At 35.5% G+C, this 72,089-nt stretch overlaps 3 protein-coding genes, 1 non-coding gene and 1 pseudogene across 4 annotated transcripts; 2 read left to right on the top strand and 3 right to left on the bottom strand.

The window, feature by feature from the left end:
- Nucleotides 1-18,966: 18,966 nt before the first annotated feature.
- LOC144343776 (U2 spliceosomal RNA) lies at nucleotides 18,967-19,156 on the bottom strand. Its single transcript, XR_013419051.1, has one exon. It is a non-coding gene; the product is annotated as a U2 spliceosomal RNA (small nuclear RNA).
- An 8,019-nt stretch (nucleotides 19,157-27,175) lies between these two features.
- Nucleotides 27,176-29,246, bottom strand: LOC102807925 (uncharacterized). The gene is made up of 3 exons (XM_006825547.2): nucleotides 28,574-29,246; nucleotides 27,469-27,579; nucleotides 27,176-27,372 (listed from the first exon to the last, which is right to left on the bottom strand). The coding sequence occupies exons 1-3, from the start codon at nucleotides 29,244-29,246 to the stop codon at nucleotides 27,176-27,178; spliced, it is 981 nt and encodes a 326-aa protein (XP_006825610.2).
- Nucleotides 29,247-29,695: 449 nt separating this feature from the next.
- LOC146746097 (uncharacterized) lies at nucleotides 29,696-33,603 on the bottom strand (annotated as a pseudogene).
- An 8,387-nt stretch (nucleotides 33,604-41,990) lies between these two features.
- LOC146746096 (macrophage mannose receptor 1-like) lies at nucleotides 41,991-60,519 on the top strand. Its single transcript, XM_085498965.1, has 10 exons — nucleotides 41,991-42,107; nucleotides 43,311-43,497; nucleotides 43,606-44,178; nucleotides 44,702-44,919; nucleotides 45,948-46,131; nucleotides 49,494-49,711; nucleotides 50,957-51,140; nucleotides 59,381-59,479; nucleotides 60,068-60,142; nucleotides 60,290-60,519. The coding sequence occupies exons 1-10, from the start codon at nucleotides 41,991-41,993 to the stop codon at nucleotides 60,517-60,519; spliced, it is 2,085 nt and encodes a 694-aa protein (XP_085355091.1).
- A 9,811-nt stretch (nucleotides 60,520-70,330) lies between these two features.
- LOC144343765 (neuronal pentraxin-2-like) lies at nucleotides 70,331-70,840 on the top strand. The gene has a single exon (XM_078006179.1). It carries the CDS (start codon nucleotides 70,331-70,333, stop codon nucleotides 70,838-70,840), a length of 510 nt encoding a protein of 169 aa, XP_077862305.1.
- The last annotated feature ends 1,249 nt before the right edge of the window (nucleotides 70,841-72,089 follow it).

The following is a 72,089-nucleotide window of genomic DNA, read 5'->3' as shown; positions in this document are numbered from 1 at the left end:
AACATTAAATCCTTTTTTCCTTTTTCGAGTGTAATCAAATACATAATCGTTTATAATTCTAGTCGCACGATCTTCATTTCAAAAGTAGCCGATCCTAAATCATGAAAATCAGTCTATAACTAAATAACTAAAATTGCTATAAATACATTTTTAGGACACGAAGAATCATTAAAAATAGTTCCATAATGATTTTAATGGGAATCCAAGGTCCGTATCTCAAAGGTAAATACCTTCTCCTAAAACATTTAAAAATAGAATTCCATTACAATCAGATCAAAATCTCTCCAAAAATCTTATCGCTCGATTCTTGTTTCAATAACAACTGATTCTATAAAGCTAGTAGCAAGTCATGTTTATTATGACCGTACACTTTCAAACCATTCTGACTCGAACAACTTACAACAACACGCACAGGCGCACTAATACATATTTATGTGATGATGTCATAGTTAAGTCGCACAACAGAATCTTGCCCTCATCTGAATAATTCAGTTTATGGCTGCATCGTGTTCCATGTTCAAGTGATTGTCATAAATGTGGGAGTGTCACAGTGTAAGGCCTGGTTATTGTTATTGAGAGGGGCACCCACAGAACTCCCACTCGAGAGGGGGTCATTTCACCGCTAAAATGGGGTAGACAAGACAATAGTACTGGAAATAAAATACACACACCAAAATATCAAGTTAATGCTCCTGGCTTCATTACCTCTCAAAATAATTACAAGAAATAAGCACAGAATAATAAAATCAATAAATTCACTAAAATAGGGAATTGTTTAGGGAAGTGTGCATTGTTGATAACTCACAGTTCCAGGATGTGGAAAGTGATGACAGTAAATGACTTCTGCAACACAACGACTAAGAAATGCAAAAGTCTTGCTTGCAGGGGAACGCTGTTATTCTGGAGGGCACCACACAGTCACAATATCGCAGCAGCAACACACAGGGCAGACCACACATGTCCTCAGTTTAGCGAATTTATAGGAATAAATGGCCCTGATGCAAGTACACCACCTAGGTTTCCACATGAGCCAATCAGAATGTGGTCTTTCTAGCAGCTGTCTCACGTAAGGAACTCAGTAGATCGTAAACATTCTTTGTTATGTAAATCACAATCACACCTGACAGATTCCAATTGTCCTCCCAGAGATGTAAACATCCTTTGTTATGTAAATCACAAGCACACCTCGTAGATTCCAATTGTCTTTCCAGAGTAGTATGACTGTCAATCATATGTATTATCATACTGAATAATTATTGAAATCCAAAATGTGGCTCTCCAACGTATATGAAACCTGCGGCACCAATATTGAGCTGATGTAAGCAACCTATAAGTCGAAAGAAGGCACGATGGGGTTTGCCATGCAGGCCTTTCATTCGCGTATTAGCATATAGTTAACTTTGCAGTAGTACTGATAATAATTGAAAACGTTAACCTGTTCGGCAATAAGATAGACACAACCTAAAAGCAAGCTAGTAAATGGGGAAATAGTGGAAATAGCAGGTAGAAATTGAACAAGGATAGGTTGTTATGATAATGAGGTATATTGAATTTCGATTTCGTTTTTCAGGTTAAATATGGCGCAATTTCAATGGAAATTTAACACAGCACATGCATGTAGGACTCTGCTCGATAAAACACATTTTGTCTGGTATTTATTCGGCTGTGCATGACAAATATTATTGCTGCTTATCAATGATTAATCTTCACCAAGAAATTAGTTTGTACCTGAATTCCACTGTGATGAATTGTAAGATTTGCAAGTACACATGATCACAGTAATATATCGTTGTTTATGAACATGGATTCGTGTAATGCATATCATTAGTGATCCAAATATATCTTAGAATAATTAAAAATACGAACTCAAAAAACAAATAAAAAACTAGAGTGTGTAAAATAGTTTGATCATATATTGTGCACATCGTTCGACACACCCATGCCGTAGGACACACGTGTAAAATTACTACTCTAGTCTGGTACTAGTATGATACAAATTTACATATCTGTAATATTTATAACTTGTTCTCATTACTCTACTTATTATTTAATTATTTGTACACACGAGACTATTGAAAGATGGCACGTTCGTTTACATATTCCTGGTCTTAGTCTTATGAGCATGACAAAAACGATATAATGGCATATGTCAGGTGTTATGAATCAGCCTTAAGTCATACATCAGTTAGGAGGTTCAGTAAGCAGATGTGACCACTGCGAATAGTTACGAGTGAATGATGCAGCGGATTTAATTTTCAGGATTATTGTTAACAATGGTTTATAGAGCGACACTGAAATTCATTGCAAGTAAGTTGAAATCTAATATTGGGAAATACTTGGATATCGTGTTCTCTTCTGTTTCAAATGATTGACATAGTTGGCATACATATCATTAATGTGTTTTTATTCAGACTAAACGGCGTACATTATTCTTGTTGTAGATGTCTAAGACGGTTCTGTTGTTATTTTACACTCTGATCATGTGACTAAAACAGTAACGTAGTGTTTAGTCTCCAAATCATACATACATTGTTGTAGTCATTCAAAAAGTTAAATAACACTTCTCTACATTACCCAACACCATACTATTAATTACATGGGTCAGTCAGTGAGCGGGAATGTGTTACCTTACTAAACATATGTTTACGATTATGTATGTTAATACTCTTATATTATTATTATTACTGTTGAATTTCAGTTTTTTGGTTTGCTGCATTCACTGATATGGTCTTGAGCGCCGCAGCGAACGACTCAGGCACGTATTCTCTATATTCCTTTGTTATTGTCATTATCTTTATAACGCTGTAATTGTACAGCATCGAATAGTGTGCATAATATCTTTAAGTAATGCGAATTAAAAGATTACGCGTTATTTACAATTTTTTAGAGAGAACAAATGCAATAGTTTTCGCCACATTTATTATTATAGGCATTGAAAAAGGCGGGAACATTGATGCCATTTATTATATCGTCTGTTAAGTATCTTAACTACGGAGTATCCCAGAACAATTAGAGTACCTTCCCAACTCACTAATATATCTTATAATACCCATATCACCATATTCAATTAAAAGTACATATGCTTTGTTATTTATCACAAGAATGTACATTTCAATCAACCAGCAAATGATATAACAATTAGTTTACAATAATAATGAAATAATTAGTTAATAATCATGAAGATAAAACATTCTAAGTGAGACAGAATATAAATGAAACTGACACAATAATTCGGTGTTTTAGAAAAGTTATTTCCGCCATCACGTGTGCGAAGTCCCGGAAGGCCACTGAACTGTTGATAATGAATGCATACACGAAAGCTAGTGTACGACGTGTAGGAGCGTGATATATCAACATTGCATCAACATACAATTGGGTTATGGTCAGCTGCGGCGGCAACATCATCATCAATATACACCGATGATCAAACGTCTCAGCCTCGCATATAGTGGCCCTGACATTCGAAGAGCTAAAGCGTTAAACACAAAATATGGTAGTTACTGATTGCCATGAAATGCCAGGAAGTTTCAACGTACTGATTTACAGAATTATTATCGAATTGAAACATGAATTTGACGTTGCATTTTTATTAAGCAGATTGGCATATGGCATGAGAACGGCAATTGATTATTACCAATAAAATTGTAGGTGGGATCAGTTTTGCTTGGCAATTTATACATACAAAAAAATTACGAGGAAGTGAAGTTCTGCCCATAATCAGGAAGAAGCCATAAGTGTTCTAGACGCATTTTGAGGGCGTTATCCCGCTTTATATGTATGTGTCTGTAGGATGACAACAGAAATTATGTTTGTGCATCACTTTAGATTCACGCCCATTACACGCTAATTGAAGCCATTTTTGGACGGTTACTCTGACGCAGTGAGGTGCGCGTATAATAACAGTTGCAAGGTGGTTCAATTGTCTGAATTTCTTATTACCAAACGTTTCAGCGTGGTATTAAGAGTTTGTTTCCAGAGGTGGGTGATAACAAGGTGGAATATGGATGCACTTAAGGAGGTAATTCCTGGAATTACAATAGAGAGGGTTCAGGCCGAAATACAATATACAGTGTTTTCATGTTTCGTCTGATATTTCTGTGGTATTCTGCTGCTGTAACTAATGCAAGATTTGTTCCGAAATTCAGTGTGTTTTGTGCACTCCAGGGTTATTCGTTTTTTGCTGAAAACACCTATATTTTTCAATGGCAGAGTCGAACTAGTTTCACTCCCACTGGGAAATCTGCATTGTTGCTTGAATGAGAGCTTATTAAACACTTTGCCAGACCGGTGAAAGAGTATGTAACAGCCAATTTTAACAGCCTATCACGTGATTTTACTAAAAATGTCAACATGGAAAGGGGCTATTCCATTTTACGCAGGAATAATTGGGAGTAGAATATGTGAGGGATAGTATCAACAGAGATGTGTATACTGAAAAGTAATATCTATCCTTCTTTTGCATCTCCGAGCATTTCTGTTTTAATATACTGGTTTGAAAATGTTGAATTTGCATGATTTGCGATGTGTTTTTTTTACTGAAACTCCCCTATTGATTGAATCCCGGGTTTGAAGGAGAACGACACACCACGTGATTCGTTTGAATACAATGGTGAAGGGTGCAGATAGGCCGCCGTCCGATCTCGATGGAACGTTTGCTAGGGCGTATTCCGCAGTTATTTCCAACCGTTTTGTGATAGTATTTTCTAGATTGGAGGCAGCATTTACATTCCATTCAAAGTTCAAAGGCGTTGGGATTACATTGATACCGTGTAACAATGTCGGCGCCGGTGATCTCTTACCGGTGTGCAACGTAGCCAAAATAAACATCATGATCATTTGAACACTGTTAATACAAGACTTGTAGGAGGTAATAAATTTGGAGCGAAAGTATTCAAAAAACTGTTTTTGGCAGTTGCCATGGTAGCGGTGGGCCAGGATTGTTTTTCCAATTAGTGACGGTACGACCTGCCTGTCAAGTAACAAAATTAGCCAAGCCAAAACAAATCTCAGAAGAGTTAAAAGCCGTTGCTGGTGAAAAGTTATCCCAACGTTGGGGTCAATTTTCTCGGTAACGAAAATAGACATAAAAAAACAGTAAATTGTTGCCCACACTTAAGCTGAGTAGAATGAGCTACGTCCGTGCTTTTTAATCATAGAAATGTAGGGTGTGATACATTTGGCGTGAAGGTATTCACAAGATCAGTTTTTGGCTGTTGCCATGGAAACGATGGCCAGAATTTGTTTTCTGATTTTACAACCTAACTAGAGTGAAGGTGTGACTTGCCTGCTAAGTTTGAACCAAATCGGCCCAGCCAAAAAAATCACAGAAGAGTTAAAAAGCCATTCCCAGTGAACAGTTACCCTAACTTTGGAGTCAAATTTCCCATTAATGAAAAAAAGAGATCAAAAATTCAAATAGTAACTTTGTGCCCACACTCAAGCTGAGTATAATAAGCTATGTCTGATGTGTTGTATCCCAAATTTCTAGGAGGAGATATATTTAGCGCGAAGCTATCCAAAAAACAGTTTTTTGGCTGTTGCTATGGCAACAGTGGGCAACAGTTTTTTCCCAGATTTTTGTCTAATAACTAGGGTGAAGGTGTGACCTACCTGCTAAGTTTGAGCGAAATCAGCCAACTCAAACAAATCACAGAATAATTAACACGTTAAAACACTGGAAATCACACACACACACACACACACACACACACACAAAAGTGATATTAAGGGCAATCCTAGTGGAGCGGATCGCCAATACCATGGTCATTTGCATATTGACCTTGAAAATACCGAAGACATTATTGCATAGGTGATACGCAAATTAGTTTTAGTCAAAATAAGTGACTGCCTAGAAGTACCATTACTGTTGTTCAAGTATATTCATGTACCCAAGGGTAAAATTATTATATCGTACTTCTAAATATTTTTTATTTCTGCTATGTTTCGAAAAACGCTACTCTTGAAAGGACTACTTTGTATGGGGTGTGGAAATACCGATTTTGATTTTCGGGACGTGTTATGATAGCGACTTCACTTTCGCACATTCCAATCCCACGCCGTTGCACTATTTTTTAGAATCAACAATTTGCATGTTTAGGGTGGATATTATAAACATATCTTACAGGAATTTTATTAATACTATTAGATTGTTTACTTATTGTATTTAGTAGTGGCGACTTCGCAAGGCTTTAACCGTGAGACACAACCCTGGTAATCACGCGATCGTTCCAACGACTGCAGCGATTGGCTGGTCGCATGGTTACTCTGCCAACGCCTTAGAGATTTTACTTTTAATATAGAGTTTGTAAACTTTTGTATGCTTTACCATGCTTTAATCTCATAAAATCTGATATTCGTTACACGTGAAAGATAGAGTTAGAAATTTCAAATAGAAGACATACAATGTCCATTTTCCTTGACAAGTGGGGAGACTTTAATTGTTAATGGGTTCCCACAACTGGTAACGGGTATGCAGTGTCTATTTTGTATGGGTTGTATTAGCTGTGACATTTTTTGTATCTTAACATTGGGCTGTAACCTAATTTCTATTGTACGCAATAAAGACAAATAGTTAAGTATGAATAAAAAAAAACTTTTGTAAAAGGAGGGAGAGAACGAGAGAACGGTGCAGCGAAGGGTTACTTGTGTGAATAAAGCTGGACTGTAATCTGTAATGAACTTGTGCGTATTCATTTGGGTCGAATCTGGTACCTCTACGTGTGAGTGACATCAGCAAAGCGAGACGAAGTTCCCTGATCCCTGAACACAACGCTTGTGTTCACAACAGACGAATTAAAATAAATTACAGTACATATGTAATAATGTGGATTACTTCATTTTCACTGTAAACATTTTTCCGTTAAAATAAATCCCAGTGAAAATGCAATTGCCCTCATACTCTATTGAGACTTGACACAGCACAGTGAAAATTGGATTCACACGTAATGCTTGAGAATCTTGCATCGAAAATATATTAAGTGAAATTCTATGTGACTTCATGAGAGTTGGAAATGAACAAATTATATGACACCCGACCCTACCAATCCATACACAATGTAAACTACACCCAAAAACATTCTTTCACCAGTGTATTCTATTTGACTTCAGGAGAAATTGAAATAAACAAATTATTTGACAACGAACTTAATTATGAATTTCAGCTTCTAGTTCAGCACTGATTGAATAAACTACCTCGTCTTTATGCCAACTTGAAGTTATTAATTGCCCACATCAGTGACTTGATGTGAAATTCACTTGCTATTAATTGCATGGGAGTGCCAGTCTTTTATTTTCTATTGTAATGCCAATTTCTTGTGATTACTCGGAACATGAAGCTGTAACCACATACCTTCTAGGTGCTGTAACTAAATCCTGGTATAAGCACTGGTTAGGCAGGTTTGAACTATGCATGTGAAGCCAGCTGAGAGGTATATCCAATCCTATAGATTTCTCATTGTTTGGTAACTATTTGCTGCAAATGCAACAAAAATCAATATAAAAATATTAACCACACAGCATTCTACAGGTTACTTGTTTTAGTTTATGTGTTCGTGCCACGCCTGTAATTTATATTGTTTTATTTTTATAAGATATATTTTGTTGTCGTTTTTATTTCTTATATCCAGTATGTGAGAATGGTTGGAAATATTTTGACGGTCAATGCTACTGGTTCAGTAATTCGATGAATATCATACTTGACTGGTATTCAGCTAGAGACAAATGTGAAATAATGGATAGCTTGCTTACGTCTATCGACGACGAGGCAGAAGAAAACTTTATTTTTTACATACTCAACCGCATATTACCTTATTCTAGAAACGTATGGATTGGGGGATCGGATACCCAGGTTAGCATTATATATCTTATCTCATGAATGAACCTACAATATCAAATTTATTGTAGCTCTTTTATTTGCATTATCACAACCGATTTCAATATTAGCTTATCCAGTAGCGATCATATCTGTTTCTGAATCTGTAAGATTTCTATGGCTGTGCTAGCTCGCGAGCATGGTGAGTTGTTTATCGTGAATTAAATTGTCCTGATGGCCAGACCCAAAAACTGTAACCTGTAACATCATTGAGCAAGACATCTCACATCACTTCACAATAGTTGCAATCTAGCGATAATCAACAATCTTGTTGACAATATTTTGCCGACCAATGACAACTTCACATTTCTCGGAATTGTGTATGTGAATTAAATCACGAAGTTTAATACCCAAAAAAATGCCATATGAGGTGCGGTTTCTACCCAATTTCTGGATTGATCATATTTAATTCGCAAATGTATTATTATTATTATTATTATTATTATTATTATTATTATTATTATTATTATTATTATGTGTTCTAGTATGTCCTCTTGATCTGCTGTTTTACAGTCCTAATGCCGGGTCTTATTATTATTATTATTATTATTATAGTGATTACATTGTTGATATATCTTTGGCTGAAACAGACACATTTTTGTTCACTGACACTGCCAAAATATAATAAGTTTAGTGCTTACCTAACTACCGGCCCATATACAAAATACAAAATATTTCGTAGAATATCACTGTACAAATCAACATATATTCATCCTCGACTAAATTAGCACGACAAACTTTACAGATCTTTTCCGTTGAAGGAAATCTTCAATTCTAAGGGGTAGAACCCCACACCAAAATGCGGACAAGTATCAATTTAAAGATAAATATCCCTCCGGTTGTAAGGCATTCTTGAAATCAATGTAATTACGTAATTTTGGTTTCAATGACATAGGCTCGCAGTACAAAAAAGAAAAACGTCCTTTCTACCTACTGCTTGAGCTATCCAGTCGTACCAGAAACTACTAATGTGTTTTATAGCCGTTGCCTAGTCGTGGAAACCGTCATTTCCAATTATAGCTTTTTGCAATATTTTGTATGTACCTTTTCAATTTAGTCGTAGTATTGGAATCCCCAAATCTCAGATTCGTAACACAAAATAGGAAACGAATAATTGAATCAAATAATTTGAAATTGATGTCAAAATTAATCCCATTAAATTTAACATGAAGGAAGCCGATGAAGGAATAGAAACTGCTTTAAACCAAATGTTCCTGGAAGAAAGCACGAGACATATAATATTCATAATAGGAAACATCCTCTACTTTCCTTCCCTCATGGTACCACTTTTCGTTTCGTGATACGTGACCGCACTCGCGAAACACTTTTTTTTTGTAAATTAACTTTATACACCACTTGCGATAAAATATTAATCCATTAAGCAACATGATCGTGTTAATACAGATGCGGTTCAAAACTAAGTGAAGTAAAAAGTAAAATGCACAAGGACTATCAACCCATAACGAAGCAAAAACAAGTAAACACATATAATATTTGTAGTCGTGAATCTTTGCATTTATACTGATATACGAAATAGTGTAAAGACACCGCTACTAGCAAGGATGACGCGTCAATTACGTCATGAGTTTGCTGTGAAAGCTATAAAGCAAGAATACCCCACGTACATTGATTTTTCCCATAACATTTGCAATAGTTTTAACATTGCTTACAATAACAATTAATATGCTCCTCGATATTACCATCACTATGGAAGGCGGTATATATATATATTAAGCTAGATTATTATGTCGAGTAGAAACGTAAGTCTCACAGTGCCAGACACAAGATGACTAGATTGAGACTAATGCTATAATGTCCGCATACTCTTTCTAGATAGAAGGTCATTGGATATGGCATGGTGGACAAGAAATGCAATATACAAACTGGAATGCGGGAGAACCGAATGACAAATACAATAATGAAGACTGTATGCAGTTTAGTCTGGCTTTATCAAATTGGAATGACCAAACTTGCAGTGAAATATTTTCATTTGTATGTGAAAAACCAGCGTCACATTATGGTAGGCATAATATTTAAATAACAAATGATAACATGTGTTCGGTAAACATCGATACAATTTATCAAGCAACTGACTATAGAATGTACGTGTTTGATTTCAGAAATTGGCCAACATGTTTCAATTTTATTTTTTGATTCGTCGACCGCCAATATCTCGCATGCACCTACAAACATGTCTGAGACATCCATCTGTACGTGGATTTTAATCCGTATACAGTCAAGTAGTACTATCCTATCGTATACTAATGGTGTACACAGTTTGAAATTGGTGAAATCTAATGATCTTGAAATATGTGTCAACCATCGATGTGAACCACTGACAAACAGTATAATATATGGATGTGTCTATCACATCTGCATATTATGGATAGCACAGGAAGGGCACGTGGAGTTGTATATTGATGGATTACTGAACACCATCATGAATGTGAATGAATATCATACGTTATCTCGTGATGGATATTTAACTTTTGGTAATCAAATGACAACAGACGAGTCATTCCACGGGGAGATTACTTCCGTTAACATTTGGAGCAGACGCTTGGCAAGTAGCGATATGTTGCAAATGGCTGATAATTGCAGCAACACTGGTTGGTATGGTGATATTATTGCATGGAGTGATTTCAAAATACGGAATGTACATCACGTTGTGATCAAAGACGCTGATAACTGCGGTGAGCAATAATATATCCCTCGCATCATATGGATGTATAGTATAACTTTAGTTTCTGTTGTTCACAAAATCCAGATAAAATATACCACTTCCCGCATTATACACAATTCACAAATCCTGTCATAAACTGTTAGCCATCAGTATTATGGTAAAAACGTCTCATTATATCTCAATATTTTATTTGGTAACTTGTGGGGGTAAACATGTACTTCAATGTAGTTATGAAATTAGTATTAATTTATTGTTTACACGAAATATTTGAAATTTGTCATGTTTCTTTTCATGAAACGGTGAAATTGTGTAAATAATTGTAATTTTCAGGCATAAAACAATATTTTATGCGGAATAACAAAGTTGTTGATGCATGTATCCAAATGATTAATATTCAATCTCCATAGTTTTCAATGCATTCCGAAATATGAAATATTCTTTGTGAAAACGCAAACAGATGATCCGCCCTAGTAAACATTCAAAAACAGTTACTAATTTGTTGTGTTCCCATTATTAAATTGATAAGAAGATGACTTTAAGTCACTCATGTGACATATGTAAACTTTTTCAAGAATTCAAGAATTTAGAACTGAGGTATGGTTCTCTGTGTAGAACACTGGCAACATTTATCTGTACGTAGGTTGAAATCAGTGCTTACAATTCATAGCAATGAGATGATGTGATACTTGTGTTTCAAGTGTAAGCATAATCGACCCTGGTATGCCTGAGATACAGATAATGACGGCCACACGCGCGCTTAAATCTAACTGGGATTCATTGTCTAATACGACATACATGCTTATCATAGATTGTAATGTAATGTGGCTTGAATTTGAAGACTCCTTATATTGGGTCAGTACTGACACAAACGACTGGTTTTCAGCAAAAAGGCAATGTGAAAACATGGACAGCTATCTTGTGAGCATCAATACTAAAGCTGAGAATGAGTATATCTTTGACATAATTAAAGCTGATCGGAGTGATGAGTGCTTATTGAGCTGGTGGCTTGGTGGGACAGATCGTATAGTAAGTTACTGATATTGATATTAATTTAATAATGTACTTCCAAATACATATGATGACAACATATATTTACTCAGAATGCGTATACATATGTAATATACATCTCACGAATGGTTATATTTACTCACAGGGTTAAGCAAGTCAATTAATGACATTTTTCTAGAAACAAATTCTGTGGCATGTGTATTTTTATTATATAGAACTAAAACACATAAACACACACTGTATAGATATCCTTGAAACGTTAATGTGTACTGTTGTTGACAATTAGAAAATGTGTGCAAAGTTTGAAGTCTCTAATTATTATATTCTGGCAGAAGTAAGCGGATATTCTACTCTTTACCTCGTGCCTATTGTGACATACTTCCATTCAATAGCAAACAATTTTCATTCAGCACCCATTGTCTTCAAGAATAGTACTATTTCCTTCTTCTAAACAGTCCTAATTTACTAGTTTTTCTTTTCTAAGTAATGTTTCCTTACCGAACAAGGCTCTAAAATTAACCATTAATTCTCGTTATCATATATGAATGGATGCATTAACTAAGCGTAATGTATCGTGACTGCACTTTGCATACAAATACATATTATTATTTATGACCTGCAATCAATCCATGCGCCCTGTTTATAATTAACAAACTCAAAAAGGTTTTACGGAAATAATAGGTATATCAGTGGAGTAAACACGGATTTTTAAACATAAATATGATTTGAAATATCATTTATCATTTGGATAATAGTAAAAGTCACCATGAACGGCAATCTTATAGGTTGCGGGTCAATGGGTATGGGCTGATGGCACCAGCATCAGTTACACAAATTGGCGTTATGGAGAACCAAACAATCACATTGGAATTGAACATTTTATTGAGATAATTTGTGCGAATTCGAAATGGAATGACGTCCCTGGCACAATGGCGCATAAATACATATGTGAAAAGTCTAAATTGATTGGTAAGTATGTTGGTCTCATGAACCATTGTCTTGGTCATGTTACATACTGTCGTTGTCATGTAATTATTGCTTATTTACCTTAAACAGAAAAATGGGTATTCTTCGTAAAGTTTAAATTTTGAATAACTTATATTCGATGTTTATTTCCAGCTTCAAAATTTGATAAATATGCACTTTGATTTAGTGACTGGAGATCACATGTCAGAAACAAAACAATGATATAACTATCTGTGAATATTTTATCTGATGAGTTGATGGCAATAACACACACAAATAAATTAAAGAATGTTGTCAGCTGCAGAGACGGTGAATGCACTGATACGTTGGTCCATTTATATGACAAAAAAATAGTTCAATCAAGTTATGGCTAATACAGACAGTTAAACGGTAAAAAGAAATATATATATAAATAGCACTTGCTCTGTTTGATGTCTTGCTACTCCTTATTCAGAAATATGCATTGTAATTGTTCTCACACAAAAAAGACAATGAACGAATGAGCCATAGCCTTCCACCAAGTATCAATGTTTGACAATAGGGACTATAGATGAATAGCATTTCACCCAGCTTAAACACCCAGTTTTGTAGATATAAAATTCATTTGTTAGCTGCGATACGGATTAATATACATAAACGGCTGTCTCATATTGCCTTAGAAAACAATCATTGTTGCCTATAGTCTCTGCCTCATCTCAGAACCACATCCTGTTAATTTGGTTACCAATGGGAGTTTGTGACCTCAACTGTGGAGTATTTTGAAGGTTTATTGTGAGGCCAGCAATAAACCCCTATAAGCCAGAATAAACATAAGTGGTCCACATATCTAGGGTGTGTTACTGGTCTGAATAGGATTCTTAAGCATTATTATAAGACATATAACACGCAAAGATATCCACAACATGCAGGAATTGGTGTAATAGGAAGTTATGCTGATCCATCACCATGGCAGTGCCTAGTATAACTTGCCAGTGCCTAATTTGTTAAGCATCCCGGGACTAGTAAATTGTGCTCTGGTTTCTAGGTGGTGCTGAAAAAAAGCTGAATATTAACCAGTTCTTGTGCCATAATGGATATGCTTACTGGATACGAAAGTACATCAGAGTCTATAGATTAGGGCGATAAGATCCTCACATATCAGGTTATTGATATGAACCATGCGGCTAGTATCATGGCTAAACAAAGAAATAGCTGGGTAAAAGATCCCAGTCAGCCTCCCTGACAACGTTCAGAAGACCTTTATAGGACATCGTTGTGGTAGCCTCTCGACAAGGATATATTGTTAGCAGCAACATTAAATGATGCTACCTAGTCAGCTTTCGAGTGAATGGTGAGACCAAACAACTTCCCTAGCTTGTTGGGTACCCCATTAACATATGACTCAGGTCCCAATCAATTACCTCTTCATTAAGATAGCAGCATCAGCTTTGCAGAAATGAAAATTTCTAAGCACACCAACCTGGCATGTTTTAGGTGGGGTCAAGGCATGGGAAGATTGCAGCTAGGAAACATGTGTATGTTGTCTGTACCATTTGTATCAGCAGTTTAATGGGCCCAACGGGTGTGCAAGCTTGCAGTGCGCTTTAAAACATGCGTAATATCTACCAAATTTAGAATATTGTAGCTAGGCCAAATAGACGACTGAATCAACTGTGCCAAACGATGTTCTGTCTTGACGCTGGCTTTTTCTGAAGCAGTGATCAGAGTGATATGCCACCTAATAGGATGGGTCAGAAGTTTACTACTTTGAGTAGGCTATTTTTTTCTATTTCGCAGTGACATGTTTGGAGTATATACATCAGTTTGTGTAGGTAACCTGTCAACCAGCATCATGCATCATGCTCAGTTTTAAGTGCATGTTTTTAACTTGGCAGTTGAATTATTACAGGTCTAAGCTATATCAAACCATTGTGCAGCAGGTGTCTGTGGGCCCACAATCCTAAAGATGCATAGAAGTATGATGTGGACGGCACGAATAAGCAACCACAAAATTGGTGGTTTAGTACTTAGCATGTGAGAACATGGTCCGATCACAGGTTGATATAAGTTGGCACCACAGCTGAATTAATCTACAAGGTGGTTCAACGAACAGATAATACAACACAGGTTCATCAGCCTTGGTGACTGAGTATTTATGCTGGTACACCTGGAGGGACCACATTGGATCAGATGGCCCCAGCTTGCCAGACTGGTAGCAGTAATGAACATCAACACCTGACGAAGACTTTCATTAGCTTTTACTTTCCAAAACTGAGATGACCAGGAAAAATAGAGAAGCTTTTTGTTTTTGTTTTTTAGGGCATTCTCGAGTTAAACATTAAATTATGCTGCGAGTCATATTTGATGGTTCGATAGACCTGCTTATACGCCCACACCAATACTATTGTTCAATTATTTGGCTTGATGCCAGAGCCTCAAGAATGAATGTTCAGTGGTTATAAACTTGTTGCAAGTGGTCCTAGAACTTTGTGTCTGCTCTCACATTAGCCCAATTTTAACAATGTTGTATATAGCTATTCGAGAAAACCTGAAATGTATGTGCTCGCCTTTGCTGATTATGCTAATCATTAATCTAGATGCTCACATTGTTTACTAGACAAAGCAGTTTATGTTGCTTGAGCTGGTCTGCAGGTGAATCGTGTTGTTTATGCTCCTAATGCACAGCTTTGAGCTTTCCACTAATCATTTTTCACAATTGCCCTATGATTTTGACAAACCCGTTTTCATCAGTAAGAGACATACATTTTGGATATAGAAATAATCTTTATCTAGCTCTAATTGTTTAAAAGATATTAGTCGTTGATGTAAGATGATGTGTGACTATGCACATGGTCACCATGGAAGTACCTCCTGTCATGCTGTAAGAGGAACATTGAATTGAATTTCATGATCCACATTGTGTTATTCAGCACTTGGCTGAACTTGCGGTGATGCAGGACACATTCATACAACTTATCTATTTTAAAGCCCAGTTCAGGCTGGGTGACAATGTTGTACTTGCTAGCGATGAAATCGTCTGTGGCCTAGATTATTTAACATCAGGTCATACTCAAAGAGGTCCCCAAGTGCTCCCTGGCGGTATGTGAGACTTGAAGATTCAAAGTACAGTATGAAGTAGAAACATTTGTCATAAGCATACACAATTATGATAGCATGCACTGTGGCAATGCCTTGGTGCTAGGTGTACTTTTGCTATTTTACAGGTTTCCAGAGTGGATATAAATCGATATAACCTCATTCCCACTGAACTTATCGATTGAGGTCTTTTTCATGAGGGAATAGCTCAGGTTTTGCACCACAGCGAAATTGTCGTAATGGTGGCAGTAAATACCAAACATGCAACTCCTTGAAAAATGATGACATATATAGGTTTCGAAACCAAAAAAAAAACAGAAACTGCTGACTCTGGTCAATTTTCACTGGATAGTTGATGATGGTAACTAATTGACAAACATCTTTAACCTTAAGGAGATTTCATGTGAACGTGCCAGGTTTGTGCTTGTGACCAAACTGACTCATAGCCTTGTTTTTTTTTAATTTGGAGTAATAATTTACACGTCAAACATAGCAGAAAAATGGCTGTGATAGCATATCAATCCGATGCAATTGAAGATGACGACGACTTTAAATGACTTATTCGCCAGGACAGATAGTCTGGTTGAGACTATTACAATGCCCTGCCATTTACAGACACACATAACAGAAAACCTGGTGCTGCCCTACAGAAAAAAAATATTTGAAACCTGGGGAAAGTTAAAACGCTTTCACACTGAGTGCCTCAGTCGATGTTGGAACAGCCTTACAGATGTCAAACATAGTGAGGTTTTAAAAAATAGATAAGATTGAATTTATTCTCTGAACACTGATGATGACGAATTAAGGCATGGAATTAAAATGGTTTAAAAAACCTTGAACATAAGGGCTCCACCAACCTGAAGGCAGTCTCGACAAATAGAGAAGATGTCACTCACAGAAAAACAATCGAGGACAATGGGTTGGCCGATTGCATCTGCACATTATACATCAGCAATTCATCACAATCATAAACATTTTAAAATCGATTGATCTGAGCTAACTAGCAAAGTCGGCTCATTAAGCTGCTCGAAAACAGCAGGCTGACTTGATGAAAATGTACTGGTGCTTACTGTTCATAGATTGTTCTTACATGATTTGTGTCGTTAATGTGCCTATGTTTGATGTGCGCACTTTACATAACATGTAGGTTCAAGCCTTTCTATTTTGATGATGTAGTGTTTTGTATTTTTGTATTATTTTTTGTAGAACCAGCTGTCAGCTGTTAGAATGATTTGTCAAATGTGTCGACTAGTTACTTATGTACCGATTAAGTTCAAACTTCACTGATACTGACCAGACATTATATCCCCCACATGCACATACATTTCATGATTCAATTTAGGTGCATCAGGATTACACATTTCACCATTTCTGTAGCATATGGCAGTCGTATGTCGATGGATATAGTTTAGCGTTGTATCATTTATTAAACAATGGGGTCATGATGCACGTAAATTTTTTTGAAAAATGCAGTTTCGAATCCATATATTCAACATGCTTAGAACAAATTTGGAACTTCACATATACATCATACTTCATATCTTGCATGCCTTTGTTTCATGTTAAGATAAAAAATGGCTGAATTATATTATATGTAGCCATTTTACGACAATTAATATTCATCATTAAGGAAGGGGATCTAGGTTGTGCATGAACATATTCTGTTTAAATTTATACATACGTTGAACACAATGGTACCGTGATGCATATCAATTTATTTTTCAGATCAGATTAAAAATGACCTGCTACAATTTTGTTTTAACAAATGCATTTCTCGGATCATATCTCTTACAATCTTTGACTGATTCCAACTTGGCAGATATATCATATCATGCATGGGCATATGCTTCTGTTTCATGATATAATTCGGGATGGCCGAATCGCGGCCATTTTAGTTATAAAAAACATCAAAATCAAGTATTCCTGCCATTCAAGAACTGGATTTCGGCCCTGCATGAAAATATGACCATTGGACATAGTTGAACCGTAATGCATGATTTGTGGCCATTTTTAACGAGTGCTGTTTTGAAGCCATATTGCTAACAAAGCTGGACTGTTCAAACTTTACACATACATCATGTAACACATTTGCACATGCACTTTTTATACAAGCTGTTTCAAGGTGGTTGACCGTCATGTCTGTTATATGCTACATATTAGTATGTGTATGCTACAACTAATATGGTCTGATCCCTCCAATAATTGGAATACATTATAACTATATTCTCAGAAGAAATCACCCTCGTGTCTTTATATCTTTCAGCTAGTACTGTTGAAAATGTTTATCAATCAGACATTACAACTGAGTTTTCAACCTCACCCACAACAAAGAAATCGGCGGCAGATATTATACATTCTACTCTTGGTGTGACGAACAATACATATTTTGAGACTACGGGAGCAGTAACAAATACGACACCAATTGGTATTCAATCATGAAATGAATTTATTAACAACATGCATGCTATTTTACGCTTACATGCCAATAATTGATATGACATTGCACGCTACATGCTTCATTGACTGTTGCACAAATGTCTGTATAATGTACAGTTGCTTCATTGAATGTTGCACACAAGTCCGTCGAATGTACACTGATTTTATTGTCTGTTGCACACATTTCTGTCGAATGTACACTGACTCCATTGTCTGATGCACACATATATGTCAAATCTACAGTTGCTTCATTGAATGTTGCACACATGTCTGTCTAACGTACAGTTGCTTCATTGATTGCAGTATACATGTCTGTCTAACGTACAGCTGCTTCATTGACTGTTCAGCACAAGTCTGTCTAAAGTGCAGTTGATTAATTGTTCATTGCACACATGTCCGTCTAATATACACTGACTTCATTGTCTGGTGCAAAAATATCTGTTTAATGTACAGTTGCTTCTTCGGTTGTTGTATACATGTCTGTCTAATCTACAGTTGCTTCATTGACTGTTCAGCACAAGTCTGTCTAATGTACAGTTGCTTCATTGTCTATTGCGCACATGTCTGTCTAATGTACAATTGCTTCATTGACTGTTGCACACATGTCTGTCTAAGGTACAGTTGCTTCATTGTCCATTGCACACATGTCCTTCTAATGTACACTGACTTCATTGTCTGATTCATATCTGTCTAATGTACACTGACGTTGCTTCATTGTCCATTACACACATGTCCGTCTAATATACACTGACTTCATAGTCTGATTCAAAAATGTCTTTTTAATGTACTGCTGCTTCATTGACTGCTGTACACATGTCTGTCTAATGTACAGTTGCTTCATTGACTGCAGTACACATGTCTTTTTTTTAAATGCACAAAACGAGTGACGCAAAGGGTTGATTAGTTTTATTCTGATATTAAATTGTTTATGAGGTGGACCATTCCCAGAATTACTGCAATATTGAGTCAATCCGTGGCCAGGACGGAGCAAGCCCCTATTCCATGGCCTGTGTTCAAAAATCAGTTTAATATCGAGTTTCTCAATGCGCAACGTATCAGATATGTCTATCTAATGTACAGTTGCTTCATTGACTGTTGCTAACAAATCTGTCAGATGTACAGTCGCTTCATTGACTGTTGCACACAAGTCTGTCTAATGTACAGTTGCTTCATTGTCTACTGCATACATGTCTGTCTAATGTACACTGACTTCATTGTCTGATGCACATATATCTGTCAAATGCACACTCACTTCATTGACTGTTGCACACATGTCTGTCTATTGTACAGTTGCTTTACTGTCTAATGCACACATGTCTGTCTAATGTACAGTTGTTTCATTGACTGTTGCATACAGGTCTGTCTAATGTACAGTTGCCTCATTGACTGTTGCTCACATTTCTGTCTAAAGTACAGTTGCTCCATTGACTGTTGCACACATGTCTGTCTAATGTACAGTTGCTTCATTCACTGTTGCATACATGTCCGTCTAATGTACACTGACTTCATTGTCTGATGCACACATATAGTTGTTAAATGAAAAGTTGCCTCATTGATCGTTGCACACATGTCTTTCTAATGTACAGTTGCTTTATTGACTGTTACATACGGCTCTGTTAAAAGTACAGTTGCTTCATTGACTGTTGTACTCATGCCTGTCTAATGTACAGTTGTTTCATTGACTGTTGCATACATGTCTATCTAATGTACAGTTGCTTTATTGACTGTTGCACACATGTCTGTCAGATATACAGTTGCTTCATTGTCTAATGCAAATACGTCTGTCTAATTGACAGTCGCTTCATTGTCTGATGCACTCATGTCTGTCTAATGCACAATTGCTTTATTGACTGATATCGATGTACACGTCTGTCTAATATACAATTTATTAACAACATTCATGCTATTTTACGCTTACATGCCAATAATTGATATGACATTGCACGCTATATGCTTCATTGACTGTTGCACACATGTCTGTATAATGTACAGTTGCTCCATTGAATGTTGCACACAAGTCCGTCCAATGTACACTGATTTTATTGTCTGTTGCACACATTTCTGTCGAATGTACACTGACTCCATTGTCTAATGCACACATATATGTCAAATCTACAGTTGCTTCATTGTATATTGCACACATGTCTGTCAGATGTACAGTTGCTTCATTGTCTAATGCAAATACGTCTGTCTAATTGACAGTCGTTTCATTGTCTGATGCACTCACGTCTGTCTAATACACAATTGCTTTATTGACTGATATCGATGTACACGTCTGTCTAATATACAGTCGATATATTGTATTCGAATGAAACCTCATGGAAATATGTCCAGATCAGAATGAACCCATCGATGTATGTATGTCGCTAAAACAACCTGACTTGGTTAAACAAAATTGCATGGTTTGAACATTAGCGATATTTTTTACAGAAATTAATCGTAACTACTATTTTGTTGGTAAGTGGGAAGTTTAGACGATGAAAACACAGCCTGTCAATATAAAGGTCAACATAAGTTTATGCATGCGTTTTTCACCACTTATATTTTGAAATAATTAAATATGGAACATCAATATATACGTGAAATTGAATTCGACCCAACTCCTACCATGTTTCGTCTTGTCTAATTACCTCATATAAATATAAATGCTAGTCTGATTTGCATATAGTTTATAGCCCTGGAACGAGTGTTTATGAATTATTTAATATTAAGTTTACACTATGGGGCATTTACGTCACAAAGTTCCCCTAGTTTTAGAGTATGAAAGTTTTTGGCGCGGTGTATTCTCCGGCGGTATGGACACAAATTACTGCATTTACATATCTAAACAATCATGACAATATTGTATTTACTAAATATCATAATGAGGTTTCCTGTAGGAAATATCAAGTGATTAAATACCCGTAACAATAGTGCCATGATTTGATGAGAGTCCATGTCTTGTTTGCAATCCGTTTATAATCGCATGTATGTCGTCGTCATGTATTAACTCTGTGATTGTTTTTGGTTGGCCGATTTCTTTCAAACTTGGCAGGCAACACATTGTCTTGTGAGCAATCAGAATACAATTTGCAACAGCGAATTGGGAGCATCATATTAGGGCACTAAATCATATGAACGACCGTACTACAACCCTAACTTCCGTGTGGAGAGTTGAACTAAGAATAATTTGCCGCTTATTTACTTTGCTCTTTTTGTATATAGATAATGCTTTGAATGTGAACTATACCACAAATTTGGTGACAATTGTTATGGACAAACACGGTGACGATTTGAAAGGTAAATACAAAATAATTAAAACTGAGTCAGACATTTTAATGTTTTCTGAAATATTATTATATAATCTTACATATTATTATAACATATCTTAAATATTATTATTTATATTCCTATTTTTTTGTTTGAATAATATCGACACTAAACATAACTCAAATATATATATTTACTGTCTTCATAGGATGGCTGTTATACAATGGCCTTCTCTTGGTGGTATTCGCATTATGTGTCTCGATTCTATTTATGTGCTTTGACATATCACGCTCCCGACGCTCGGAACGAGGCAAGGATAACACAAAACGGGCAGCCCGTAATAAAAAGCACAAAATACGCCGGGAAATGGAAATGGAAGAAAATAACGAAAACATTGAGATGGGAGATGACCCAGGAGGTATATGGCACATGACATGAAATCAAGATACGACATAAAAGTCGGCTGATATAATTACGTGCTGCCTTTAGAAACATTTTGCAGTATGTGATAACCATATTATTATTATTATTATTATTACTATTATTATTATTATTATTATTATTATTATTATTATTACAGGGGTTTATAATTTCCCAAACACAGTACTCAAACACGCCTGTGTGTTACTTATTTCTACTGACAGTCTTCTTTATTAAACAATATAACGATAATTAAAAATTATGTATTATAACATGTGGTGGACTATTTAAGAATGGTGAACTAACAAAAAATTATATTTATTTAGACTTAATGAAAGTATTGAATATCGAATATGTTTAAAAACTAACTCATTTTTTTCTGTGGGGCTACTAAGAACGAACATTCATGATTTTCGTTTCATTCTATATATTGTATCAAGGAATACATATTGTATGCTAACTATTTAGTTCCGTGTTCATTTTTAGAATTCCAGATAAGTTTGTGTCAGATTGAATCCAACACTGAGGGCGCACTACATATTGAGGACTCAATTTTAAAACCATAAAACTGTGTACGTTATGTACTTCGGATCTATTCGTACATGTGTCACTAGCTACGTTAACTTCATATGGTTCAGTGGGTCCTCTGTTCACGCGCGCCAAGACAACTGTGAAAAGGTGACGAAGCTACAATGTCACAGTGAATATATTGAAGGATGAAGTTGGAGAAATTTCCGAAAATAGTAATATTCAAGATCTTGACTGTACAGTGATAAACGAAAAGCTGGACGAAATCATCAAACGTATAGATATTTTAGATGCCGATGCTCATAGACAGGGGTCATTTTCTCGGACAGATATTGTAAAACTCCATGGAATCGCTGAAGCTGACGGCCTGTTGTTCGAAGACTGTAAGGTCAAAGTATTAAACTTATTAAATGAAAGTATCACTGAAAAAGTATGGGTTAAACGGAATATTGTCCGTGCACAAAGAGTGCCGAACACTCCGATTCAGGGCCGTACACGTCCAATTATTGCGAAATTTCACTATTCCGATGATAAGCTACTTGCACTCACTGTCCGTCCAGTGCAAAAAGAATGATTTGATGAGGCGCCAAAATGAAATACTGGGAAAATTGAAGTCAGACGGGAAAAGGGATATTTTAAAAGAGCTAAATTGTTTAGGATTCTGATAGGGCACTGTCATCAAATCAGATCCAAAGAAAAGAAGACCGACGACCACCTACTCGACCTCGAACACAAAAACAAACCCTGAGCACTGGAGAAAATGTGCTGGTCGACAATATTGCCGAATAGGAATCCGGCCAAAACCCGACGAAAATAAACGTTATTTCTTGGAATATCAGAGGATTAAAATATAAACTTCAGTCTCCCGAATTCATAAACTTTTTACTATCATATGATGTTATTTCTTTAACAGAAACCTGGCCTGAATCTGTCGAATCTTTCTGATTTTTTCATGGGTTTAAAGTGTACAATCGTATTAGACCGCGAAAGTCAGTAATCGATTTTCGATTTTTTGGAGGTGTCTTAACACTAATTAGAAATAATTTGATTCACCATGTTAAATGTATCAAAACTGGCCTTCATGATTGCTTATTTTTTCCTTTCCAAAAAGAATTGTTTGGCTTTGATAAAGATATCATCTATTGTGATGTTTATATACCTCCCCAAAATGCAACACTGTATGATAATCATGAATCACGAAATGGAATTGAATTATTTGAAAATTGTTTGATCACCATTTTATTTAAGTTGATGACGCAAATTGATTTTAAACGGTGACCTTCAACATTCCAAGCGCAACAAAAGATAACATTTCTAAAAATTTTGGTCGTACTTTGTTATCTCTTTGCTGCTCACACAATTTGCATATTTTGAATGGTATAGTAGGCAGCGATGTATGTGTTGGTTACTTTACGTGTATCTCAAGTAACGGGGCACGCCTTGTTGACTATGTTCTTGTGTCGACACCTTTATTTACTGATATCACTGATTTCTTTATTATGTCCCGTACAGAGTCTGATCATCTCCCACTTGTATTTAGTATACAGGGGTCTGTACATAAACAATTTTATGTCAATGCAAATTGTATGAGCAAATTATATACCGAGGAAATACAAAATGGGTTAAACCCGATTTCTGAAAATGTAAATCTCATACAGACGTATCTGTTAATATAATTGAAGACTTGAATCGATCTGTAGCTGATAACTGTGGTATGATAAAGAAAATGTCAAACACATATACAGAACAACCACCTTGGTTTGACAATGATTGTAAACAACATAAAAAAGAGAAATACAGATTGTTATACGAATTCCGTAATACCAATAACCCAACTCATTTACATGAATACCACTTAATGAGTAAAAGGTTTGTGTATGTTTGCCGGGACAAAAAACACCAACATATAGATCAAATCAAGTCACATTTGATATGCGCTGATACAAATCTGTTTTGGTCGTCATTTAGACAACCAAATAACCCTTTCTCTGCCAAACCAAATCTGCCTATCACACCTGCTAAATGGTATGACTACTTTAGTACGCTCTTTACAGGTGATAAGGCAGAGGATAACTTTGCTCTTGCAGACGAGTTCCAGGATCTACTTAAATTAGTTGACGAATTTCAACCTAGCACTATGGGAATATCCTAAATGGGTCTATCACAGCTGACGAAATTAGTCATAGCATTACTAGTATTAAAAATAGTAAATCTGCAGGTTCCGACGAGCTGATTGGCAAATTCTTTAAAAACTCTTTTCCCACATTTTAAACATTATTTTAAACCAAATATTTGAATCAGGAAAATTCCCAAACGTCTGGTCAAGAGCAATTGTCATTCCAATATATAAAAAAAGGTCCACCGATGACCCAGGGAATTATAGAGCAATCTCCATGCTCAGTATATTTGGTTAAATTTTTACTTCGATGCTAATTAGACGGCTGTATTTTGGGGCAGAAGCACTTGGAAAGATCGACGAAGCACAGGCGGGATTCAGAAAGGGTTACCCAACGTTTGATAACATTTTTATCACGCTGTCAATTATTCATAAGTACATTACCAGAAAACGGTGAAAATTTTATTGTGCGTTCTTCGATTTTTCGAAGGCTTTTGACACTGTTGATAGACAAAGGTTGTGGTATATTCTGCTAAAGGGTGTATAAACGGGAAAATGTTTAAAATATTGTCCAGCATATATTCAAACGTGAAATCTTGTGTCCGCCCCCAAATGGAGAAACCGAATATTTCGACTGTTCTGTCGGCGTTCAGCAATGCTGCATGCTAAGCCCTTTTTATTTTCCTTTTCATAAACGAACTGTTCTTTGAATTGCAGCAACGCAACGCAATTATCATGTCAGACAGCTCTTCCCCGACCCTGTGAAACTTTTCTGCTTATTATTTGCAGATGATGTAGCAATGTTTTTAGATACGGTTATCGGGTTGCAAAGATTACTTAAAATAATAAGTAGTTACTGTGACAGGTGGAAAATGACAGTGGATAGGAAACAAACTAAAGTTGTGTTTTTTAAAGCTAGTGGTCACTTGTCTAAAAATGAAAAATGGTTTTATAAAGGTGATGAAATCGAGGCAGTTACCTACTATAATTATCTTGGGGTTGATTTTTCTTGTAAACGTCTATGGTCAACAGCAACAAAGGTTTTAGCAGAACAAGCCAAAAATGCCATGTTTGCCATTATGAAAATAAGTGACAAAACAGGTCCCTAAATTATGATGTATTTTTCAACTTTTTGACTCCAAGATTTTGCCAATTTTATCATATGGTGCTGAAATTTGGGGATTTCGACAGTATGATTGCCTCGAACGAATCCAGAAAAATGGGATACCTCGTCTAATAAACAACTGTTTGTGCAAAATATTGGGCAAAATTAATTAACATGCTCCATAATAGATATCACCGTAAATGTTATGATATGCTTTACAGTATAGAAGAGTCTGGAGTTAGAAATAAGCATACATGGATCTCTGATATAAAGAATTTGTTTTTTTTATTTGTAATATGCATAATTTTTGGTACAGTCAGGAAGTTAAGGTACAGCGTTCCAATATATGACAATTTCAAAACCCATGTCAATTATACCAAACTTTGTATAAGCATTCTTCTATATTGGGGGTTTCGAAATTGCTAATAAAAATATGGCGTCACCGCACTCGTTTCCATGGTAACGCCACTTTATTATGGCTCACCAAGCCTGGACAAAACAGGTATATCATATCGTGTATCACTTACCACAGCAAATAATAAATCTCCGTTTACTTAAATGATAATTGGCAAAATTATCAAAAACTTTTATTTTAAACAGATATGTGGTACCATAGTAATCAAAACTATCGACTGTTTGAATAACCCTAGCTGAACAAAAAAAATCTGAAATTGGTGAACTCACAAAATTCCCAAAACCAATGACAATTTAATCATATTTCACATGTGGGGAGCTGGACATATGACAATTACATGCGCAAGAAAAAAAATGGTGGTAACCATACTCGTTTTCAAATTATAGGAGTGAATATTCCTCTTTGTGTGATGTTGAAATAATATACGGACGCCATTTTATCAGTTTCTGTATAATAACCAGTAAGTTGGGGGGGGGGCAAATTTTAAAAAGTTAATTTTATTGTCCAAATACGGTGCATCTTAAACGTACCAAATTTTAGATTCATATAGACTAATCACCTGATCGAACTATGAGCTAGTATGTTATGATAGTTATAAAACTAGACCCCTCAGGCTACTCATTTTATACCTGTAATGGGAATAGGTGTATAGAGTTTGTGAATGGAGGATGACCAATTTTTCATTCTAAAGCACCAGAAAATGATGACTTTTAGCAGAGATAAAATTAAATAAGTAATGTAACTATTTGATTTATTCAATATAGCAGGACCATCAAACAAAATTTCCATACCAATAATTGCTCACATGCAAGTAACACAATGATTCATACAAAGTAACTTGTATTTTTATTGATATAGTATATATATATACAAAATAACAATTATTGTGTAATTTATATTAGTGTGTTCTTCAGTTAGATTTTGCTTGATATAATAACAATTTTATATTTGCATGGCGAAAACACATGTTTTTAAATAAAAAATAACCATCACTTTTTATTGAAATATTCATATATATTTAAGATGATTCTGTTTGTAACTCTCACAATATCATCTATTTTTTCTGTAAGTATTCTGGTAAGTCCATCAATGTCACCTCTATCATAAGCCAGCTTCATTGACTGTACCTTGGGCCTGACCCTGAAATTTTCTGTGCCATTGACTTACTGATTATTTTGCTGTTGACTAGTATAGACAATGTGTTATAGTTAGATGACTTTTTACTATTGTAATCGTGACAACTAACAGCATATTCAAATGTATAGCTATGATCTAACATTGTTGGCAAGTCAATTTTGCAACATTCAATTCTGTAGTGCAAGCACATCCACACTAGCATTATGTAAACTATAAACCTGACCAACAAATTCACCAACCAAACTTTGTTGTGCATATGAATCTTCACCAGGATACACAGATTTAAACAATGGCAGAGTATTCACAAAACCACTAACAACTTCCATAAACCTATTATGACCAACTAAAATAGGATTCTTGACATCTAAAAAAAATAAAGAAATTTTTCCGAGCATGTTTTTTTTTTAAAATCCATTGTTTTCACTGGTTGGCTCTGGTAGCACAATTCACCATTTTTTACCATCAGATGAGTTATCCTGGAAACAACTGGACTGTTGTTTTGGCAATATATAACCTTCAAACTGTCTCTCACCAGTAACAGCAGATAGTTGAGTAATCTCTGCATCTGAACCTGCAAGGAAAAACAACAGGAAATGAAACATTGGCTGTAATCTAGTAAACATCTGGTTTATATTGGGGGGGGGACTTCTGAGTTTAATATGCAACAGTGCCTTCTATGGCCGGTCCGTATATCAGTACTGACTACCTCAAAGTGAGTTTGTTTGAGTCATTGTTTTTTTTCTTTTAGCACATTGGAATGTTATTCATCTACCTAAACATCGTGTAATTCTAAAGTGAATACACTGATGTTTCTGCCATAAAATTTGAACACAAAATCCTCACATAGTGTTGCCCAAGATATGAGTTTTCCTCAGGTGGCTACAGGGAAGCCTACTGTCTATCGGCCTGGCTAGCTGGCGCCTTTGGATTTTGGAAAGACACTGCTTCTGGAAAAGGCGGTATTTTGGCCTACTATTTTCTATGGCTGCAAAACTCGAATTTTGGACCCCTTTTCTTTTGAAAAAGTAGAAATTTAACCCCTTCCCACCTTTTAGAGTGAATGTTGTACTTTATGTCCCCCAGCAATACAATATCATAATACTATCGTTGTAGTTTTTTTTTCTCTTGTTTTGGATTTTTGTTTTTCTTGTTTGGCATGCACTACTGGGTGACAAGTTATTTTTTTGGTTGACCCAGATTAAATAGCAAAATATATGGTTCACCATAGTAGTATTCTCTAATGTAAACATACAGTCAGTCTTTTTTATGTGTGTTGAAATTGGGACATTGCCTATAAAATGTTCAGGCACTGTATAACTTATCTTAACAACATTTGTCATAATTATATCTATCCGGTGAGTACAGGGGTATATACACAACATACAATGTATGTCTGCACATTCAGTGAATTACTGTGCCACAATTTATTTATACTATGAGTGATTTTACACATAAGTATTTACTTAACATTTAACTACTCTCTATTGTGTCAATATAAATACATGCATTTATAGTCATACATACAATTAGTATGGGTGTAGAACTACATGTATAAGCTAATTTACCAACCTGACACACATATGTATGCCCTATGTCCTTCTGGGCAACAGCTGCTGCAATGTGGACATTGAAGCTATCAGAGCCACTGTAGTGTTTTGCTTTTGGTGCCTTAGAAGCTATCACCATATTCATATTTTCATTACCCTGTGTTGAACCCATCCTAGCTAAGTCATTTGAACTATCTATGTAAGTCTTCATAATCTTATCTGAACTTGCTCTTAGATCATCACTACACAATTCCTTTCCATAAGGCAGGCTACTGTGTTTGTAATTAGCAGGGTCAACTAAATATTGACACCAACTGCCATAACAATGTGTATGGTCTCCAAATGCATGTGGGATTATAGATTTCAGATTCTTTTGCATGCTACTAACACTGTCACGATTTTGAGAGATTGCATAACTAAAACACTTCTGTAAATAGTTTATGACCTTTGTTAATAACTGCTTGTAATCTTCCTTTAACTTATACAGTTTATTAGTAAATCCTTTCTTTGTGTGGTTATTTTTTACCTTGTCATTTTTTATTTTTGTTTGCAATCTATCCATTGTTATGCTGGCTATTTCACCTTTTTGCTCAGTTTCTTTTATTGCTTCAACAGCAATATCTGTCCCCATAGCTTTTAAACTGCCTAACCAGTTCTTATGACAGCTATGACACCGAGTCTCCTTTCCCATCATTTGCGCACCTTCACAAACACGACACAGTTTACATCTTGTACTGTATGAAAGTACCTTGCCTGTCTGATAGCCTAGAACTGTACCATGACGTAAGTAAAATACACTTTATTAAACTAACTACAACTACCAAATATTTTATTAATTCGTTTATAAAGTATCTCTATTAGTTAAATTATTGGTTGAGTGATTGAGTGGACAGACTAATGATTGTTTTTTGGCTGACTGGTTGATTTGAATGCATGGATTGACTAATTTTCTTTTTTTGATTGATTGATTGATTGATTGTTTGATTGATTGATTGATTGATTGATTGATTGATTGATTGATTGATTGATTGATTATTTGACTTTATTCACCACTCACAGACTTAAATAATTTGTTTGGCCATTGTCTTAGTGAAATTATTTGCCATAAATTACAAATATTGGCAAGTACAAAGTATAATATTACCTGCTAAACTTGTGTAAACTCTTCCACTTCCCTCCCCTCTTCTACCATCCACCATCATATGACACATCAATTCTAAATGAATAGAAAACAGATTAAATGTTTGGTCTTCAAATTAATTTCAACTCAAATGATATTGAAATTTTGCTACATATTTAGCTAACAATATTTAGCCACAAGCAAATTAGCCAGAGGGAACACTGAATATATTTCAAGTAAAGATAACTGTCATTCAGTACATGGGAACACAAATATTGGCCACTACAGAAACATGTTAAAATACTGATTACATTGGCACACATTATTATGTAATATTTTTAACATTAATACCTTGGTTTTTTGGAAGAAGACATCTCATCAACTAAAGCATGTACACAGGATTCCTTGGCCACTTTTATAATTGCTTCACTAGTCTCTCTTTCTTTTCGTTTCAATGTTGTACTATGTATGCTTGGTATTGACATTGCAGTAAACATAGAATTTACATGACGTTCGCCAATACCAGCATTGATCATACCTTTAGGGAAAGACAATATTGACAAGGGATTCGTAAATAAAATAGCTATGTAAATTAAACTTAAAATACAATCTAATAATCTACTCCCCCCCTTCCTGCACGGAGATATTTTTCAGGAAGTGATTTCATTCAAGGCAACATTTTGGTGCAGTAATCTCGAAAAACATATCAACACATTAAAATATAAGAAACATACCTGTTGCTATTTTAGTATCAATGTCAAATGCACCCATACCGCATGTCTTCCCTTCTTTGTGTTGTGTTTTGTTGGTGTATATGGAGGCAGACTGATCGCATGGTATGTGAAGATTACAGCCACCGCCGTATTTTGACTCTCCCACGCAACTACTAAGTCTTAGATGTTAAGAACAAACATTACAACTGTCTAAACCCTTGGATAAAACGTCCAAATTCACCATTCTGATGCCTTCGTCCCACGGAATATCTTTATTACGGGTGACATTGTCGTCTGCTGCGCCATTTTCATTGTTTACATCCCGGTCACTCTCGCAACTGATGGTCAATCGCCCCTGTTCACCCGAATGACTCGCTACAAAATTACAACATCTTTCCGAATTCGCTGTTGCCACAAGGTCTTCTTTTTTCCTTCCCAGAGAGAAATTTTCTTATGGCCGACATTGCATACACCGCAAGTCACGATCGAGCAAACATTGACAGCATACGACGCAGAACACACAATTTTGTTTCAACTAAGCTAGGGAGTTTGCATGCGCAAAACAAATGCGCAGCAGAATTTTGCTTACTTAACCTTAACAATACAAGCACGTTTATGGAAACATTTACTGTTAGATTTAAATGTTACTTGCAGCATAACTGGCTAAGTTACATATGTACGTTTGAGAATTTGAAACAGCACTACAGCGGAAAAAATATCTTACTTCGGTCATTATCAACCCTCACAAAAAAACCTTAGCATGTTTTCGTTGCTCTTCGCATAGCCTGCGCATCGAAACTGACAGGGGAACACTTGAGAGAGACCAGCGACTTTGTCAAGTCTGTGTTGCAAATCAAATTGAAAACGAATACCACTTCCTTTTAGTATGCCCATTTTATTCTGAATTTCGTCAATTGTATCTTCCAAATACTATTTCAACCCTCCATCTTTTTATAAATTTGAAGAATTATTAACTTCACAAGAAACCAATATAATTAAATGTTTGGCAGCCTATGCTTATCACACATTGAAACGTAGAAGCGATATTACGGATTTTTGTAATTTAAGAATATTTATGTGTATACTTTTATTGGCCGATGGCCTTGAACTTGTAAACAAAGACCACCAATATAATATTGAGCTGGTGTATGTAACTTATATGTCGAAAGAAACTACGATGTGTGTTTGCCATATAAGTACTACTATATTGAACTACTACTGATAGTAATGCAAACGTCAGCCTGGTGCTTGTTCGGTAATAATGATAGTCGCATACTGAAAGCAAGCTTTGCGAGTTAGTAAGTGGGATACAATAGTGTAAATAGCAGGTAGAAATTGAATAATGATTGGTTGTTATGGTAAATAAATACATGCTTGAGAAAACAAAATTTCTTTGTATTTATCTGGCTATACATGACAGTTGTCACTGAAATTGTTGTTGCTGATCGTTCGACACACCCATGCCGTAGGGCACAAGTTTAAAACATTTTTTGACTAGAACTCTCAACTCTGCTACTATTATGAGGCAAGATTGAATACATCGAATGACAAATTTACATATCTGTAAAATTATTAACTTGATGTTACTTTATTAATATTACTTAATATTCATACAAATAGGTGTATTGAAATATGTTACAATATTCGCGTCCTTTTACATATTCCTGGACTTTGTTGAGTGTTTTATATGCAAGGAAATAGTTTTATGCGTATGAATTGGTCTAGTAGATGCTTGAATTTGTCTGTATGAGCATTAATTATTTGATGATGGTTTCCAATTGGTTGTGCGCTATCAAAAACGATATAATGGCAGATGTTATAGTACTTCATGAATCCGCCTCAAGTCATACACGCATTTAACATCATCAAGTAAATTCAATGAGCAGATATGACCACTGCGAGTAGGTACAAGTGAATGATACAGCGGATTTAGGATTGTTGTGAAAAATGGTTTATAGAGCGACACTGAAATTCATTGCACGTAAGTTGAAATCCAACATTAGGAAAGACTGGGATGTCGTGTTCTTTTCTGTTTCAAATGATGGATATAGTTGGCATACATATTTCCGATCATTAATGTTTTTTTAATCGGACTCAATGGCGTACATTATTCTTGTTGTAGATGTCTTCGATGGTTTCGTTGTTATTTTACACACTGATCATGTGACTAAAAACTGTTACGTAGTGTCTAGTCTTAAAATCATACATTTATTGTTGTAATCATTCAAATATTCTGTTAAATAACATTTTAGTACAATACCCAACACCATCATAATAATTACATGGGCCAGTCAGTGAGTGGGATGTGTTACCTTACTAAACATATGTTTACGATTATGTATGTTAATAATCTTATATTATTAATATTATAATTTAATTTCAGTTTTTTGGTTTGCTGTTTTCACTGGTATTGTCTTGAACGCCGCAGCAAACAAATCAGGCACGTATTTCCTATAGTTTATTGTATATACTATCACTATATGTATTAAGCTGTAATTGTGTGGCATCGAACAGTGTGCACCATATCTTTATTAGTTAATGCAGTTTAAACGATTACACGTATAAAGAGAAAATATTGCAATGATTTTTGCTCAGGTTTTTGCTTTATATACAATTCGGTTTGATCAGAATGACGAAAATTCCTGCGGTAATTCCGAGGATATCTCAACAGTACGTCATCCAATTCACTACTGCTTCCTTCATTATTATGAATACTTTGCGTTAGGCTTATAATAATCCTATACTATTGTGTTCAGTATATACTTAACTGTATTGAATATCATATGGCTTGATTAAAGCGGTAATATTGATACTATTTATGAGATCATCTATTAAGTATTTTAGCTACCCTTGATCCAAGAACAATCAGCGTATCTTCCGAACTTACCAATATATCTGATAATATCTTATGACCGACATATCTAAGTTCAATTGAAAGTACAGTGGCCCCTCGCTAAGTCGCGCCTCGGTAAGTCGCGATTCGGCTAAGTAACGGGTACTTGGATGGCTCCCAAAATTTCTATTGTGTTTTGACAGCAATTTTCAAGTACAAAGACTAATGTTTCGTGGCATAGTGTTTTTAACTAACCGTTAAAGAGACAACTTAACACCCACTGTCCGTCAATTGCTGAGACCCAATGAGCAACAGTGGCCTTACTCAAGGTGTCAACAGGGGTGTCGAGTAGTGACCGTACGTACTTCTTGGCCGGTCCCATTTTGGTATACCTCTACAAAAACTCGCTACAATGAGTTGAATTCATAGAATTCTGATCTCTATTTCTCAATTGAGCAGCATGTCAAAGCGAAAGCTATACAGCCTGTTCGTACGCCATAAACTCACGGCGATCGACCGTGTCAAACCAAGTTAAGGGTTGCACGTGGTTGAGCCCACTATTCGTGGGTGGGTAAAAAATGAAAAGTAAATTTGTTTTCAAAGTTGACCAAGAGGCGGGACTGAACAGAAAAACAAGCGAAAGTGTCCGACAATGATGACACCGATAAAGCTGTTTACGTTTCTTTAAGAACGGTCTGCCGGAACTCCACTATCTGGTCCCATCACCCAATGCAAAGCATACAACTCAGATATGACGACTTTGAATTTAAGGCCAGTTCAGGGTGGTTCTTGCGATGGCAAAGAAGACACGCTATCGACACACGCAGTCTCAATCCAAGGCGAAGCTCGATCTGGGAACATTGACGCTGTCGGAACTTTTCCCGAAAAACTGAGAGAAATTATCTATGAAGGTGGTTATTTTGACGAACATGTTTATAATTGCGATGAAACTGGTTTATTTTGGAAGCTGTTACCGTCGAAGTCGCAAGCAACAGCAAACGGCCCACATAATATCAGACACAAACAAAATAATCAACGCAATGTTTACAGCAAACATAATCATGAATTAGCAAACGGCCCACATAATATCAGACACAAACAAAATAATCAACGCAATGTTTACAGCAAACATAATCATGATTTTATTCGAATACTGCCTGACACATGTGATGATACATCAATTAACTAAACCGAGGGTTTATGTGTGCTTTTTATATGTTTTTCAATGCACGACCTCCCTCTTTCACGACGTCCCTCGATAAGTCGCGGTTTTTGCTTGGATCCCAACACCCGCGACTTAGCGAGGGGCCACTGTATATATATATATATATATATATAATATTTAAATGTAAATTTGAATCAACCAGTAAATAAAAAAAGTTCGAAATAATGAGCCATTGACTTTTGTAGATAATAAACATAAAGTTAGAACATTCAAAGTCAAGTGAGATTTCACCAACAGGTAAAATAGAATATAATGTAGGTAGGTTATTTTAAATACAATTACTGGTATTATTACAGTAAGATGATATAGCAGAGTCCGTGAAAAGTTGGATATATAATTTTCATTGCGGTTCGTGTACATTGTGATCGATAGTTAAATGGAGCAACATATTTATTTATCGGGTGTCTGTTATTTTGCGGATAAAAAAAGAATATTTATGCCTGAATTTTTAAATGCCCAAATAATGTGTTCTACCATCGCTCCGAGTAAAACAACGAAATCTGTTGTGTTATGTCATGATCCTCTTATTTATCTGGTGCAAATGAACTGTGGCAGTAATAGGAATGTTCGATTGAGCTAGGATTCCTACCTTTGCCGAATATGTAAAACAAATCGATCGCATAAAAGTAATAATACAACCAAGATGGCGGCCGACGGGGAAGAAAGCCAGCTGGGTGAGATAATGTCTATTTTAAAATCCTTATGCCAGAAAGTTGATAAGATTGATGATTTGCAAAAAGCTGTAGAGTTTATGGGGAAATTTTTTGAACAATACAAGGAAGAAATGACTGAACTTCAGGCATCAAACAAATTATTAACCGAGCAACTCGAATTAGCTCAGAGCACCGTAATCGTCACACAAAAAGAGCTTCGCGACCTACAACAATACTCCAGACGTAACAATCTTGAGATTCATGGAATTCCTGAACAGCAACAAGAAAATACTGTTGTCATTGTCACGTCAGTTGCTTAAGCTACTGGAGTCGATATATCTGAACACGACATAGATGTTGTCACCGCTTGCCATCAAGACGTCAACAGCAAAATCATCACAACCCTCCTCCTATAATCGTCAAGTTTGTACGTAGAACTGTCAGAAACAAGATATACAATGCAAGGAAACACATACAAAATAAATCTACCAAAGACCTAAAAATTTACAATAAGACGAACACCCGAATCTTTATAAATGAAAACCTGACTCCCTAAAGTAAGCAGTTATTCCATAAGGCAAATGAAAAGAGAAGGTTGTGCAAATGGAAATTTATTTGAACAGTTAACGGGAAAGTCCTTGTCCGGAAGTCGGAAGGAGAGCGGCCGATTCGAATATCGTCAGTCAATGACATCGATTACATTACAACATAATTTGGATAGTACTGCAACAATCTCACGAATTCCATCAATAACACTACATCGCCAATAAAATTTAATTGTGAATCATATTCTGTGGAACAATTTACCTCCGATTATAACACTATTCTTGAGAAATACTTCTCCACTTTTCATGCAAATATCAGATCCATCGGCAAGAATTTTGAAGATCTTGTTTCACTGTTAAGTATTATACCACATCAATTTTCCATTATCGCTTTGACTGAAACTTGGTTACATAATGACTCTGATTGCTCCCTTTTCAATTTGCCTTGCTATAATTTTATCACATCAAACCGCTCACATTCTCAAGGTGGCGGGGCTATGCTTTATTTACATAAATCATTACCATTTTCACAATTGAACAAGTTCACTCTGAATCAATATTTGTCGACACCCTCATTCAAAATAAGAAAGTCGTCGTCGGCGGAGTTTATAGGAAACCAAATACCCCAATTACCGATTTTCTTGATAGCCTAGAACGATGTCTTGACTACATTTCCTCAAAAAATAGAGACTGTATCATATTAGGGAACATGAATATTGATACCAGCGTGAACAGTTCAGCAAGTGGCAGATATATTGAACTTTTGAACAGTTATAATTATGCATAAATAATTAATACTCCAACTCGAGCCACAGCTGACTCCCAAACTGTTATAGATCATATTCTCACTAATATCTCCAGTTATTTCTTGGAGTGTGGTACCTTAGAAACCGATATTAGTGACCATTTACCAATTTCTCTATTGCAAAAAATCTTGATTATGTTCTTAAAAATAATAAAAAAAATATATAAATGCAATTTCTCCCATTATAATTCTACAAACTTTCATTCTGATCTGAATAATATTTCTTGGCAGACAGTATATAATAAATCGGACACTAATGTCGCTTTCAATACTTTTTATGATATTTTTATGGGGTTTGTGCTACTCACGCTCATATTATTGAATGCAATGCTAGGGACGCCCCAATACGTAAACCTTAGGTATCCAGGGCTCTAGTTATTTCAGCCAGGACTAAAATCAAATTATTTTCTAGTATGAAAAACAACCCCACAAATGCTGATATCGAAGCTAAATACAAGCAATATCGAAACATTCTTACAAAACGTTATTTTAAATATAAATTTATTTCCGCAAATGGGAATACGAGTAAGATTTGGATAACAATTAACAGCATTTTAAATAAATGCAATAATATGACCACCCCTCAAAGTCTTAAATCACGTGATGCTTCCGATACAGTTTTGACAAGAAGTTACGATATTGCAAATTAATTCAATAATTTCTTTACAAATATTGGCCCTGAGCTAGCTAGAAAAATTCACCCATCTGTAAATTTTAATTACTATATCACATTGAATTTCCTGTCGTCCTTTTTCCTCCAAGCAGTCACAGAACGGGATATTATGAAATTTATTTACCGATTAGACCCCAACAAAGCAATGGGAAATGATCACGTGCATCCTAAACTTGTAATTGATGCTGTAAAGTATATTTCTAAACCTCTGGCGCACATTCTGAACTGTTTTATCAAGGTGTTTTTCCTGACCCTCCCAAACTCGCCACAATCACACCAGTATATAAAAAGAGATCTGCCCTGGATGTCGGCAATTACAGGCCCATATCTATTCTACCCGTATTCAGTAAAATATTTGAATCAGCTGTAAATCATCAGCTACTTGGTTTTCTAAATAAGTTCAACATACTCTTGTCCTCACAATATGGTTTTCAAAAAAAAAATACAGTACCGCCCTTGCCCTAGTTGACCTTGTTTCTGATATCACTGCCAACATGGACAACGGTTTTGTTACATTTGGGGTATGCATTGACTTAAATAAAGCATTCGATCCTATTGACCACAATATTCTCCTTATTATGGGATAAGGGGTCTCCCGCTTTCGTGGTTCCGAAGCTACCTAACTAATAGACACCAAACAGTAAACATTGACGGAACTGCATCCACATCCAGACAGATTCAATACGGGGTGCCCCACGGATCAATATTATAGCCTTTACTTTTTCTTCTCTACATAAATGATATTAACCACTCTACTGATGCTTTTAATTTCCGTCTCTTTGCGGATGACACAAATTTATTTAAATTCCTGCAAACTAACTCTATTGATATTTCTAATATTAATAATGATTTTGAAAATGTTGTACAGTGGTGCAATGCGAATAAATTAGCAATTAATGTAGAAAAAAACAAACTATATGATCCTGAAAACCCCGCAGAGAAAAGTAAAAGTGGAGGGACAGCTCGCAATCAATGATACTTTGATAGAGGGCGTGTCTAAAGCCACTTATCTGGGAGTAACCATTGACCCATGCCTAAATTGGAATTCTCATATTGAAAAAATTGTGAAAACCATTAGTTCCAAAGTGGGCATTATATCTCGCATTCGTCCCTATGTTCCCAGATCAATTCTCATCCTACTTTACAACACACTTCTCCCACACTTAATGTGCGCCTTATCACCTTCTCGCACTTTAAAGCACATTCTGCTCCTCTTTTTATCCAATTACACATACTTGATATTCACAAACTTTGTAAATTACAAACTTGCCTATTTATCTTCGACCTTAAGCACAACAGATATGCACCACAATAAGTATGTTAATGATTACCCACATTGCTATCCCACAAGTTCAGTGTCTAGCGGTAACTTGTCAATTCATGTTGCTCAACTTACAGTTTCCCAACATAATTTTAAATTTGCTGCAGTAAAACACTGGAATTCACTTCCAGACTCCCTCAAAAACATCAACAACAGAAACAAATTTAAATATAAAATGAAACATTATTTGCTTTGTTTAATTCCTCGATTACCTCCCATTTATCTGCATTTTTTTCTTTTCTTCTGCCTATAAATTCGTTGTACCAGTAGTTCGTATATATTATTATTACACATAATTTTTTAGTCATATTTATATCTAAATCATATAGATTACCTTTTAATTTTCGTTATGTAAATAGTAATTTTCCTTTCCTTTACTAGTAAATTGTAAATTTCTACTTGACAGTCTGGGCCATGGACTGGACTAGTCCATAAGGACTATTTCCATGGTCCATGCCGCATTTACTACTATTGTATTTTGTTGATAAGTTCTGTTATAATGGTCATTCTGGTGAAATAAATAAATAAATATATCGACATTGCATCAATTGGGGTATGGTCAGCTGCGGCGGCAACATCATCATCAATATACACCAATGATCAAACGCCTTGCCCTCGCATAGACTGACACTGACACTCGAAGAGTTACATGTTAAAAACAAAGTATGGTGGTTACCGATTGCCATTAAATGCCATAAGGTTGTTTCATGCCAGGTTTTGCCGTTAATCCCCCACCAGTGGAGAAGCAGTTGTCTATGCAGAAAATGCGTAGGAAAGCCTAATTTACTATTCAATTATGCAGAACAGAACCTGTCAGTCTTAGTTAGCTGACCTGATTTAAATACGAAATACACTTTTAATTGACACGTTGTTTAAATTTACGTGTGCTATTCACACCTTTCAAATAAACAATACCACAGACCGGATCTGTCACATGTGGTATAGTCCTGCGTACAGTGTTGTGTGTACGGGTACGCGTTCGGTTGATCTTTTTTTTACCTCCATGGGTTGAAAGTTGTCACCCACCACAGACCTGCATGCCTACATTCATAGACAATGTCCGGGAGCGCACCGGAGTTGGTGCGCAAGTTGAAAATAAGTAGTTTTCCAATCAAAATCGGTTGGAATGAAGATATAGTTATGCGTAACAACCAATAATTATCTGAAACTGAAATGACTAATAAAGACGGAAAACATTGTAAACGCATAGATACCGAGGAATCATCTACCAAACGCCAAAGTCCTGAACTTTGTCTATGGAGGTACGCAGGGCTGTGGGGCACCGAACGCACAACACTATACGCAGGGCTACATGCGGTTATACTATTAAACAATAGGTTTTATTTAAACAAATTGCATGATTTTTTTTCATACATATCCATTTATTTTATGAATCGTCATGCTGAACATTAAACAGTCATTGAGTCTATGTTTTGTGAATGGAGAAAAACAACTACGAAAACATTGCTGTAAAAACACCGTAGAATAGAGACGCACTTATCGTCCATGTATGAATAAAATGTTATCGTCATAACACCGTCTTTTCAATTTCAAGTTACTGCTATTTAAATTACAACTTAAAATCAATACAATTAAAACAATTTGCGTACGTGTGGTCAGAAGGACCTTTAGAAGGACTTGGCATAGATCGACAATTTATCTAACTGATTTGTATGTAGATCTTTACTAGTATTAGGCTATGACTGCTGTTGTTTTGAATTGCCCCCCCCAAAAAAAACGTTTAGATTGACCATATATAATCAATCAGTGGAAAAACAAAAGTTGAAATTATTCAGAACATATTTCAATTGAGAGTTAAAGTGAGAAGACTGGACAATCGTTAGCGAATTCCCGGTGATAGTCATTTCAGGCTCCGGATGTACGACCGGGATTTATCTGGAGAAATCAAAGCAAAACGATCTCTTCGAAATGTCAGGCATTACACTTGAATCTCATAGACGTATGATGTTGTCCCCATTTAAAAACTGTTTCAGGAATGGGTCACACAGAGCATACCGACAATAGGCCATTGGTATTTATTTACAGATTATTCAGGGGTTTGTGAGCTAAAGTGACATCGGGAAATCATCAGCGAGTTAACGGCGACAGTAGTTTTAGGGATGTTAAACGCTCCCTTAAAAATTTCAGGCCATCTTATAGATGCAATTATGGTTTTATCCCAACTTAAACACTGTTTCCGAAATGAGTCGCAAAGAGCATACTGAAAATACGTATTATATTTCCATGATAAAAAGGAATACACTCGTTCTTGTTAAACACCTCTGAGACGCGTCTTCATCTCTGGGCTCCCTATGAGCATTGGTTTCATCTGCACATCCGCGAGATTTTCACTGTATACTCTGGTTGTCATGCTTATATATAGGCGCCATTAAACGGTAAAAATGTTTTTAGTAGCTGAACTCAATATTATAGCAGTTTCTCTTGTTACAAAAAACAGTGAACAGGTATAAGACTAACAGCATATATACACTGTTGTATTGTTATACCATACTTGGTAAATTCACACAATATACTAAGTGTTCTGTAAAACAATGCATTAACAGCGTGCATGTCCATATATTACAACCCTTCAACAGATATTTCAACTATTTACTAACATATAATTACTTTTGAATAACCTTTCAGAGTGAGTGTGCATGATTACAGTGTATTTCGTTTTTTACATAATCTGTTGACACCTCTACATAGCTCTTCCCAAACACTCATGTAACATCGCCTTAATAAGGGGGGTTGTCATTAATTAACCCTTGACCTGTGCATTGTCATTCCAATCTTTGCAAATATTAACTGGCCTGTGAAAATGGACAGATCTTAACGGAAAATCCTCTCATGTCAACGTTCTCAATCGGACATGGTTAGTACTTGAATGATAGACAACCTCCCAAAATCAGCGGATGATTTTTTGGAGGTTGCCACACACATTGAAAGAACAATAAACCCTTTTTTGTGTAATATTTCCCATTCTGCTCAAGGACATATATTTCGGTTCGTCAGAACAACCGTAGAAAAAATCAGTAAAAATACTCATGTGAAAAGTATTCATTAGTTATTTATATTACAATTGCCAATCCATCAATAAAATCCAACTATTGTGTACTCGCACATTCGGATGTCCTGCTTTTTCCAGAAACATGGCAAACGTCTAAGCATTTTGAGGGCGTTATCCCGCTTCAAATGTATGTATCTGTTGATGACGACAGAAATTAGGTTTGTGCATCACTTTAGATCCACGCCGATTACACGCCATTTGAAGTCATTTTAGACGCAGTGAGGTGCGCGTATAATAACAGTTGCAAGGTGGTATGTGGGTCTGAATCACGTTTTGCTTATTTCTTATTTCTATTTTTTCGTAATACGCCTGTAATTTATACTGATTTATGTTTTAAGATATATTTCGCATGGTTTTTATTTCTTATATCCAGTATGTGAAAATGGTTGGAAATATTTTGACGGTCGATGCTACTGGTTCAGTAATTCGATAAACATCATACTTGACTGGTATTCAGCTAGAGACAAATGTGAAAGAATGGATAGCTTGCTTACGTCAATCGACGACGAGGCAGAAGAGAACTTCATTTTTTACATACTTACACGCATATTACCGGACTCTGCAAACGTATGGACTGGGGGATCGGATAACCAGGTTAGGAATTTCATATCTTATCTCATGAGGGAACCTACAATATCAAATTTATTTAATAAGTGTAGTAAGTTCTTTGACTTGCATTACCGAAACCGATTTCAATATTAGCCTACCCAGTTGCGATCATATAGATTTCTGAACCTGGTCAGTTTCTATGTGTGGGCTAGGTCGCGAGCATGGTGTTTATTGTTCAATTGAATTTTCCTTATGGCCAGAATGAAACACTGTAAAACATATAATTGAACGAGACATCACATATCACTTCTTTAAATATTTGCGATCTAGAGATAATGATCTTGGTGACAATATTTTGCCGACCCATGACATGAATTGTGTATGTGAATTAAACTGATCATATTTGATTTGCAAATAGGTCGATCAATTGTAACGTTTTCTGATCACATTATGATAAACTTTTTCTTTGTAAATACTAGTAACCGGAAGACAATCATAGAACAATATAGCTATATGTTTTAGTCGGTGGAATGTTACCTGACTGTTGCTAAAGCTGAAAGTAAATTTTGCATTTCAGAATTTGTTGATTTTTTTAAGATAATTATACGACTCCATGTGTGGAAACAAAGGAGATCATTTATATTATTTTGTATTTATATCGATAACTATATAACTATTTGTCAACCCTCAAAATAGTTATGACCTTGGCTTTATCGTAATCAATAAAACCTTTTCTAGTCGACAATTACTTGTGCCATACTATCACGTCGATTGGCCAGATCGTGGTCACGTGACAGTATATCAAGTTCTGGGTAATAATGAAAATCAAGTGACCTCGAATATGTTTTTATGTATGCGAAGCAAAAACGAAGCAAAACAAAGCAAAAACAACTAAACACATATAATATTTGTAGTGGTGAATCTTTGCATTTATACTGATATACGAAATACTGTAAAGACGGCGCAAGGACATCGCGTCAATTACGTCTTGAGTTTGCTGTGAAAGCTATAAAGCAGGAATACCTTACGTACATTGATTTTTCCTATAACATTTGCAATAGTTTTAACATTGTTTACAATATCAATTAATTTTTCTTCTCGAACCATGTTAGCTAACTCCAATAAGTTGATATTACCATCATATATTGAGCCAGATTATTATGTCGAGTAGAAACGTACGTCTTACAGTGCCAGATACAAGATGACTAGATCGAGACTAATGCTATAATGTTCGCATACTCTTCCCAGATAGAAGATCATTGGATATGGCATGGTGGACGAGAAATGCAATATACAAACTGGAATGCTGGAGAACCGAATGATAAATACAATAATGAAGACTGTATGCAGTTTAGTCTGACTTTATCAAATTGGAATGACCAAATTTGTAGTGAAATTTTGCCATTTGTATGTGAAAAACAAGCTTCGCATTATGGTAGGCATAGTAATTAAGTAACAAAAGACGTTCAGAAAACATCGACACAATTTATCAAGAGACTGTCAATAGATTGTACCTATTTCATTTTTTCTTTTTTGATTACAGGAATTGGCCAAGATGCTTCAATTTTATTTGTTGATTCGTCCTCTGCCAATATCTCGCATACAACAACATACATGTCCGAGACGTCCATCTGCACGTGCATTTCAATTCATATACAGTCACGTGGTACTATCTTAGCGTATAATAATGGTGTACACAGTTTGAAATTGGTGAAATCTAACGATCTCGAAATATGTGTCAACCATCGATGTGGACCACTGACAAACAGTATAATATATGGATGTTTCTATCACATCTGCATAATATGGATGGTACAGGAAGGGCATGTGGAGTTGTATATTGATGGATTACTGAACACCATCATGAATGTGAATGAATATCATACGTTATCTAGTGATGGATATTTAACTGTTGGTAATCAAATGACAACAGATGAGTCATTCCACGTGGAGATTACTTCCGTTAACATTTGGAGCAGACGCTTGGCAAGTAGCGATATGTTGCAAATGGCTGATAATTGCAGCAACACTGGTTCGTATGGTGATATTATTGCGTGGAGTGATTTTAAAATATGGAATCTACATCACGTTGTGATCAAAGACGCTGATAACTGCGGTGAGCAATAATATATTCCTCGCATCATATAGATGTATAGTATAACTTTAGTGTTTGTCGTTGTTAAAATATACTACTTTCAGCACTGTACCCAGGTCAAACAGTCATAAACTGTATATGTTATATATGTAGTTCATCGTAGTTCATTATCAAAATAGTATTTATGGTTTACACGAATTATTGAAACTTATATGAAATTGAGTAAATATTTCAAATATGTTCTTTGTTTCAAGAGTTTTCAGGCATAAACTGTATATCCCGCGAAATAACAGCATTATTGATGTATGTGTTCAAATAAATGACATTCCATTTCCATATATAGTTTTTATTCCGAAATATTAAATACTCTAGGTAAAAACTTAGGGTGTGTCATCGACCATTATCAAACGAGAGGAGATGATGAAATATGTGTATTTGAAGAGTAAACATAATCGGTAATGACATGTATCTGAAATGCAGATATCGACGGCAACTCTCGCGCTGTAACTGGGATTATTTAATACGAAATGCATTCTTATCTTAGACTGTAATGTGACGTGGTTTGAATTTGAAGACTCCTTATATTGGTTCAGTACTGACACAAACGACTGGTTTTCAGCAAAGAAGCAATGTGAAAACATTGACAGCTATCTTGTAAGCATCAATACTAAAGCTGAGAATGAGTTTATCTTTGACGTGATTAACACTGCTCATAGTGATGAGTGCTTTCCAAGCTGGTGGCTTGGTGGGACAGATCATGTAGTAAGTTACTGATACTATGATACAAATTGCATAGTCCACCTCAGAATACATATGTTGTATGAGTATACTTGTGTAGTATGCACCCCACGAATAATTATACTTACTCACAGGGTTAAGTGAGTCAATTAATGATAATGTAAGCTGACATGGAGGTTAACTCGAACAAATACAATCGGTAGAGTATATGTTCCATCATTTTCTCATAATGTAATAGATATCATGTTGTACTAAAATGACTATTCTAATGCACAATCCGAGACACTGTATTTGTATATACATGTATACCGTGACCTTGAGCTTTACCCTAACATGTAAATATTGGGATTACCAGAGAAACGTCTGTACTAGTAAAAAATGCAATAGCTATATTTTACTTGCAATTATATTGTGAACACAGAAACACGTGTCCTACTATGTCGACTTTTTCAGTCTGAATACATTTTTTTACAAATACTAAACTTATCAATCTAACCAGATCATGCTAATCACAAATAAAACTAATGCACATGTGAAGGTCCTAGCTATTTTCCCGTGTATAATGAACATTCATAAGATCACATTGTGATCTTGTGAATTAAACGAGCAACATGAGTAATAATTTTCAAAAGTGGTAGCTATGAGTCGCATGTGAGACAAATTTGCCGACTTTAAATGATAGTGGTGTCATATTCATACAGTTATTAGACTCTTTACCTCGTGGCCATTATGTCATGCTTTTACTCGATATCTGACAGTTTCATTCAGCACCCATTGTCTGCAAGAATAGTACTATTTCCTTCCTCTAATCAGTTCTAATTTACTAGTTTTTATTTTTCCAGATAATGCTTTTCTAAAATGAAATATCTTACCAATCAAAAAGTGGCAATTATTTTTCGTTAACATACAAGTATGTGTGCATTGACTAAGCATAAAGCATCAAGACATATTACACAATGGTTTTACTGAAATAATAGGAAACATAAATTTTGTTTGAAATATCGTTTATCATTCGGATAGTAGTAAAGTAACCATGAACGGCACTTTCATAGGCTGAGGGACAATGGGTATGGATTGATGGCACCAGCATCAGTTACACAAACTGGCATTATGGAGAACCAAACAACCACATGGATAATGAACATTTTATTGAGTTACTTTGTGGGAATTCGAATTGGAACGACGCCCCTGGGGAAGTTGCACATACATTCATATGTGAAAAGTCTAAATTGATTGGTAAGTATGTTGGTCTCATAATCCATTGTCATGGTCATGCAATTATTGCTTCTCTAACTTATACAGAAACATTTCTGTAACGAAATGTAACATCGAATAAGCTCAACTAATTATATTAGATGTTTGTTTTCTGCTTCAGAATTTGCTAAATATTAACTTCGATATAGTTACAGTAGATCAAATGACATAACAAAGATGATATATCTCCATGTTGATATTTTATCTGATAAGATGATACACAACAACACACACAATATATTAATGATTGTTGTTCTAATGTCAGCAGCAGACAGAGTGAATGCACTGATATGTTGGTCAATTCATATGACAAGTTAAATAGTAAATATATATATATATATATATATATAATCACTGGCTCTGTATGGTGTATTTCAAATTCTTATTCAAAGATAGGTGGTCTGCATACCCGGGGTATATTACTAGTCTGCACCGATTTCTGAAGCATCTGATCATTATAATACATATAACAAGGAAAGATATCTACACGAGTAAAAATTGCAGAAATTGGTGTAATAGGAAGTTATGCTCAGCCATCATAATGGCCGTCCTTAGTCTAATTCGTCACGCAACCAAAGACTAGCAAATTGCGCTCTGGTTTTATGGTGATGGTGAAAAAAACCTGAATGTTAACCGGTTCTTGCACCAAAGTGGCAAGCAAATAGCTGGAAAAGGGGAACCCAGACACGTCAGCCTTCCTGACACCATCCAGAAGGCCTTCATAGAGTGTGGCCAGGGTAGCATCTTGACAATGACAATATATAAATTGTTAGCATCAACATCAAATGATACTGTGTAACCAGCTTCAGGTGGACACTGAGGCCAAGCCATACCTGAAGAGATTTTGGGCACTATATTAACATACGGCTAATGTTGCAATAAATGATCTTTTTTCTAAAGATAGCAGCATCAGCAGAGGTTCATATAAGTATGATGTGGACCAGCTAATACCAATATCATTCACGTGGAAGTACACAATTTGTGGTTATGTACTCAGTATGTGAGAACCTTGTCCGATGTAATCTTGATTAAGTTGGCACCACAGTTGAATGATCTACAAAGTGGTTAAACGAACAGATAATACAACACAAGTTTATCAGCCTTGGCGACTGGGTATTGAATCTGGTGAACCTAGAGGAACCACGCTAGTTGAAATGGGCCAGCTCGCCAGAATGGGAGCAGTAATGAACAGCTGAGAAAGACTTTCAGTAGCTTTCACTTTCCAAAACTGATGTGACCAGGAACAGTGGAGAAGACTTTGTTTTAGTTGTTAGGGCATCCTCGGGTTTTCCATTAAATTATGCTGTGAGGGATGCATAAAAGACATAATTGAGTGTTTGATAGACTAGATAGCACGCCAACATCTGTACTATTGTTCAATCACTTGTCTTGATGGCAGAATGATTGTCTAGTGGTTATAAATAACCCTGGGACGTTGTGTCTTTTATCACTTTAGATCACTTTTAACAATGTAGTAGTTATCCGAAGAGACCTGTAATGTCTGTGAATGTCTTTGCTGATTAAAAGCATCAAAAATCTCGATGCTCAGACTGTTTACTAGACAAAACAGTTTCTGTTGCTTGAAGTTGCTCTAGAGCTAAATCATGATATCGATGCTCCTTATGCTCAGCTGTGAACTTTCCACTCATCATTTCTCCCTAAAGACAACTTTACGCATACATCAACAACATGTAACACATTTGCACATGCACCTGTTACACAAGCCATTTCAAGGTGGCTGACGGTTTTGTTATATGCTACACATAAAACAAAGCAGTATTATACGATCCATCCAACATTTGGAAAACATTATTACAATATTCTCAGTACAAATCATTTCCTTCATAATAAACAAATGCTGTGTATTTATATCTTTCAGCTGGTACTGTGGAATTTGTTTATCAATCAGACATTACAACTGAGAAATCGGTGCCAGATATTATACATCCTACTCTTGGTGTGACAAACAATTAACATCTTAAGACAAGGGAGGCAACAGGTATTCATTCATGATATTAATTTATCAACAACATGCATGTTATTTTAAGCATGTACAGTCGATTCATTGTCTGATGCACACAAGTATGTCTAATGTACAGTCAATTCATTGTCTGATAGACACATGTTTGTCGAATGTGCAGTCGATTCACTGTCTGATGTACACATGTTTGTCTAATGTACAGTCGATTCATTGTCTAATGTACACATGTCTGACTAAAGTGCAGTCGATTTATTGTCTGATGCACGCATATCTGACTAATGTACAGTCTGTAATTCTGCGCATTTTTACACCAATTTTACCTAAATACTATATTCTGGTGATGTAATATGATTCATACAAGAATCATAGCTATTTTGGCAAAGGATAATGACCTTTGACCTCCGATAAAAAAGTTTCCCCAGCCCCTATCTCCGTTTCTTTTTTTTTAGTTGTTCATACCATACCATACCTATCAAAATCAGCTGAAATTAACTTCTTTTAATTTTTTTCACAGATTGGCTCAATATATAGCTAATTTAGGGTTACTAATAATTAGTCATCATATCTCAATATTTTAGTTGGTAATTCATGAGGAAAACATGTAGTTCATTATATAAAGCGATGCTTGTACGTGAAATTGAGTTAACATTTTAAATATTTTCATTGTTTCAGGAATTTTCAGGCATAGAACTGTATTTACCGTGTCCGATAAAAAATATTCTACTTCCATAGTTTTTATTTCATTTCGAAATATGAAATATTCTTAGTAAAAATTTGGGATGAGTCATCGACCAATTTCAAACGAGACTGCTGGAAAAACAAACCGGAACGCAAAACAAACAGATGGTCCGTCCACGTCAGCATTGAAAACTAAATCCTTGTGTTTTCATTATTAAATTTCTTTGAAAATTATCCAATCTTTTCAAGAATACATAAATGAGAATAAACGTCTCCTTTTGGGCCGAGATATAATTCTATGTGCGGAACACTGGCAAATTTTATCTGACCCCGTCAGTGAGTCTTTGAAACTCGCTTTGCTCTGTTGATACAGTTTTCCAACCTCTTTGTGGCCACTCTGTCTATATACACGTGTATATGTGCAAATTATGACGTCCTGAGCAAATGTTTACTCAATTGGTAAAATAATTAACCATTTTTCAATGTTTCCAGTGAAATCTTTTGAGCCACTTTATGTATTGAAATACATTTAAATCAGTGCTTATTATTACAGCCATGAGATGATGAAATATGTGTATTTGAAAAGTAAACATAATCGGTCCTGGCATGTCTGAAATGCAGATATCGACGACAACTCACGCGCTGTAACTGAGATTATCTAAAACGTAATACATTCTTATCTTAGACAGTAATGTGACGTGGCTTGAATTTGAAGACTCCTTATATTGGTTCAGTACTGACACAAACAACTGGTTTTCAGCAAAGAGGCAATGTGAGAAAATGGACAGCTATCTTGTGAGCATCAGTACTAAAGCTGAGAATGAGTTTATCTTTGACATAATTAACGCTGCTCATAGTGATAAGTGCAACCCAAACTGGTGGCTTGGTGGGACAGATAATGTAGTAAGTTAATGATATTGATACAAATTCAATAATCCACCTCCGAATGCATATGTTGGATGTGTTTACACCCCACAAATGGTTATACTTACTCATAGGGTTAAGTACACTAATTAATGATTTTTTTTAAAGCAAATGCTGTGGCAAATGTCAGCTGATATAATTGAAAGGAGATTAATTCGAACATATACAATCGAACAAATCCATCATTTTCTCATAATCTAATACATATCACGTTGTACTAAAATAAGTATTCTAATGCAAAATTAGAGACACTGTATTGGTATATACATGTATATCCTAACATGTTAATATTGGAATTATCAGAGAAACGCCTGTACCAGTGTAAAATACAGTAGCTATATTTTACCTGCAATTATATTGTGAACACAGAAATACTTGTACTACGACGTCGACTTTTAGTCTGAATGCATTTTTTTTTCAAAATAGCTATACTACGAAGATAATTGAAAAACAAACACACTAAACATATCAAGCTAACCAGATCATGCTAGTCACAAATAAAACTTGTGCATTTGTGAAGGCCCTGGCTATTTCCCCGTGTATAATGAACGTTCATAAACTCACAATGTGACCTTGTGAATTGAACGAGCAAATGAGTACTAAGACAAATGTGCCGACTTTGAATGCCCTAGCTGTAACCGATAACATATTTGAGCTCATAATGTGACCTTTGCCAAAAAATAATTGTCTTAATAATTTTACTATATAGTACGAAAACACAAAAACTCACGCTGTATTTATATCTCTGAAATATGTGTTGCTGGTGATATGTAGAACACGTGGGCTAAGTTTGAATTCTATAATTATTATATTCTGGCGCAGGTAATTAATAATGCTAGCGGTTTCATATCCATACAGTTATTCCACCCTTTACCTCGTGGCCATTATGCCATGGCTTTACACAATATTTGACAGTTTTTATTCAGCACCCACTGTTACTGTTTTCTTTTTCTTAATAATGCTTTACTAAAATGTGGTCATTAATCCTCGTTAACATACTAGAATGGGTGCATTGGCTAAGAATAATGCATCGATAATGCACTTTGCTTACAAATGCATCTATATTTATTATTATTTATGATCTGCATATCAATGCATGTGGCCTGTTTATAATACACATATTAACACAATGGGTATACAGAAATAATAGGAAACATAATTTTATTTGTAATATCATTTATCATTTGGGTAGTAGTAAAGTCACTATGAACGTCAATTTTATAGGTTGAGGGTCAATGGGTATGGATTGATGGCACCAGCATCAGTTACACAAACTGGAATGCTGGAGAACCAAACAACGACATGGGAAAAGAACATTTTATTGAGTTACTTTGTGAGAATTCGAATTGGAACGACGCCTATGGGGAATTGGCGCGTAATTACATATGTGAGAAATCTAAATTGATTGGTAAGTATGTTGGTATCATGAGCCATTGTCATAGTCATGTAATTATTGCTTCTTTAACTTTAACTTTTCTTTAACATTGAATAAGCTCAACTTATTATATATTAGATTGTGTTTGTCTGCTTCAGAATTTGCTAAAAATCTACTTTGATTTAGTGACTGGAGATCACAGTATATAAACAAAACATTATATATCTCCATCTGGATATTTTATCGGATAACTTTATACACAATATTACAAAAAAATAAATTAATGACTGTTGTTCTAATGTCAGCAGCAGACAGAGTGAATACACTGTACATGTATATATGTACATATATATATATATATATATATATATAGCTTTTGCTCTGTATGATGTATTGCAAATTCTTATTCAGAAATATGCAATAAAATTGCACCGGGATGACAGTGGACAAATTGTTCTACCATAGCCTTTCATCAAGCATCAATGTTTGACAATGGTGACTATACATGAATGATATTTCACCAGCTCAACAAGGATTTTAAATGTATATATATATATATATATATCATTATTTACCACGCATATTGGTAGGGATTAATATACATATACGGCTCACACACATTACCATAGAAAACAATTAACGTTGCCTGTAGTCTCTACCTCATCTAAAAAGCACACCCAGTCAATTAGGTTCCAATGAGAGTTTGTGACCTCTAATGTGAGACCTATAGGGTGATTGGAGTATTTTGAAGTTGCTTTTAGAGGCCAGCAATAAACCCCTATGAGCCAGATGTACATAAGTGGTCCGCACACCTAGGGTACCGAATTCTCAAGCATGTGATCGTTATAAGATGTATAACAAGGACAGATTTCAAGTTTAAAAATTGCAAGAATTGGTGTAATAGGAAGTTATGCTCATCCATCACAATGGCTGTCCTTAGTCTAATTCGTCACGTAACCAAAAACTAGTCAATTGCGCTCTGGTTTCTTGGTGGTGGTGGTGAAAAAACCTGAATGTTAACAAGTTATTGCGCCAAAATGGCAAAAGAAATAGCTGGAAGAAGGGAACTCAGTCACGTAAGCAACATCCAGCAGGCTTTCATAGGCCTTCATAGAATGTGGCTATGGTAGCATCTTGACAATGACAATAGATACATTGTTAGCATCAACATCAAATGATGTTATGTAACCAACTTTAGGTCAAGGACGGTAGGCATAAGTGTCAGATAAGCCAGGACTAATGACAATTTTTAAATGTTTGAATAATTTGAATAATAACAATACATTTACTTTTAATAACTATGTCTAAATGTACTTTATATATGTACACAATTCTGAATGTACCATTCGCCATTGGCAAATATCCAAAAGAAACGATTTTGTTTTCTGCTTCACGCTCGCGTGAACATTTCTCGTTTCCTTGGTTTCCGCCATAAAGGAGAAATATTTAGCGAAACTATAGACGGCGTATGACACAGTGTGTTCCTTTTTTGGACACATCGCTTACCAGACTTCTCGTTCACGAACATTATTCATGGTGTTCATAGTTGACGGTCGAGTGCCAAATAACCACATCATCATTATTTTAGTGTAAAATATTAAGTACTTTTTTATGTGATGGTTTTAAACAATCTTTATTAATACAGAAATAAACCAAATTTGTCATGGACATATTGAAAGTTTTGCTTGATCGAGCCTATTTTTGAGATATCGCACCCTGACGCCCGCCAATTGTACAAATATTTTTCAAAATCAGAGTCACCTGTGAAGTTGGTTGTACACAACACATCAGTAGCTGCGGTAGTGTGAGGGTATATAGTTGTTTTATTTCCGGGATGCTTATTTCGCCCGTCATTGAAGTAACTACGCATCTAGTGACAGCGATGCATCATGAGTGACGGAACACCATCGATTATTAAAGTTTCTGCATTTCACAGCAAACATTCGATATTAAGCCAAGATTATTGAGTTATGATTTTTAATGATCGAACATTGTGTTACCTTGTTTATATAAGGCAGACATGCATAATAATGCAAAGAAGAGCATCGTACACGTAAGCAATGGTACGAGCATTGGATAAAAAATTGCAGGTCACGTGTTCTATATGGCGAAAACCTATTGGTTAGCTTTGGATGTGTCATACCCCGTCTATTATTATGAAGAGTGTGATAGAAGCGTCCTGCATTCGAGATTTTTTTCAAAAAGCGCGCGGCCATGTCTTGTACGCGCTCGACGTACGTTTTCTAAAACTCAAGAGTCTGAGCAAGACTCAAAACCAATATATGTACGAATTCCAGTCAAAACATGTCACCACGGTAATGCTCGTAGTACTGTTTTTTTATTTCTAGAATGCTGCTAATAACTTTCAAGGAGGAAAATATTCATGTATTATCTCTAGTAATTTATTAACCCAGGCACTTTTGCCTACCGCCCTTGCTTTAGGTGGAAACAGAGGCCAAGCCATATCTGAAGAGGTTTTGGCACTATATTAACATTCGGCTCAGGTTTGCAATAAATGACCTTTTTTTCTTTACGATAGCAGCATCAGCTTTTGAAGTTCATATAAGTATGATGTGGACCAGCTTATACCAATATGCATACACGTAGAACCTCACAATTGATGGTTCAGTACTCAGCATGTGAGAGCCTTGTGTGATGTCCGCTTGATGTAAGTTGGCACCACAGTTGAATGAATCTAGAAAGTGGTTCAATAAACAAATAATACATCTCAAGTTCATCAGCCTTTGTGACTGGGCTAGGAATCTGGTAAACCTGGAGCGACCACACTGAATGAAATGCCCCAGCTCGCCAGACTGGTAGCAGCAATGAACAGCTGACGAAGACTTTAATTAGCTTTTACTTTCCAAAGCTGAGATGACCAGGAACAGTGGAGAAGATGTTTGTTTTTAGGGCATTATCGTGTTTTCCATGAAATTATACTGTGAGGGATGCTTAAAAGACATAATTGATGGTTTGATAGACTATACAACACGCCAAAATCAGTACTATTGTTCAATCACTTGTCTTGATGCCAGAGCTTCAGGAATGATTTTTCAGTAGTTATAACTAGCCCTGGAACTTTGTGACTTTATCACATTAGCCCACTTCTAACAATGTAGTAGCTATTTGAAGAGATCTGAAAGGTCTGTGCATGCCTTTGCTTATTAAGATCAACATTAATCTAGATGGTCAGACTGTTTGCTAGACAAGGCACTTTCTTTTGCTTGAAGTTGCTCTATAGCTATATCATGATGTTTATGCTCTTTGTGCTCAGCTGTGAACTTTCCATTCATCATTTTTCCCGAACACAATTGTATTGTATTGACAAGCCCGTTTCCGTCAGTACTATGCATACTTTCTGTGTATAGAAATATTCTATATTTAGCTCTAATGTTTAACAGGTGTTGGTCGTTGAAATAATGTGTGGCTATGCACATGGTCATCATTAGGTACTTCCATTCATGCTGTAAGAGGGACATTGAATTAAATTTCATGATCCACAATGTGTCATTCATGTCTTAGCTGAACTTTACGTTGTGCAGAACACACTCATAGTAGTTGTGTATTTTAAAGCCTTTTTAAAACCTAGTAATCCAGATTGATGTTCTTGACATTATTGCTAGCACTGACATCGCCTTTGGAGGGAATACAGTATGAAGTATAAATATTTGCCATAAGTATTCAAAATTATGATAGCATGCACGGTGTCAATGCCTTGGTGCAATATGTACTTTTGCTATTTGACGGGTTTCCAGAGGTAGGTGTATGAGTAGTAGATCTCATAACTAACATAACTTTATTAATTGTGGTCTTCTTCATGATGAAGAAGCTCAGGTTATGCACCACAGTTAAATTGTCGTCATAGTGATGATAATCACCAAAAATGAAGTTCTTAGAACAATGATGCCATATTCCCATGCTTTGAAACAAAAAACAGAAACCGCTGGCTCTGCTTGATATTCCTGGGATTGTTGATGATGATGACAGATTGACAAGCACATTTGAACTTAAGAATGTTTCATAAGCACTTGTTAGAGTTATGCTTGTGACTAAACTGACTCAGAGTTTTTTCGAACTTGGAGTAATTTTTTAATTATACTTCAAACATGGCAGAAAAATAGCTTTGTGAATCTAATGCAATTGACCTATTCGCCAGGACAAATGGTATGGTTGTATGGACGACACAGATGTGTTTAACCTGACCCGAGTCTCACAAACACAGATAAAAGGAAACCTGGTGCTGCGCTCCATTAACAATATTTAGGACAAGTTAAATGCTGTTACATCTCAGTTGCTGTTGTGCTAGTGGAGAACACCTTACAGATGTCAACACTGGAGTGGTTTTAGAAATAACTTGCATTTATCCTCTGGTGATGAACAATTAAGGCATGAAACTAAATAGGTTAAAGAACCTTAAACATAAGAGCCCCACCAACGTGGAGGAAGTACTGAAGAGTGTAGAAGCGGTGAGAAAAACAATCAGTGGAATCCTGGCCGACGACACCATGCTCGTCGAGTGAATCTGCACATTCTATGATTCTATAATCGATTGATCTGGCCATGCTGGTGTTGTCTCTCCGCAGCAGTAGCGAATCTCTAGCAGAAAGAATAAATTGTCATCAGACGGGTAGGGGTCGAAGTGTAATTCAAAAATTACCTAAAGAGCCTTGGATTTTCCTGGCTAAGCTATCTTACAAGCATTGTACGCTTCTCGTAAATAGCATACTCGCTGAAAATGTACTGGTGCATAGTGTTCCTAGCTTGCTCTTACATGCTTAGTGTCGATAAGATGACATGCTAATGAAACTTTGAAAGTGTCAGTAAGTTGTCTATGACCCCAACTGCAATGAGGTCCTTTTCATCTTTTGATTTCGCACTGAATGAGAAGATTAATTACAATGCATATTCCAAAACAAAAAGTAATACTGCAAGACACCATTCTATATTAGACTCGGGATTTCCAACATTATGCTAGAATTATACTTTATTATAAAAATGACTGCAACAAATCATGTATACTCTTCAGCTATGTCAAAGTTTTGTCTATTAAATTATGTTTTGTCAGTATTCACATTTTACTTTTGTTTTCTTTTTTCTTTTTTAATGGCTAAATAGTGTGGTTACATGGGCACTCGTGACTATTGGTAATTTTGAGGTGAAGGGAAGAAAAATATTGAGTTCTGTTTTTTTTTGTGTGTGAGCAACAAATTCAGAGCGTAAGTTGTACACTATTTCAAGACAGATTGGCAACATATCAGAAAATAGTTCAACAATGTTTTACTCTGTAATTTCTATCCATACGTATTTTCAATGACAAAGCAAAATATAATATTTTTGTTATCACAATTTTAGACTTTTCCAAACTTTATAGTACCATACCATATTACACTTAAACATATTATACATCAAGCTTTTTTTAAAAAACAAGTTCAAAAACAGCTTTTATGTTAGTGGTAAAAAAAACGTTCTGCACACAAGGTCACATATTTAGTATTTTTGAATATGTGGTTGACAACATATGAAGCAGAATTGATTTAGAAGATAAAAATACTACATTTTTTCATATAGCTAGCAATATCGAAATGCTGACTTTGAAACAGATTGCTATGTTCCACGATGCTAAGTTAATGTTTTTCAAGAAAATCATTTAGGCGGATGATCACTGATAGTTTCAACAAATCTATCAGAATACTAAATTAGTTATTGTAGAATTCATTTTGGTTAATCTGATTTAAAGACCATCAACTGTTGTTAGACATGTTACAATAAAAAAGCACCATTAGAGTACGACTAGCTTTAACATTCATGCTATGTTGTCACGTGTGGAGCTTGATGTGCTCATTTTACTTAACATGTGTTTACACCGAAGTTCATATTCAAGCCATTGATGTAGTATGTTTGTTTTATATTTTGAAGAACCTTTATCAGCTGTTTGAATGAATTTCCAAATATGTGATTAGTTATTTATGTGCCGATTAATTTCAAACTTCACTGATACTTACCAGACATTCTATCGCCCATATCGCCCATATGTGATTCAGGTGTCCGGATGGCATCCATATTGTGGCCGAAAATACAATATAATCACACTTTTTCATCACTCTTGTATCATATGTCAGTCGTGAGCTGATGGATTTGGTTTACCATTGTTACATTGATTAAACGATGGTGTCATGATGTACGTTATTTTTTTAAATCAAAATCTTTGACTTTTTTGAAAAATGCTGTTTCGAATCCATATATCCAACGTGCCTTGAAACGTAACATATACATTATACTTTATATTTTACACGCTTTTGTTTAATGATCAGAATCATAATGGCTGAATTATATTGTAGTCATTTCACGGCCACTAACGTTTAAGTAAACTATGGTCGTGAATGATTCTGTTCAAACTTTAAACATACGTTGAATATAATGGTACCGTGATGCATATAATTTTATTTTTCAGATCAAATTAAAAATGACTAGCGGCAATTTTGTAACAATATCTTTGACATGCTTCTACCGATCCCAACTTGACATATACCTCATATATTATATCATAACATGCATAGGCATATGGTTCTGTTTCATGATAAAATTCGAGATGGCCAAATCGCGGCCATTTTAGTTCCAAATCAACATCAAAACCAAGCATTCCTGCCATTCAAGAACTGGAATTCGGTCCTGCATGGACATATGTCCATTAAACATAGTCGGTCCGTAATTCACGATTGGGTCAATTTTTTAACGAATGCTGTTTTTGAAGTTCTATTGCTAACAACGCTGAACTGTTCAAACTTTACACATCGTCAACAACATATAACACATTTGTACATGCATCTGTTACACAAGCTGTTTCAAGGTGGCTGACGTTTTTGTTATATGCGACACATATAACAAAGTAGTATGATACAATTCCTCCAATATTTTGAAAACATTATAACTATATTCTCAGTACAAATCTTCTCCTCCATAATAGTAAACATAGGTTGTGTATTTATATCTTTCAGCTGGTACTGTTTAAAATGTTTATCAATCAGACATTACAACTGATTTTTCAACGGCACCCACAACAAAGAAATCGGCGGCAGTTATTATATATTCTACTCTTGGTGTGACGAACAATAAACATTTTAAGAATACAGGGGAAATAGGTATTCATTCATGTATTGTAAAGATTAACAACATGCATACTATTTTAAGCATGCATGCCAATAATTTAAAGCTATATGCTTCATTGTCTGATGTTCAGTCGTTTCATTGTCTAATGCACACATGTCTGTCTAATACACAATCGAGTCATTGCCTGATGCACACATGTCTGACTAATATACAGTCGATTCATTGTCTAATGCACACATGTCTGTCTGATGTAAAGTCGATTCATTGTGCGATGCACACAAATTAGTCTGATGTAAAGTCGATTCATTGTGCGATGCACACAAATTAGTCTAATGTACAGTTGATTTATTGTCTAATTCACACATATTAGTTTAATGTACAGTTGATTCATTTTTTGATGCACACATGTCTGTCTAATGTACAAGTGATTCATTGTCTGATGCACACATTTCTGACTAATGTACAGTCTATTCATTGTATGATGCACACATTTCTGACTAATGTACAGTCTATTCATTGTATGATGCACAAATGTTTTTTCTAACGTACACTCGCTTCATTGTATGATTTACACATGTCTGTCTATGTGCACATTTCAGTACTCAAAAATGCATGGTTGGAACCTTACAATCTGTCTCAGAATTAGGGAGTATTTTTTTTTCACCGAAGTTAACCATAAGTATTATTTTGTTGAGATTGGGTAAAGTGGTTTAGAGGTGGAGAAGACAGCGTGTCAATAGAAAGGTCAACATATGGCAACTACAAAATAAAAAAATGGGCTGTTGGAAACAAAACCATATATTTATTTGAATATTTTGTACAATTCCGTGACAATAAACATATATTTTTGCCATTTAGTATTTTAAAATAAATAAATATGAAACATCAATAATTCAACTCATACCATGTTTCTTATAAAATAAACACTCGTCTGGTTTGGATATAATTTATAGTCCTGGAACGTGTGTTTATGAATGATTTATTAGTAACTTTACACTATGGGTCATTTACATCACAGCGTTATCAATGCAGACCCGGTAAAGTCGATGTATAATCGACTCAACACACACATTTGATCACCTTTCACTAATCTGCGTTTAAATTAGGGCTACAACGTGCCACATATAACATTTTGTTTTAAAAGAAATCAATTTCATATTCCATAGAGCTTGTAAGTCTCGAACACCATGAAAGGAATTACGGCCACACAACCACAAGTAAGAAGGCTGATGACTTAGATACAACATACGGAAAAGATTTGACAGGTATTTAGCTATACTATACTATAAAACAAACTCTGACCTAGTTTATGGAGTATGACAATATTTGGCGCGGTGTATTAGGTGGTATCGAGTTCTGTGTGTAAATCGACTGAAATTACTGCATTTCCGTATCTAAAAATCCAGACAAAATGTATGTAGTAAACTTCATAATGAGGTTTTGTTATTAGACATAATGACGATTATGCCCAATAGTATCAGAATATCCCCATATAGACGTTTCTCTATTGCGTGTAGGAAATATCAAGTGATTAAATATCCGTAACGATAGTGGAATGATTTGACGAGACGCCATATTTTGTTTGCAAACCACCTATACTAACATGTATGTGTATGTGTCGTCGCCATGTATTAATTTCTCTGTGATGGTTTTGTGTTGGCCGATTTCTTTCAAACTTGGCAGGCAACACCTTCACTCTAGTTCGTAAATTGATAATTAAAAAAAAAGGCATGGCCGAAGTTGCCATGGCAAGAGCAAAAAAAATGATTTTTCAATACCTCCGCGGCAAATTTATCTTATTATATCGTTTTTTTATGTATGCAGTATATTTAATTTTATCTTTCTGTATATAGATAATACTCTGAATGTGAACAATACCACAAATTCGGTGACAATTAGTATGGACAAACACGGTGACGATTTGAAAGGTAAATAAAAAAGAATTTAAACTGAGTGAGACATGTTAATGTGTTTCGACATATTATACAGGTTTTATTATAAATTGTATTGTTGTCCTTTGTTTGAATAATATCGACACTAACAATAACTTATACATATATCTATTGTCTTCATAGGATGGCTATTATGCAATGGCCTTCTCTTAGTAGTATTTGTAGTATGTGTCGCTATTCTGCTTTTGTGCTTCGACATTTCACGCTCTCGATGCTCGGAATGCGGCAAGACTAACACAAAACGAGCAGCCCGTAATAAAACGTACAACATACGACGAGAAATAGAAATAGAAGAATATAACGAAAGCATTGAAATGGGCGATAACCCAGGACATATATGGCACATGACGTGAAATTAAGATACGCCATAAAAGTCTGATGATATGATAACATGCTGCCTTAAGGAAAACGTTGCAGTATTAATGTGATTACCGTATTATTACCGAATATTATTATTATTTATTATTATTATTATTATTGCAAAAATTGTCTTTCTTTAGATTTAATGAATGTAATAAATATCAGTTTAAAAATTAACCCATTATTCAGTGAGGGCTTCTCAAAATATATATACTCTGTATGGGATTACATCATACGTCTTTGAGATCATAATGTACAGATAATGCTGATATTTTATAGGACCTACATGTAAAGAATACTCCACAAATATAATCTAAAAAGACATAAATACGATGAAAGCAGTCTGATTGACCAATCCTTTTATAGCATATATGGTCAATTGTGAACTTGAACTTACCATACATTAATCTAAATGTTTGGTTCTCCCAGTGAACGGATGGGAGAATGTGTATTTGAATAGGTGTTCAATGTAGATATCACTTGATGTTTCATTATAATAATCTTGTAAACATATTTAAATTCCTAAAGACGTTGATTAGATTGCACCGCATTGAAGATGACTTTACTGTTAGAACACTACAGCTTGCTTTTACTTCGATTTAATTGACAACAAATCTGTTTATTGTCACGGAATTGTACAAAATATTCAAATAAATATATGGTTTTGTTTCCAACAGCCCATTTTTTTATTTTGTAGTTGCCAGGATACTATGAGCTCGCAAATATTGATTACAATGATATTCACGTAGAGATAATTTCCACCTTCTCGTTTTGTGCCCACCATATTGGTTTTGTTTCATTGCATTCGAAACACGTTCTATGGCAGGACATGATGACGACTTTGTGACATTTGTGTATCCTTACAAGTAATGTAAGATGAATTGGCATCCGTACAAATATAGTAATCTAATAACAACCCTCCAAAAACGAGAGAAATAGTATTGCTTCCAACACACGCCTGTGCATCTATGGGATTTCCCATGTAAAGTAACGTAAGAGGGCAATGAATCGAGTACACGTGTATGCCGCTCGCCTTTTACATCTCAGTAAGGAGTAGCTCCACCGTTGTTCCGAATAACAGCTTGCATCCTTGATGGCACCGAACTGACACGTTCATGGCGTTTTGCTAATGGTACACTTTGAAGCTTTTCTTTTACTGCAGTGTACAGCTCGGTGGATAACTTTGTCATATGACACCTCTGTACAGCGGTCCCAATTTGGTTCTACATGTTTTTTATCGAGTTTAAATCAGGACTATTCGATGGCCTCTATACGACCAAACGGCTTGGGGATATCAAACCATTCCATTGCAAGCTTGGCACGGTGAATAGATGCATTGTCATGCCGAAACAGGGAATCTGCTCCCATAGTCTCATGTACACTCGGTATTATGTAATTCTCCATTATATTGAGATATCAAAATTAGTTGAGACGTTCATCACATTTACACACATGTCAAACACCATTGGCGCTGAAACATCCCCATATCATAACACTACCACCGCCATATTTTACAGTTGTCGTGTTATGATTCATCTTGTCACAGGCGAATATATACGAGCAAACGATGCGAAACATCTTAAACCTTAATCCATCCGACCACATCACTCTACTCTAACCCTCATTGGTCCACTGTACAAGGATGCGGGCAAAGACCATTCGTGCTTGTTTATGCGGGTGTGTCAGTAGAGGTTTTTTTCTCCGCCACGTACGGGTACATGTTTACTTCACATAAACGTCCATGCACAATGGAGACACTATTATTTTCATTTCATTACGTATTCTTAGTGCTGTTTTGAACCGATCTTGCATACTGATCCACAAAATTGTCCGATCTTCACGCACTATTTCTCATGGTCAGTCAGATCTTGGAAAATTCGCCATATGTCCATACATTTTCATTTTGCCAGGTTGTTACGAACACAACGCTCAGAAATTCCCAAAGAACGAGCTTTTGTACAATTATTCCTACTCGAAGTATGCTGTGCTGAAATCAGACCCTTCATAAAATCCAAAATCTGTAAGGCTTGGGGCATATTCAATTCAAAACTTGCGCGATATTCACAAAATAGACAGAGCTATCAATGCAAAGTTTTGTAAAACAGAGTGACAGTTGCTATGAAATTCCCGCCCTTTGACCCTGACTGAATCGCGCTAGAATCGCGATCGGCGACTACAAATTCACCACATTATGAATATTTATAAAATGGGCGGAAAAATTACAACGTTAAACAATGGAACACTATTATGCAAATTGTATACTAACGTCATGACGCGCCATAGCAAAACAACGGTGAAAAAACACCGTGTTAAAACTATCGGATTTTCGTGTCTGTATGATCGAGTAATGGTGCAAAATAATGAAATTGGTTCTTTAACAGTGACAGTTTTCCAAATCGTGCGCATCTCGACAATACTGTTGACGTGTAGTGTATAATGAAGAAACATTAAATCCTTTTATTGTCTTTTACTGGGTAGTCGTATACATAATCGTTCAAAATTCTAATCACTCGATCTTCATTTCAAAAGTAGCCAATCCTAAATCATGAAAATCAGTCTATAACTAGATAACTAAAATTGCTATCAATACATTTTTAGGACATGAAGAATCATTAAAAAAAGTTCCATAATGATTTTAATGGAAATCCAAGGTTCATATCTCAAAGGTAAAGACCTTCTTCTAAAACATTTATGACACTGTTTAAGTTATCTTTAAACGAAGATAACATTTAAAAAATAGAATTCCATGACAATCAGATCCAAATCTCTCAAAAAAATCTAATCGATTGATTCTTGTTTCAATAACAACTGATTCTATAAAGCTTGTAGCAGGTCGATTTTATTATGACTGTACACCTTCAAACCACTCGGACTCAAACAACTTACTACAACACGCACATGCGCACTAATACATATTTATGTGATCATGTCTTAGTTAAGTCACACAACAGAATCCTGCCCACAACTGAATAATTCAGTTTATGGCTGTATCGTGTTCCATGTTCAAGTGATTGTCATAAATGTGGGAGTGTCACAGTGTAAGGCCTGGTTATTGTTATTGAGAGGGGCACCCACACAACTCCCACTCGACAGGGAGTATTTCACTGCTAAAATGGGGTAGACAAGACAATAGCACTGGAAATAAAATACACACACCAAAATATCACGTTAATGCTCCTGGCTTTAATACCTCTCAAAATAATTACAAGAACAAAGCACAGAATAATACAATGAATAAATTCACTAAAATAGGGCATTCGGCATTGGTGATAACTCACAGTTCCAGCATGTAAAAATTCATGACAGTCAATGGCTTCTGCAACACAACGACGACGAAATGCAGAAGTATTACTTGCAGGGGAACGCTGTTATTCTGGAGCGAACTGCACAGTTACAATATCGCAGCATCAACACACAGGGTACTCGGTGGAAATGGTAGACCACACATGTCCTCGGTCTAGCTAATTTATAGCCAGTAATGGCTCAAATGCAAATACACCACCTGATTTTCCACATGAGACAATCAGAATGTGGTATTGCTAGCATCCGTTTCACGTAGGCAACTCAGTAGATCGTAAACATCCTTTTTTATGTAAACCACAATCACATCAGGCAGATTCCAATTGTCCTTCCAGAGTTGTAAACATTCTTTGTTATGTAAATCACAAGCACACCTGGTAGATTCCAATTGTTTTTTTCAGAGTAGTATGACCTGTCAATCACCTTTATGACAGTTATATACGGCAATGCACACAATTTTCTTCCATGATTCCATGCACACTCCTGTTTGAAGGGTTTAAAGTATATGACAAAAACATAGAATAAAAGATGATAAGGGAGGAATGTACCCGGATGGAGGTAGACATTGCACAATGTCAGATAGACATTGAATATATTTACCAGTAATGTTTGAATCTGATTAGTTGTCATGATCATCATGTATTATCATATTGAATAAATATTGAAATCTAAAATGTGGCTCTCCAACGTATAATATATTGTTGTTTATGAACATGAATGCGTGTAATGCATATCATGTCATAAAAACAAAACAAAAACACTCGACTTATTCACAATTTCAAATTCATAGCAGTCAAGGGGATTAAAATACAATAGGTTTCATTAGAAACTTGAACTGTAATAATTTGCTAGACTGTGTAAAATTGTTTGATTATATATTGTGGACATCGCTCGACACACCCATGCCGTAGGAAATAAGTGTAAAATTACTACTCTAGTCTGGTGCTAGTATGATACAAGATAGATTTCATCGAATGACTAATTTACAAGTCTGTATTATTAATAACTTGATTTCATGTTCTCATTACTCTACGAGACTATTGAAAGATGTCACGTTCGTTTACAAATTTCTGGTCTGTGTTGAGTATTTCATAGGTAAGAACATAGTTTTATGAGCATGACATAAACAATATAATGGCAGATGTCAGGTGTTATATTACTTTATGAATCAGCCTCAAATCATACATCGGCTTCAGTAAGCAGGTGTGGCGACTGCGACCAGTTACAAGTGAATGATGCAGCGGATTTAATTTTATTGTAAAAAAATGGTTTATAGAGCGACACTGAAATTCATTGCAAGTAAGTTGAAATCTAATATTGGGAAATACTGGGATTTCGTGTTCTCTTCTGTTTCAAATGATTGACATAGTTGGCATACAAATCATTAATGTGTTTTTATTCAGACTAAACGGCGTACATTATTCATGTTGTAGATGTCTTCGATGGTTCTGTTGTTATTTTACACACTGATCATGTGACTAAAACAGTAACGTAGTGTCTAGTCTCCAAATCATACATACATTGTTGTAATCATTCAAACATTTTGTTAAATAATATTTCTCTACACTACCCAACACCATCGTAATAATTACATGGGTCAGACAGTGAGCGGGAATGTGTTACCTCACGAAACATATATTTACGATTATCTATGTTAATAATCTTATATTATTATTATTACTGTTGAATTTCAGTATTTTGGTTTGCTACATTCACTGGTATTGGCTTAAGCTCCGCAGCGAACGACTCAGGCACGTATTCCCTATACTTTGTTGTGCAGCTTCGAACAGTGTGCAGCATATCTTTATTAGATAATGCGAATTAAAATATTATGCGTTATTTACAAGTTTATAGAGAGGACAAATGCAATAGTTTTCGCCACTTTTATTATTATAGGCATTGAAAAAGGCGAGAACATTGATGCCATTTATTAGATCGTCTGTTAAGTATCTTAAATAAAATTAGTGTCCCTTTATTATCATCATATTCAATTAAAAGTACATATGCTTTGTTATTTATCACAAAAATGTACATTTGAATCAACCAGCAAATGATTAGTTAATAATCATGAAGATGAAACATTCTAAATGAGACAGAATATAATAGAAACTGACACAATAATAGTTCCTAGTTTGTAAAGTGAAGAATTTATTATAATGCAATGCAAAGTTTGTAGGTAGGTTATGATGCAATAACATACTGGTATAGAAAAATAATCAGTAGACGAAGATAACATTATATATGTGAAGCTGATCGTAGATTTGACATAAAGTAACACCACAGTGTTGCATCACGCTGTACATCTGTGGGTATTTTGTTAGTGATTCAATCATTGATATGTTCCTATATTTTTGAATATTAGCGCTCTATTATTCATTTCCATGATGCTCAGAATATTTGTGAATAAACATATATATTGGATGTTCAAGCTTGTCTTATTATTTTGCGAACTCCAAAGCAGATTTATGCCCGAATTTTTAATTGCCCAAATAATTCGGTGTTTTTGTAAAAATATATTAACACAATTGCGGGAAGTCTCTGAAGGCCACTGAACTGTTAATAATGAATGCCTAGACGAAAGTTGGATGGTGATATGTCAAAATTACACCAATTGGTGAACTGTATTTTGGAATTACAGTCTGTATTTACAGTCATGGACATACAATGGGGCTATGGTCAGCAGCGGCGGCAATATCATCATCAATATAAACCAATAATCAAACGTCTCGCCCTCGCATATAGTGAAGCTGACATTCGAAGAGCTAAAACGTTAAACACAAAGTATGGTAACTGATTGCCATGAAATGCCAGGAAATTGTTTCAATGTACTGATTTACAGAATTAATATCGAATTTAAACATTTAAAACATTATATTCAGCAGTTGCAAATGATTATTATCCCCAAACAAACAGAAAAACGTAGGTGGGATCAGTTTTGCTTGGAAGTTTATAGTCTTGCTCTTATACATACAAATTAAGTAAATTACGAGAAAGTGATCACGAAGAATCACTAAGAAGTGCCCATGTAGACGAGGCGTCTTCTCTATGGCATACAGTTTGGCTTGGCAGAGCAACGGTGGAAAAAAATCACTATAAATAGATTCACGTCCATTACACGCTAATTGAAGCGATTTATTGACGGTTACTCTGACGCAGTGAGGTGCGCGTATAATGACAGTTGCAAGGTGGTTCATGTGTCCGAATCCCGTATTGTTAGTTTATGTATTCGTATCACGCCCGTAATTTATATTTTTTTTTATAAGATATATTTAGTTGTCGTTTTCATTTTCTATATCCAGTATGTGGGAATGGTTGGACAAATTTTGACGGTCAATGCTACTGGTTCAGTAATTCGATGAATATCATACTTGACTGGTATTCAGCTACAGAAAAATGTGAAAGAATGGATAGCTTACTTACGTCTATCGACGACGAGGCAGAAGAGAACTTTATTTTTTACATACTTAACCGCATATTACCTTATTCTAGAGACGTGTGGATTGGGGGATCGGATACCCAGGTTAGCATTATGTATCTTATCTCATGAATGAACTACAATATCAAATTTATTGTAGCTCTTTTATTTGCATTACCAAAACCGATTTCAATATTAGCTTATCAAGTTGCGATCATATTTGTTTCTGAATCTGTAAGGTTTCTATGCTGATCCAAAAACTGTAACATTGTAACCTGTAACATCATTGAGCAAGACATCGCACACCACTTCAAAATAATTACAATCTAACAATAATTAACAATCTTGTTGGCAATATTTTGCCGCCCAATGACAACTTCACATTTCCCGGTATTATTATTATTTTTTATAGTGATTACATTGTTTTCATATCTTTAGTTGAAACATATATGTTGGTTAGTCATGTTTGTTCACCGACACTGCCAAAATATAATAAGTTTACAGTTTACCTAAGCTACCCGCCTATATACAAACACTTCAAAAGTATAAGAATTAAGATGTTAACGTTTATTTCCTGGCTTAAATGCGCAACACAAGTATACACATATTTCGTAGAATATCACAATTTGTTTATTGTAAAAGCTTTTGAAATTTATTAACACTTGGTTGAAACGAATAATGTTGGGGGGTTAAATTTTGTCTTAGGCTGGACAGATCAACAGAAAATGATATTCATCCTCGACTAAATTTGCACGACATACTTTACAGATCTTCAATTCTAAGGGGCGGACCCCCACACAAAAATGCGGAAAAGTTTCAATTTAAAGATGAATATCTCTCCAGTTGTAAGGCACTCGTGAACTCAATGTAATTACGTAATTTTGGTTTCAAGGACATAGCCTCGCTGTACAAATAGCCGTCGCCCAATCATTTCTATCTACGTCATTCAGATTACATAGAATAGGCATTTCTGGGAATTATCGTAGGAGAAAGTTCTGATAGTCTGAGCCAAAACGTAATACAACTGTTAAGCGTGGAAACAATAGCTTCTTACAACTTTTTTTATATGTACCCTTTTAATTTAGTCGTAGTATTGGAATCCCCAAATCCCAGATCTGTATAGGAAACGAATAATTGAATCAAATAATTTGAAATTGATGTCAAAATTAAACCCATTAAATTTAACAGAAGCCGATGAAGGAATCCTGAGAGTTTTCCCAGCCTGGTCCGCTGAAGTAGAAACTGCTCTAAACCAAATATTTCTTGAAGAAAGCACGAGATATATAACATTTATAATAGGAAACTACTTCTCTTTCTTCCTTCATGATACCACTTTTCGATTTTTTGTGTAAATTAACTATAATACACCACTTGCGATAAAATATTAATCAGAATCTACATGTTTGCAAATGAGTCACAGAAAATGGCGACATAATCATCGATAAAATACATAATTTATTCAAAAAAAGTAAGTAAACTTATAATTGTTAATTGAGTTGCTTATTTCCGATCATATAATTAGTTCAAGGATTGTTGTATTATCCATGAGTGATTGTTTGGAAATGTGACATGTATCTGGAAATGTACATATTCACTGTTGTGTTAATGTTTATAATGCACAATTATCATGTTAAATGTCGACGATACACTGATTGCGCACATGAGAGATTAGCCATGAACGGGGAGATGCTGATTTCAAAAACAACAATCTGCAACAAATTACTACATAGTAAATCATAGAATCATAATATATTTACAAAACAACTTGACAAAGAAAGGTCATCTCCTAAAACTTACAGCAACATAATCGTGTTAATACAAATGCGGTTCAAAACTAAGTGATGTAAAAAGTATATATAATATTTGTAGTGGTGAATCTTTGCATTTTGTCACACTGGACAAGGGGGTTCTTTCACTGCTAGTATGGGATAGCCAAGCCAATAGTACGGGAAATAAAATACACATACACCAAAATATCGAGTTAATGTTTCTGGCTTTAATACTTCTCAAAATAATTACAAGAAATAAAGCACAGAAAAATACAATGAATAAAGTCACTAAAATAGGGAATTGCTTAGGGAAGTGTGCATTGGTGATAACTCACAGTTCCAGGACGTAATAATGAACGACAGACAATGCCTTCTGCAACACAACAACGAAGAAATCTTGCTTGCGCAGGAACGCTGGTATTCTTGAGGACACCGCTGAAAGTAGGAGATCGCAGAGCAGTTCATACATGTCTCAGAGAATTATGTTTGTAGCCTATATCATTTGTCACACAATATCGTAGCAGAACACACACACTAAAGCAAGTTGAAATGATGTACACCAAGTTGAAATGATGGACTCAAACTGTCCTCAGTCTATCAAATTTATAGGCATGATTCATGGTCACCACCTGGGTTTCCACATAAGCCAAACAGAATGTGATCTTGCTCGCATCTGTGTCATGTAGGCAACTCAGTAGAGTTATTCAAAAAACAACACACCTTTGTTATGTAAATCACAAGCACACCTGGTAGATTACACTGTCCTTCCAGAGTTGAAAACAAGTATGACCTGTCAATCACCTTTATGACAGTTACCACAATGCACACCGTTTCTTCCCATGATTCCATGTACACTTCCATTTGCAGGGTTTGAGGTAATATGACAAAAACATAAAATAAAGGATGCTGACACAGATACGATATGACTAGATTGAGACTAATGCTACAATATTCACATTATCTCCCCAGATAGAAGGTCATTGGATATGGCATGGTGGACGAGAAATGCAATACACAAACTGGAAAGAGGGAGAACCGAATAATCATGACGACAATGAAGACTGTATGCAGTTTAGTCCGACTTTATCAAATTGGAATGACCAAACTTGCAGTGAAATATCTTCATTTGTATGCGAAAAACCAGTGTCACATTATGGTAGGAATAATATTTAAATAACAAATGATAACATATACAATACAATACAATTTATCAAGCAACTGACCATAGAATGTATGTGTTTGATTTCAGAAATTGGCAAACATGTTTCAATTTTATTTTTTGATTTGTCGACCGCCAATATCTCGCATGCACCTACAAACATGTCCGAGACGTCCATCTGTACGTGGATTTTAATCCGTATACAGTCAAGTGGTACTATCCTATCGTATACTAATAGTGTACACAGTTTGAAATTGGTGAAATCTAATGATCTTGAAATATGTGTCAAACATCGATGTGAACCACTGAGAAACAGTATAATATATGGATGTTTCTATCACATCTGCATAATATGGGTGGCACAGGACGGGCATGTGGAGTTGTATAATGATGGATTACTGAACACCATCATCGATGTGAATGAATATCATACGTTATCTAGTGATGGATATTTAACTGTTGGTAATCAAATGACAACAGAGGAGTCATTCCACGGGGAGATTAATTCTGTTAACATTTGGAGCAGACGCTTGGCAAGTAGCGATATGTTGCAAATGGCTGATAATTGCAACACTGATTGGTATGGTGATATTATTGCATGGAGAGATTTTAAAATATGGAATCTACATCACGTTGTGATCAAAGACGCTGATAACTGCGGTGAGCAATAATACATTCGTCACATCATATGGATGTATAGTTTGGCATTAGTGTATGTCAGTATTTAGTATCCCTAACTAAAGATTAATCTGTGAAAAAAATTAAAAGAAGCTAATTTCAACTGATTTTGGTATGTGCAAAATTAAAAAAGTAAGACAACTTAGAATAAACAACTTTGAATCAAGTCATGACCTTGGAAAATGAGGTCAAAGGTCAAAAGTAGTCATTCTATCGTGAACATTTTTTATTAGTGATTTTTTTTCCTGATTTTTCATGAATGAACAAAAATCCCAAAAATATTGAAGATGTTAATTTTGACTTATTGAGGTGGTAAGGGGTTATTATTTGTCACAATGTTAGGACCTAAGTTACAACATGTTGTAAATTATGATCATACATGGTATCAAAATGGGTCAAACGGGTCAAACTAAATTTGTCAACGACTTTTATACCGAAAATGATTCTGATAATAACTCCAAACTTACAGTAACTATCGCCAACACAATAGAACTGAGATACACACTACATGCCAGCTTTCATGCAGCTGCATCTCATGGTTTGACATTGCCTTTCGCCTTCCATGCAATTGCAAGAGAGCATCTTAGGTTTGAGTTTTTGTTGGAATCTAATTCCCATCCTCTTCCTTTGGGTTCAAGAATCGTGTTCAGATGCTTCCAGTCCACAACACGCAGTGAATGTTGAGCGGTTTCATTTTTCGTTGGTGGTAGATGGTCAGAATCGATCTTTCCCTTGGATGCTTGCTTCTTGAACTTAAGATAGCGAGATGTTTTGAGAGGAATATCCCCACAGGCATATGTTATTTGCATTGCTTTAATCCGGCTGTTCGAATTTTGGAGACGGGTGAAGTGTTACTTGTGAATGTTGTGATGACACCGGCAGGAAATTTGCATTTGTAGAGTGCACGTTTGGAATGTCCATGAATGCATGAAACAGTGTCGTTTCCAGACCAGTCATACTTTAAGAGGAACTCCTCACGGTTACTGATGTCTATGGTAGAGATGTCGTAAATACCATCAAAGTCTGCTTAAAGATACAAGTTAGTACAGTCAATATGTCTATGATATCAGAGCAAAATATCAGTGACCTGGGCGACAACAACAACTGAGGAATTAACACCTATGACCAAATCCATTGCAGATCTAACAATCAGTGTGTCACCATCATCCTTTGCTTGGCGTACAGTGATATGCTGTCTTGCCATCTCTGTAGATATCAACGTGATTAAGGCTCCTTTGTTCT

Source organism: Saccoglossus kowalevskii, chromosome 5 (assembly GCF_978046115.1).
Source record: "Saccoglossus kowalevskii chromosome 5, keSacKowa6.1, whole genome shotgun sequence".
Classification (NCBI taxonomy): domain Eukaryota; kingdom Metazoa; phylum Hemichordata; class Enteropneusta; family Harrimaniidae; genus Saccoglossus; species Saccoglossus kowalevskii.
This window is presented reverse-complemented; position numbering and strand designations above follow the sequence as displayed.

Coding starts and splice junctions, on each gene's coding strand:
- LOC146746096 (XM_085498965.1), top strand. CDS start 41,991: ATGGATAGCTTGCTTACGTCAATCGACGACGAGGCAGAAGAGAACTTC. Junction 46,132..49,493: donor TGAAAAGTCTAAATTGATTG/GTAAGTATGTTG, acceptor TTCTTATCTTAG/ACAGTAATGTGACGTGGCTT. Junction 59,480..60,067: donor ATACGGAAAAGATTTGACAG/GTATTTAGCTAT, acceptor TTCTGTATATAG/ATAATACTCTGAATGTGAAC.
- LOC144343765 (XM_078006179.1), top strand. CDS start 70,331: ATGTCCGAGACGTCCATCTGTACGTGGATTTTAATCCGTATACAGTCA.
- LOC102807925 (XM_006825547.2), bottom strand. CDS start 29,246: ATGGGAAAGGAGACTCGGTGTCATAGCTGTCATAAGAACTGGTTAGGC. Junction 27,580..28,573: donor TACATATGTGTGTCAGGTTG/GTAAATTAGCTT, acceptor TTTTCCTTGCAG/GTTCAGATGCAGAGATTACT. Junction 27,373..27,468: donor CCAGGATAACTCATCTGATG/GTAAAAAATGGT, acceptor TATTTTTTTTAG/ATGTCAAGAATCCTATTTTA.